The sequence below is a fragment of the Lissotriton vulgaris genome, chromosome 7 (assembly GCF_964263255.1).
Source record: "Lissotriton vulgaris chromosome 7, aLisVul1.2, whole genome shotgun sequence".
NCBI classification, from domain to species: domain Eukaryota; kingdom Metazoa; phylum Chordata; class Amphibia; order Caudata; family Salamandridae; genus Lissotriton; species Lissotriton vulgaris.
This window is the reverse complement of record NC_141695.1, coordinates 1217854811-1217926899: the sequence shown is the minus strand read 5'-3', so window position 1 is coordinate 1217926899 and position 72089 is coordinate 1217854811. Positions and strand designations below refer to the sequence as shown.

Genomic DNA, 72089 nt, shown 5'->3' with positions numbered 1-72089 from the left:
CCATGTGAATGAAGTCTAACTGTATTACTTCAAAGGGGCAGGAAGGAGGAGCGAAATGACCAGCTGGAGTTGGAATTCCCTTGCCAGGATTATGCATCAAGCACACCATACAATTTTTCACCACTCTCTCTGCACACTTACTGATTCCCTCATTCTTCCAGACCGGAGCTAACATCTTACATATCCCTTTAGAACTTATATGCGCTACTCCATGCGCCATCGTCACTACTGCAAGCACATATGCATCAGGCAACATCCAACGCTGCTGTTCTGTCAAATCGATCCAACATCCATTCGAGTCCAATTTGCCCGTACTTTCTCTCCATACGCGTTTCTCTTCCTCAGTCGCTTCTTTCTGAATCTCTTTCACACTTTCCATAGTGTCCTCACACATTCCAGACTCAGCAATCCATCTTGCAGACGTAGCAACGTACATTCTACTCATCATGTCTCTAGCTGTCTGTTTAGCGGTTTCATCAGCAAAGGCATTTCCCCGACCAACATCATCCGTGATTGCTTTATGAGCACTGCACTTCACAATCGCAACTTCAGTCGGCAAGGTTAGAGATTCTAACAAGTCGTTAACTAGCTGACCATGTTGGATCTTAGTCCCATGGGACGTAATGAAACCCCTTTCTCTCCACAACCGGCCAAAACTATGGGCCACGCCAAATGCGTACTGACTATCTGTAAACACATTCACTCTCTTTCCCTTAGCTAAAACACACGCTCTCGTAAGAGCTATTAACTCTGCAGCTTGGGCAGAATTCTGACTCACTCTTGCAGTCTCCACAATCGTCTTCAAAGTCGTTACTGCGTAGGCAGCAGTCACATCACCATTCTCCAATTTAAAACATGACCCGTCCACATACAGCGTACCATCCGGGTCGGATAGAGGAGTATCTCTCAAGTCGATACGACCTTTTGTCTCTTCCTCCGTTTTGAAATAACAGTCATGTGGCTCAGAATCACTCGACTCTTGATCAGTCGGCAACAATGTTGCTGGATTCAATACATTGCATCTTTTGATCTGAATATGACTCGCTAATAACGTCAGCTCGTAACCAGATAATCTCGCACTAGTAAGGTGTTGTGTCTTCGTTCGGTTCATGAGTGTATCCACTGCATGAGGAACCATGACCACTAGCATATTGTTCATCACCAAACCAGCAGATTGTCGAATGGAAGCTGCAGCTGCCGCTGTAGCCCTCAAACAACTAGGCAATGCTCTAGCTACCGGATCTAATGTTGATGAAAAATACGCACAAGGGCGTTGTTTATCACCAAACTTCTGTGTCAAGACACTCAACGCGCAACCTTCTCTTTCGTGAACGTAGAGCGTGAATGGCTTACTGTAATCAGGTGTGCCCAATACAGGAGCTGAACACAAAGCTTTTCGTAATTCAGCAAAACTCTTTTGACATTCATCAGACCATGGCACCGGACTCGGAACATTTTTCCCAGTCAAAGCTACCAATGGCTTTGCTAAAAGTGAAAAATTTGGGATCCATTGCCTACAGTAAGAGGTAATACCTAGAAAGGCACGTACTTCCCTCTGTGTGCGTGGAACACTCATCTGCGTAATTGCTTTTATTCTTTCTGGGGTCAACTTCCTTCCCTCCTTTGACAAGAGATGACCTAAGTAGGTTACTTCTTGGCAGCAATATTGCATTTTGGAAGGTGACACCTTATGATTCAAATTAGACAAATGATGCAATAGTGAAATTGTAGCTGCCTTGCAAGTTTCCTTGTCATCGGCAGCCACCAAAAGATCGTCTACGTACTGTACTAGGGCAGAGCCTGGAGGAAGGACAAAAGAATCTAGCTGACTTTTTAAAGCTTGACTGTAAATGGATGGACTTTCACAATAGCCTTGTGGAGCGCGTTTAAATCTGAAACTCCGACCTCCTAAACAGAAGCCGAAAATATCCCTACTTTCTTCAGCTATCGGAATGCTGAAAAATGCATTCTTGAGATCTATAACTGAGAACCACGTAGCTGTAGCAGGAATCAATGTTAATAAGGCAGTAATGTCTGGCACTACAGGAAACTGCGGAATTACAATCTTATTAACTTCTCTAAGGTCTATGACAAACCTATAAACTGGAGGCTTTGTAGGGTCAGTTCGCTTCAGAATCGGTAAGACAGGACTGTTACAGACATTTCCTCGCGTTTCTTCAACCACATCTTTCTTAATCAAATCTTGCACAATCAATAAGAGTGCACGTTCACCTTCACTCGATATTTTATACTGGGGAATTCTTGGAAATTTTACATTCGCTTTCAAAGTTACTACATACGGTGGAATTTCTAGTAGACCTACATCATTGGGACCAGTCGCCCAAAGAGAATCAGGGAGTGAACGTAGCTCCGGCGGGAGTGCGTCCATTGACAAGTACATCGGAGAGGTGAGTCTTTTACCCAAAGTAAGCTGTACTCCTTCCGGAGAACAGTACAATGTCGCATATAGTCGTTTTAACAAATCTAAACCAAGCAGATTTTCATTACAACCTGTCGTCAAAATCAAGGGTGCTTTCAATTGACACGGTCCAACAGAAATAGACAAAGGACCAGATATCGGGTTGTACACAGGGGCGCCTGAAAAACCTACGGAAACATTTGTTGAGCCAGACAAAGGTGCGCCAGGGAGTTTCGCATGCATGATAGAACTTTTCGCGGCACCAGTATCCAACAGAAACGGTTCGACTACACCTGATGTTGCTACTGCGACATAAGGCCCACTCTGATCCACTGGAACTGATACTACTCCCTCTCTCTGTCCATGGCTGTCCTAGTACCCATTTTGTTGAAAACCCTCTTCAACTTCACAATAATCCTCAACAAGATATTGCTGAGATCTATTTTGCTGAACAGATTGTCCATTTCTCTGATCAAAGTGATTGGAAGGACGATCATTCGTTTGTGGAGGCATAGCACCTCGTCCTCGTCCTCTAGAATTCTGCACAAAACCACCACGACCTCTCTGAGCTGCTGCTGCATTATTTTGCGCTAAGATCGGACATTCATTTTTATAGTGACCCTCTTTCTTGCAGTACGCACACTGATTCCATTGATATTGAGGTCTTGATGTACTATAATCTGTCCTTTGGTATGAGTTTTGCTGCGTATTAGTCTGATTCGCGCGAGGCGGATACGCCTGCTGCAAAAGAACTTTAGTTTTTAAATCTTTCGTTTTCTTTTCTGATTTCTCCTTTTCCTCTTTATCCCTATTTTCATAGTACTGTGCAGTCGCAAGTATTTGCGCTGTCGTAGATACAGCCCACGCACTTTCTGAGTCTTTCAATTTATTGCATAATTCAGGTAACAAATTATGCACAAATTTATCGACAAACAATCTCTGTCCCCCTTCAGTGCTCATGTCCTGACCACTATGATCCACAAAAGTCTCTTCGAACCTCGTGAAGAAGTCCGAGACACTTTCGTCTTTCTTCTGCTTGCATGCGGATAATTTATCCCAATTAACACGCAATGCTGGCATCAGAGTCTTCATTAAATCTATTATTCTACCTGGCAGATTAGCGATCAAAGGTTCAGGTTTCGCACCACCTATTTGTTGATTATCTGCTGCAGTGATAGCTGCCCAATCACCACCTAAAGCAGCCTGATGATCCTCTCTACGAATTTTAGCCCACACTGGTTGTGGAACTACATTACCAAACAACATATCAATGTCGGCTAAGTTCATTATACAAGCCTCAACTGTCTGTGTTAATTCCTTGTAATATCCGGCTGGATTCTTACGTGGATCTGGCAAGGCCTGTTTCACTGCTAACACTTCTGCTCGCTTCCATGGAATATGTATCCATACTCTTTGGAACTGTGCTGGAGCAGCTACAACACCCGCAACCGCATCAGCTTGCACGGCTTCGCGCCAAATTGGAGGAACCTCCCTCATAGGATATTGGCGACTTAGCTTCATTTTACCTTTCTCTAAATCTCTCGGTGAACGAAGAGATGGATCATTCCTAAAACTCAAAATGAGTTCCATCGCTTCCTTTATATTATCGCCCACTATCATTCCAGCAGCAAACTCTTTCTGCACTTTAATTAAATCTTCCAAATCTGATTCGACATCGTCTTCTTCTATTTCCTCACGTAACAACGAGCACATCTCATCAAAGACGTATCGTTGCGTTGGTTCTCCCCACTGCATAAATGTCTCTAACACATCTTTCGTACTATATCTTCTAACTTTCGTAATCCATCTGAGAGCCGTGGAGTCTAAAACTCCCCGTTCTTCAGTACTTGGTAGCTGACTCCGTCTCTGAACAGAGTCAGGAGTAGGAGTCTTAATCAAGGTTTTATATATAGGCGACAGCATATTAGTAACAGAATCAGTAATTCTTCGACGAACAGAAAGTGGAGTTAGTACACTCGCAGACATAGAGAACGCAGTAGAGGTAGGAATAGATGACGAAACAGTAGGAGTATCGAGGAAAATAGTTTGAGGACCAATAGGTACAGTGGTAGGTATAGGAGCGGGCAGTGCGGGAAGAGGAGGAGCTGTAGGAACATTTACATTCACCACTGGAAGTACAGGAACTTGATTCTGAGGAACAAGAACACCAGGTTGTCCAGCAACCGGCAATTGAACATCCGGGATCAGTGGAGCCGTAGCACCTTGTGCATACGGTGGAGGCGACCGTAACAGATAAGATAGCAGAGGATCGTTTTCAGAATCCTCCAGTATCTTAGCCATTTTCGATGGCAAGGCAGGATAGCACTTGTCAATCGCTAAGTTATGCTCTCTAATGGCTACATCTATGGCTTTCTCACACTCGTCAGCCTGCAACTGCTTAGTCGCTTGCTCTAGAGTTAACTCTTCTTGTTCTTTTTGCTCTTTCTTCAACCTTTTCATTTCTCTCTGTTTGGATTCTTTCCGCCAATAACGAAAAGAGTCAAACATTGCCGGCCGGGCTTTCTTCCTAAACAATTTCGCTTCTAAATTGTCGAGAATCTCTTGTTCAAAACTACCATGCAGTGGCCAACTAAGGACACCATCCTTCTTACAATAACGGACCCATATCTCATTATAAGTTATAGGACCCACACCATACTTGCAATATAGGTCATAAAGGGGAGTCCCAATCGGAGGAACCAGACAGGAATCCTCTAATTGTGAGTCACTGTTGCAACTAAAACAAGACAACATTTTCCGACTTACCATTCTCAGTCCGGAACACAAAACAAACAAACACGAAACAAATTTGTGCACTTGAACCAAGAACTTAGGCCTACAAAAAAAACGAACTGATGTATCGATACCCAAAACTGAACCAAATAGATTATCGTAACTAGAACAACCAAAGATAATCTTACAAAACCAAACCAAACCAAGAACCGATCAAGGATTTTTAACAATCCTCACAAAAATAACCAGCTAGCTATCACTAAATACTTAACTGAGTCACTGAAGACGTCACCAAGGAGAAACCCGTCACGTTTCGCCGTACTAAGGACTGCACCACTTCGGGTCCAAGACAGGGCGACGGTCAAGGCAACGGCCCACTGCAGCCGTCCTGAACGGGAACCCTCGTGGAAGAGAACTTCAGGGCCACTTTTGCGATATGCCGGGATCGATGAAGTGGGGCGCCTCCCTCAGGAATCTTCACACGAAGCTTCTCGAACTCTTCAGGCTTTTGGACCGGTACCGAATGACGTCGCCCCACGTTGGGTGCCAATTGGAGTTCTGGACTTTTGGTTCCGTCCAGAGGTGTCAGGGTACAACACCCGAAGACCCCGGAGTTCCACCTGCCTTGGTGCACAAATGAACAGAAACACGGGCTTCTCGATGGTGGCGTCAAAGACCAAAGGTTTATTACTGCAGGGACACAGAAATCACAGAATCTACACACGGGCAGAATCTAGGAGACTGTTCGATTTGTACATTGAGGGTTGCTCCTTATATACCAAAAATTGTGCTCTAGGCAAATATTTCACATGTCGGTACATTCCCAAACCTTTTGTGTCTCTAAACAATAAATATTTGGCGTTACACAGGAACTGTCGATAATATCTGATACCAAACATCACGAAGAGGGGTTCCCACCAGTCCATCACAATCCCTTGTCAATATTGCATTCAAGACCCGGACCGCCTCATCGTAAAGTTCGTTACCTCCCCCTAATAAAGGCCCAGAAGGAAAGGAGTAGAGCCAGGTGCAGGAGATAGAAAAGCGGGATAAGAGATGTTTGTGGGTTGTAAATGGGCAAGGCTACCGGCTTCGGCCGCCTAATCATGATCAGGTACAATGGACACGAAGACCAGTTTGGCAGGACTGGCCTCGGGCAGAGGAGGCAGCCTTTGTCGAGTCATGCAGCTACAGCGTGATCTGGTTTAAGGTGCACGTGTCACGTAAGAGGTGAATCTCCGGCTACGGCTACGTGTCCTTAATCAAAGTGGAGTGAATGAAGTAATCAGAGGCTATTGCATATGTGAGGGCAAGGAAACACAAAATGGCGGCCACGATCTAAGATGGATGCCGTGGGTATATCAGAAATATGTCAATGGAAGGAGTGCTCTTGCTCGTAGCGTAGCGAAAACACTAGGATATACTAAATGGATCATTTGCGGTTCACTGATACCAATATTATGTATTTCCGACAAACTTGAAAACACGGGTTCAAGTCGTCACGGAACCGTCACGGAACCTCAGAAATGCCAGAGAAGGTGGGGTTGTAGTAAATCATGATCTTCAAACAGAAAACAGTACTGACAGGGAATGCCAGGTCCATCTACCCAACAGTCCTTCTGAACCAGCCAGGTGGCAGGTTTAAACCAGGAATTTGCAGATGTTGGAGGGAGGAGAGCTATGGAAATAAGCCATACAGAAGGTTGGTTTAACTCGTTTTTCCTCCTCTGCTGAGAATCCCGCCATACTGAATTTTGGAGGAATTGGGATTTCTGGGATGATGCCACACTTTGGAAGATGTGCTAATGCTATGGGGTGTTACCCTGCATCTAATTGGACCGGGGTGCTCTCCTGCTTGACCACAGAGAACAATGAATAAATATGTGAGTGGAGCAGAGCCTCTCATGTCTGCTACTTGAAACGAAGAGAATAGAAGGCCAAGCTGGACACTTGATTTTCACCATCAGACCTTACAGTCTAACTGACTGCATCTGCTGCATTATCTGGAACTACAGCCCTTTGGGTGTATTTTGCTTCAAGAGGAATAAAGAGTAAACTTGTTGCAAGCTACAGGTTAACAGAGCTCACCTGGATTTTCAACACCAAGAATCCCTTGCCTGGAGTGTGACCAGTGTATTTATAAGGGTTTTGTCCAGATGCATTGTAGGAATTGCAGTCTCAACCTTTCAAGGACCACCTTGGACCTTCCAGACCCTTGAATTGTGTTTTGGACACTTTAGCCCGTCAAGAGGAACTTCAGGAATAAATTCTAATTGTGGAGCAACTTTAAGAAAAAGGGGACCGACTCCAGTGCAAAAGACAAGCAGGCCACCTTCAAATGCAAGTTGGCCTTGAACTGCTAGTGAGTCCCAATGAAAAGGTCTGGAGGTCAAAATTCTAGAGTTTGACTAGGAGCTCCCTGGAAAGCAGGTCGGCAAACTCTCACTGAGTCCGGACTGGCAATAAGCATCAAGGGAAAATGGCAGAAAAAGCACCAAAGGTAACATTTTGGCAGAGCAGGGCTTCATTGTTGTCATCCTAAAACTTTGACTTTGTCCCAGTCAAGCATGACATGACGTCCCAAAGTGGACCTATAGGTTTCTAAGTGCTTTATAGTGCTAAATCTTTTTAAAAATTAATATCGCCGGTACCCTACATTGGATTTCTGTCATTTTGGTGTCATTGTAAAGATTAAAATATTTCCTATTTTTATACATTGTTGTTGGAATTGTATTGTGTGCTGTGTCTTAATTATTAACTGAATTGGTGTTTTTAAATGCTTTACATTCCTTTCTCCTAAGTTAAGCCTGCCTGCTTGCAGCCAAGCTACCAAAGGTGGAGCTTGGGAATAATTTATTGAGACCTATGCTGAACCCTCGACCATGTTAGTGGCCTTATTGCAAATGGTAGATGCATATTTACCACTACTAAATAAGCCACTTTTCAACATTTCCTTCACTAAAAAAATGTCACAAAATCCACCCAGGACCATGTGCTTACTTTTGTGGTGTTTCTTTAGCTTGCTGGTAGTTTGCATTGAATTATTGGTACTTAAGGCATGCCTGAACTGAGAAGACGTTCTTAATAATTCATCCCTGTTTTTCTTTTCAATATCCCTTAATGTAAATTACATTTTGTTTTGTATGGCAGACCTTTATTTGCCTGTGAACTGCAACAGGTATTCAGCTGATTTTCAGCATATAAGAAAACCTTTCACACTAAACAAATATATTATTAGCTAGCTGCTGTCTTTCAATTAACTATTGAGCTCTGAAACACTGTTTGTGTAATCTGTGCCAGGCCTTACATTTTTCCAAACAAAATTGTCTTTAATATTATTTCTACTTCACATAATTCTTCAGCAGAAGTTTTTAATGATGGTAACTAATTTAAAGTATTTCTGTTAGTGCAAATCGAGATGGGGAAGGACTATAAAGTTTCAATATAAAGCACAGTGGTCGTAAAGTACGTAGATCTTGTTGAAAATCCAAATAGTCTTTTTCTACCTTTAAGTAAAGGCTACAGTTTCCACCATGTCCAATTTGAAGATCCATATGAAAATGTTTCTCAATGCTTTGAATTACTTCAGTTCCCATAGAGTTTGACTTAACATATAGAACAACATCCTAACCAAGGCACAGTTTGGTTTTAGAAGGGGTATTGGGACAGTGGAACAATGTGTGAACCTGGACTTATTGGTAAGAAAATATACCCTAGCCAAGGAAGGGGCTTTACATCTCAGTTTTGCTGACCCAACCAGCGCCTTTGACCTGGTTAACCATGCCAAACTATGGAAAACGTTGGATGAGTTATGCGCCCCCAATGACATTGTTGTTTACCTATCCCAGATTTATGCCCTTTTAACATCTAGAGTGCGGTTTGGTAAAAAGGGTGAATGTACCCCAAATTTTAGGGTAACCCGCGGGATACGACATGGCTGTATTTTAGCTCCTCTTTTATTTTCATTATATATACATATGTTGACTCCTTTTTACAAAACTTAAAGGTAGGATCGGTGCCCGTCCCACCCCAGTACTATAATACGTGGACAACGCTGTCCTGATCTCAAGGACAGTGAATGGCCTGCAATGTCTAATAGAAAAATGTACTCATTTCATGACTGAAAAAGATCTACAGTTGCATCTTTCAAAAACATTTGTATGAAGGAGTGATGAATAGACAGCATCATGTGGGCGGCACTATAATTAATAGAGTCTCAAGTTTTACATACTTGGGCATACTGTTCAGTAGAAATGGTACCTAGGGTTCAGATATAGAATTATCTAATCTGAAATGTCTACGAACAATCAAGGGCATATTTAGATTTTCCACAAAAATAGGAAATAAACCAATAATGGAAATCCTTGCCCTATATAGATGTAAATCCATCACAACCGCATGCTACGGGCCAGCCAAATTGGGTAGGGCCAAAACTACCTCTTTACAAACCCAAGAGAATAAGTTCTTTAAATGTTTGATGTCAGTCCCAAGCTCCACAGCTAATTATATAGTCCATAAGGAATTGTCCACTCCTTACATTAGCGATCTTACATGTATAGCAGGACTTACCCTATGGCATGGGATATGGATGAAAGAAGAGACAAAGTTTACCAAGGACCTAATTATGGATTGTTTGGCCCTTGACAATAGTAGGAAAATACCTTGGCTAGAGTATATCTACACCCTCTTAAAAGGTTGCAAGGTAGCTCTAGACCAAAAAGAGCCTTCATCTATACAGGGTTACAGTAAAAAAGAGCTGAAAACACTGTTTATTGCTTCTATGGAATCGGTGCAAGAGGCAGAAGCAGAAGCAAGCTCAAAACGAAGTATTACCTCTTGCTGTGAGCGCCCTTTTTCTATGACTACACAACCATATCTTATTATGGTAAGGAATACTCAGCAAAGGTTTTATTTAATGAGGCTCAGGCTTAGCACCTTACATTATTTAATTGCATTCCCCAGATTGGGAAAGTGTTGTCATATTCTCCCGAATTGTCCATGTGATGGAAAATCCCTCCAGTCCACGCTGCATTTTGTATAATTCCCTAACTTTTACATGGACATTCGTAAATTATTACTAAAACCACTTTTTTTAGCTAATAACTTTTATCACTATAAATAAGCTTTTACTTTTCTCGGTAGTCTGGAAAGTGTGAAAATTACAAATGCAGTTATTAGTATTATACAAATGTTTATCAGGAGAACAAAGGATTACTCCAATTTAGACGCATTTACTTATGAACAACCTAATGAATGAACTTGGAGTTGAAATGCTCTCCTAACTCTGATGTACATTACCATCTTGTACTCCACGCACTTAGGTGAATCCTCTCTAGCAAACGATGGGCCATATTATCAAGAAAGGGCGATACATTATTGCCGCGATAAAGCGGCGATAATGGGCTTGATAATATGCCTTTGTGAATTCCCATAGAAGGTTAGGTTCTGGTGTTTACCTGGGGTTCTATGGGAATTCACAAGGGCATATTATCAAGTCCATTATCGCCGCTCTTTTGGCAGTTTCCTGCCGATAAAAGCGGCGATAATGTATCGTCCTTTCTTGATAATATGGCCCGATGATCTTACTATGAAAGATGAATATTTATCTTCTAATGTTTATGTAAGGCACTATTTTGCACTTTATGGAATTGCACTCTTCCTATATGAATATGTAATTTGTTGTTTTAAAATGTACGTTTTTATAAATAGTTTTAAAAAGGCTCTTATCATTCGAAGCTATGATTGACTAATTATCCTGCACTATGAACTAAAAATGGACTGTGTATATGAATGTAAAACATATTTGATTCAGCACAAATTTTAATTTTTTTATGATGTACATTGTTTTTTGTGATTAGAATGCTTTTATGGTCATATGCCATGTTCCGAATAAAGCTTTTTTGACTTGACTTAAAATATACCTTTTTGATGAATTATGGTAGGAACGGACCCAACTTTTTCCTTTTCAGTAGTGGGTCTCTTTTCTTAAATTATAATTGTATCAGTAGATTTATACACATTTGATAATGTTACTGTTATTATTAATAAAATGTGTAAAGCGCATGTGAACCAACGTTTTTTGTGAGCTAAATGAAATAGACATTTCTAGGTTTACCTCAAGAGGAAAGGAGGAAACACTTGGAGCAATTTAGAGAACAACCATGTTTTAAGATGTAATTTGTTAAGTCAGTTGTGATATATTGCATGTTACTAGCAACAGTATTGCTCACTATTTGAAACTGTTTACAAAAACATGTATGTTTGCATCACACGGTGGCTTCAGTTTACACATTAGTCCAGGCGAAGTGCTTGTGAAAACGTAACTGTGTCGGACTTTACCTAAATCTATATGAACATTTGTAAAGCTCACGTTCAACCCGAAGGGCATCTCGGAGTGGGTGATAGATGAGTACTGATACTTTCCAAAATGGCTTGCTCCATCACCCGCTGAATGCTTGACTTTCAATAGCAGCTATCTGTCAGGATGCTTCGTCTTGTTTTACTTTGCAAGCAGAAAATAGGTGTGGTTAATGTCATTCTTTTTTGCATGGCACGGAGACAGTTTAAGCAGTGCCTCTTTTAAGTTTGCTGTGTTAATACACATGTGATAAAAGTGCCTCATCTCGTTTTAGGCACTGTTTATTTTATCATGAATTCATGTGCTTTATGCCAAGGTCACTATGTTAACCGCTTCACTTTAAGACCAATAACATAAAGTTTGTTTTATTTGGCAGCTAGATTTACATTACTTTAACTAACGTATTTACTGATAAACAGTGTGAAGGCCAGTCCTATTGGCTGTGTGGTGCTGGTCGAATGTGTTTCCTGGTGTGCAATTGGCTCAGAATCCCCTCAGTAGCTGTGTTAATCAATCAATCAATCAATCAGTCAATCAATCAGAGACATTTATAGAGCGCGCTAATTACCCGGAGGGTCTGAAGGCGCTTGGGGGGGGGGGGTGCTGCTACTGCTCGAACAGCCAGGTCTTGAGCTTCTTCCTGAAGGAGAGGTGGTCTTGGGTCAGGCGCAGGTCGGGAGGGAGGGAGTTCCAGGTCTTGGCGGCCAGGTAGGAGAAGGACCTTCCTCCTGTTGTCGTTCTTCGGATGCGGGGGACGGCGGCGAGGGCGTGACTGGCTGATCGGAGGTGGCGTAGAAGTTGATGCGGTTGTTGAGGTAGCTCGGGCCTTGATCGTGTAGGGCTTTGTGTGAGTGGGTGAGTAGACGGAAGGTGATTCTTTTGTTGACGGGGAGCCAATGCAGGTCTCTCAGATGTCCGGAGATGTGGCTGTGTCGTGGGATGTCGAGGATGAGTCTGGCTGAGGTGTTCTGGATCCGCTGGAGTCTCTTCTGGAGGTTGGTGGTGGTTCCGGCGTAGAGGGTGTTGCCGTAGTCCATTCGGCTGGTGACGAGGGCCTGGGTGACCGTCTTCCTGGTCTCGGTGGGGATCCACCGGAAGATCTTCCGTAGCATGCGCAGGATGTTGAAGCACGACGAGGAGACGGCGTTGACTTGTCTGGTCATGGAGAGGGAGGAGTCCAGGATGAAGCCCAGGTTGCATGCGTGGTCTGTCGGTTTGGGTGCGGTGCCCAGGGCGGGGGGCCACCAGGAGTCGTCCCAGGCGGAGGGCGAGGAGCCCAGGATGAGGACTTCCGTCTTGTCTGAGTTCAGTTTCAGGCGGCTGGTCATCATCCACTCGGCTACGTCTTTCATCCCTTCGTGAAGGTTGGCTCTGGCGGGCGGCGGGGTCGTTGGTCAGGGAGAGGATCAGCTGGGTGTCGTCAGCGTAGGAGATGATGTTGAGGTTGTGTTGGCGTGCGATATCCGCAAGGGGGCTCATGTAGACGTTGGAGAGGGTGGGGCTCAGCGAGGATCCTTGAGGGACACCGCAGATGACTTCGGTGGCCTCTGACTTGTACGGTGGTAGACGGACTCTCTGTGTTCTTCCGTTGAGGAAGGAGATGATCCATTCCAGTGCCTTCTCCTGGATTCCGACGTTGCTGAGGCGCTGCACTAGGGTGCGGTGGCAGACAGTGTCGAATGCCGCGGAGAGGTCTAGGAGGATGAGGGCCGCTGTTTCTTCGTTGTCCATCAGGGCTCGGATGTCAAATGTGGCAGCGATGAGGGCGGTCTCGGTGCTGTGGTTGGCTCGGAAGCCAGACTGTGAGGGGTCGAGGGATGTTAGTATTGTAAAGGTTCTTTGATCAGTAAGTCCCCTGGGGGGCATATTATCAAGCATGGCGTTATAATTATCGCCGCATTAGCGGCAGAAAACTGCCACTAAAGCGTTGATAATGGGCTTGATAATATGCTGTAGAGAATTCCAATAAAAGCCCATGTTCACACCAGAACATGGGCTTCAATGGGAATTCTTTACAGCATATTATCAAGCCCATTATCGCAGCTTTAGCGGCAGTTTTCTGCCGCTAAAGTGGCAATAATTATAATGCGGTTCCTTGATAATATGCCCCCAAGTGACCCCAACAATGCCTGTAGAGCGGAAGACGGCTGGAATGCCAGACACCGGTCCTCGGAAGCTTGTTTCCGGTCCAGGGAAGACATGGCTTGGCAGTTCGGGCTGGACTGTTCCCATGAGGCACAGGGGTTTTTTTTTTTTGTCCTCATTAGCCGTTTGGTCGATCCAACTGTGCTCATTTCCGCACAGACAAGAGGGCCGACCCCCCTATAGCACCAAGAAGCCCAATGCTAAGCTCCAAGTACTCAGAGGGTCAGTCCCCCATGTCGCCAGCAGAGCATGGATGTACATTCTCCCTTCAGGCCAAATCGGCCAGTTGTCCAATAGCTGTCCGGTGCCTCCCTTGGACAGAGAGATTTTAGGCCTAATCATCGGACCCAGGGAAAAAAAAAAAAAAAAAAAAAAAACCCGGGTTGACTAACTGTCCCTTCTCCAATTGATCAAAAGGTCCCAAAATCTTAGAGAGCGAGGGCTACAGGTTCTAGATAAGTCTTGCTTTGACATTGCATATAATGAAGACAGCCACTCTGCATGTGTTGGGGGGTTTATGTTAATCCAGTTTTTACAGATCTCTCTTCTTGCCAATAAAATGGCGTAAAACAGAAATTCTCTCTCTAATCCCTTAATGTTGTCATTGACTCCAAAAATAATTAAAAGCCATGTGCACGAAATAGATGAGCCGAGAATAGATTCGAGTGTGATTCTAACTTCTTTCCAAAAGGTAACATTACTCGGGCACTCACAGAACATGTGAAGATCTGAGGCGGCAATGAGAGAGCATTTGCAACAACACTTCGCAGTTTGAAATTTCGACAGGCGTTTAGGGGAATAATACGCTCTGTGAAGTGTAAAAAGGTGGTTGCGCCTCAGCCATGCTGGCTTGATAATTTTATAGAGTAGGGTAAAGGATTCTTCCCATATGGCCTCCATATGTGGTTCACCCTCCCGACCCCAAAGTTTTTCCGGGAGGTTGAGCTCCCTCTCCCCATCCTCTATGATATGCCAGTAGAAGAGTGCTACTTCCTTTTTCCCGGGAGGTCTTTCAACAAGGATATTTTCTAATATACTCTCCTCATCCATCATTGCTCTCTTCTTAGTTTGAATACGAAGCCAACTGCTTAATTGCAAGTATACTAACCAAGAGAGTGAAAATGTTACCTTAAATTTGAAAATTTCCCAGTCTATGATTGATTTTTCCACCAAGAGGTCGCCCCACTGTTTGATATCTGCATCTAGCAAAACTCTTTTTACTGTGTTGGCTTCTTGCGGCGCTAGTCCCGGTAAATCCCAAATCGGGGCATGTTTGGAAAGATATCCTATCCCAATCTTAGACTTTATTTGAGACCATCCTTTTAAAACACACAGTAGTGACTTTAGTCTAATTTTTTTAAAGAACTTCTGGTGTCCGAACTTAAAGAGAAATCCGTTCACTGGTAGATCCGAACCCATAAGCATTGCTTTGTACATACACCCATTTGCGTTGTCCCAAGGGGTCTTAAGTAACATCCTGGAGTGGGTCAGATGAAATGCCCAAGCATAATATTCCAGATCTGGCAATGCGAGCCCCCCTTTTTCTCTTCTCCTTCTTAGTTTTTTCCAGGCTAATCTGCTGGATTTATACCCCCAAACAAATGAATTAATTTTTTGCTGACATTTTGCAAGCTGTTTGGTGTCAAATACAAACGGGATAGAATTAAAAATAAAAGTACATTTCGGGAGGATACTCATTTTTATCAGGCTGGTTCTCCCGTAGATGGTAAGCGGGAGAAAGGACCAAGCTTTCATCAAGGTTTGGGATTCTCGAGAAATACGGGCTAAGTTATTTTGAGCCAACTGTTCTAAATGTTTAGTAATTGTAATACCCAAGTACCTCAATGAAGATTTCACTGGGAGCTGGAGGTTATGAATGTTCCAAACCATAATTTCGGTTTTCCCAGCGTTTATTTCATAACCTGAAAATTTTCCAAAATTCTCCGCTTTCTTTATAATGATTGGAAATGCCAACGCGGGATCAGTTGTATAAATGATGATATCATCTGCATAGAGACCGATCTTCTTGTCCCAGCCCGAAAAAGTAAAATTTGGAATATTGGTATCCTCTCTGATAGACTGCGCAAATGGTTCTACATATAAATTAAAAAGAAGGGGGGACAAGGGACAGCCCTGCCTTGTTCCTCGACTAATTTTGAAAGGAGTTGTTCGCGTGCCATTTATTAATAGAGATGCTCTAGGGTTGTTATACAGTAACCCTATGGCCCTACAAAAATTAGGACCCAGATGATATTTTTCCATTATTAAATTTAAATATGCCCAATTAACTCTGCCGAACGCTTTTGTAGCGTCCAGGGTCATGATTGCCAGTGGTAGTCCAAAAGTTGAAGCAATATCCGCAGCTCCCACCAAGTCGTAGGTTAGGTCGGCCAATTGCCGGCCCCTAATAAACCCCTTTTGGTCAGAGTGGATAATTGACCCAATCTCGCTTCCCAATCTTGCAGCCAAAATTGAGGTGAAAATTTTATAATCATTGTTGAGAAGCGAGATTGGGCGATATGACCCACACTCGGCTGGGTCCTTACCTGTTTTTAATATTAAAGCTATATTGGCTTCCCCCCAAGAACTTGGTGGTGTCTCCCCTCTAATCATTATGTTGTTGAAAAGGTTCGTAAGAGCTGGGGTAAGATTAGAATTAAGGATCCTGTATAATTCTCCTGGGAGACCGTCTGGTCCCGCAGCCTTACCCTGTGCTAATTGTTTAATAGTATTAGAAACTTCCAGCTCTGTTATAGCTTTGTTTAGTTTTTCAGTTTGATGGTTTTCCAATTCTGGGAGAGTTATGTTGTTCATCCATTCATTCCTTTCATTTGAATTAACATTAAGTTCCTCTGTATAGATATTCTAGAAGAACTCATTAAAGGCTTCCCCAATGGCTGTATCTGTTACCCTACTACTGGCTTCCCCAGCGACCCTCACTTCCTTAATAAACTTTCTGGACTGATCAGCTTTGATTTTCCAAGCCAGCAATTTTCCAGCGGCTTCACCGTATTCGAAATGTGCAAGTTTACTTGCCTGCCATCTTTTATTTATCCTTTCCTGCAATAGTGTGTCTAGCTTGGCCTTTAATTCTGTTTTCTCCTCTTGCTTATCAGCGAGGGACTGGTCTGATGATTCTAGTTGCGTTAATTCTAGTTCTATATGTCGAATAGCCTCTTCATATTCCTTTCTCCTGAATGAGGCTCTACCAGTAATACAACCCCTGATGAAAGCCTTCCAAGTCTCCCATACAGTAACCAAAGGAGCAGAGCCTAGGTTTTGCTCTAGAAAGAAAACAGTTTCCTGCCTCAAATACTCTTTCTCCTCGTCCTCCAATAAGATTGTTCGGTCAAAAGACCAGGATAGGTGAGTAGACCTCTGCTCTGATTCTATAGTGAAAAAAATGGCGGAGTGATCTGAGAGATGTATAGGCAGATATGTTATGCTTTTAATTTGATCCTTAATTGAAAAACTAAATAGGGCATAATCAATACGTGATTTATGCCTGTATTTATAGTTATGGTATGAGACTCCCATGGTGTTCCCAGATCTTTGTCTCCATATATCTATTAACCCAAGATTCGACATACATCTATGCAGTGTATTCCTCATATTTCTATGTACTACGGCCCTAGAAGTTGTAGATTTGTCTAATTTTGGATCTAAGACCAGATTAAAGTCTCCAACCCATATTATGGGGTCAGAGCAAGAAATCAGCTGATTTTGCAGAATGTTTAAATAAGAGGGGTCATCCTGGTTTGGCCCATAATAACTGATGATGGTAACAGCTTTTGAGTGTAACTGAGCACTGACTATCAGCCATCTACTGCTAGCATCTGTTTTCCAGGCCGTGATCTGGGCCTTTGCTGATTTTTTGAAGATGATGGTAGTACCACGAATATTAGCATTGTGATCCGTGGTTATAAATTTATCAACCCATTTAAGTTTTTTAAGTATGTCAGTAATCTCCTGTTTGTTCAGATGTGTTTCCTGGATCGCAATGATCTGCGCGGGTGAGTCTCTTAAGTATTGTAAGACTCTATTTCTTCTAGCTCTAACGCGCAGACCATTTACGTTCCAGGATAGGAATTTAATGTCTGGCATAGATTGTAAAATTGTTTAACTCAATTTCCCAGCCCTCAACTCTATTAATTTTTCTGGAAGGCAACCTATCATTATCTATTTCTCTTACTGTTATGGTCAAGTGGTCACTTTGAGTCACATTTGGATCTATCTTATTTGTTATTATAAAGTCCGGTTTATGAGGACTTTTATATTTTGCATTACCCCCCCCCCCCCCCTCCCTCCCCTGGAAAACCCCACCCAAATTGCTCTGGCATGATGGTTTGCCAGCTTGTCGTCTCTGACATGCTCTCGCTCCATGCCCTATTATCAATAGTATCAATCCTTTTACCGGTCACTGTACTTAAAATATAAACAGTGATGAAACATAGAACAAAGTTGTAAGTCACTTATCAATGGTTATTCTATTATATATATATTGCGATTAATAATACTCTAAAGTCCGAGTATAGGTTTTGAGCGATAGTATGGGGGTCAAAAAACTAGGCATCATTACAATTTGTTAGCACAGAGATTTTTATGTGGGTATACTAGGTATACTGGGGTGGAAGTCTATAGTGAGATTCCCAGCTCGCAACCTTTTATGATATATCACCTAATAGTGTTTTTTTTTGTTTTTTTTTTTAATAACAGATTTGTGTGTCCTCACCCAAGTGTTAATAAATTCACGTGTGGTTTTTTTTTTTTTCCCTCTCCCTTTTCTTTTTTTTTTCCCCCCTTTATTATGTTTTCCTTTTTTCTTTTTTGTATTTTGTGTTTTTTTTTTTTATTTCATTATTTTTATTTTTTCTATCTTTTCCTATCTTACCTTTTACTCATTTACATATATTTACAAGAATCATCCACGGTCAGGGGGGTTTGCCTGTTCACTAATAGTGACAAGTAGCTCATCTGCTTCCAAGGGTGACTTGACGTTGTGCATTTTATTGTTGTACATAATCCTTAGAAAGGCAGGGAATCTCAATTACACGGTAGCTCCTAGGCTTCTAAACTTCTCCATCCGTTGACCTAGCTCCCACTGCCTGTCCAGCGTTGTTCTGGAAAGGTCTGATCTCACTTCAAAGGAGTAATCAGAAGCTTTCAAAGTCTTGGTTTTCAGGGCTGCGGTCAAGATCTTCTCTTTCAAGGAATACGTTAAGAAGTTCACTAGGATCTTCCTTGGTTTATCCCTACCCGGTTTAAGACGGAACGGATCCCGATGTACCCTCTGAATATCCGTTTCTATCTCAGACAGAGATTCATCTAGGTTTAGGGAGTCTTTTAGTAGAGTTGCAACAAACTTTTTTAATTCACTTCCTTCCCTTCCCTCTGGTATTTTTAAAAGTCTCAAGTTGTTCCTTCTGGAAAAATTTTCGAGAGACTCGACCCTCTCTTTAACTGAGTCACCTTCCCGTCGTAAAGTCTGAATCTTCACTTCAGCAGACTCCAATTTGGCCTTGAGCTCCTCAACACAGCTCTCTAAACCACCAGTTCTTAATGAGAGACCGTCTACCTTAGACTCTAGATTTTCGCACATTGTACGGATCTCTGATTGAGTGTGTCTGGACTCCTCAAAACACCTTTTAGACTCCTCAAAACCATTTCTGATCTCTTCTCTCATACTAAGAAGAATGGCTTAGATGGTATCATCCCTCCCGGTGGTTTCACAGTCCCGTTACCTTGATCCAAATTCTTTACCTCACTTGCTGTTCCTGCAGTCAAGGCTTGCTGCTCTTGCTGCTCTAGCGGCAAAGTGTCATTATCGACTCGTTCAACTGGGTCCCCCATCTCTATAGCCCTGGCTAGGTCTCCTGCCCCTACTGCTGCTCTAGTCTTTTCCTTCAGATTACCAAGATTACCAAGTACAGATGTGGGAGATGTAGAAGTGACGCCAATATCTTCGACTGATACGAGTACAGGTTGTGTACAATGTGATTTTCGGGACTCTTCGTTTACATTTAAGACCTGGGGGAGGACCTTAAAATAAGACTTCAACGAGGGTGTGATTCGAGAGGTTTTACTATCTTTTGTTTTAAAACCCCCCTTGCTCAGGCTAGCCTTGTGTGGTAGCTCCTTCGGAGCAGTGTATCGTAGCTGTCGTTCCTTGCCCCTTTTTAATACTCTTGAAGCTGGGGGTTGTAATTTATCAACTGCTACTTCTTGCTCAAAATCTGGCTCGGACTCAGTGGACTCAGTGGAGGACTGCTCCCCTGGATTTTTTTCTATACCTTGTACTTGACCTGTATCATTAAGGTCTTTAGGGGTGACTAATTCTTTATCTTTATTGCTGCCTTTTCCTTTCCCCTTAGCCTTCCGCCTCCCCTGGGTTCTGGTGATAGTTGGATGTGAAGCCTCACTCAGTGACTGACAAGTGGTTTTAGATTGTGCGTTAAATCTGAAGAGTCTGGGCGCAGAGTCTAAATTTTGTGAAGGGTAACAACCCTGTATATCTGTGAGGTCCTGGCTATCTATAGGCTTAACCTCTCTTTCCAAAGAACTAGGCACCTTCACCTTCTCCCTCTGCTGGACCCCCTTACCACACCCATTAGTTGTTGCCACTCTTTTTGAAGAAATGCTGTATGCTACAGCTCTCCTACTTCTTCGAAGCTCCACGGCTGCGTCACCCCAGCGGTGTGGTGCGGGGAGAAGAGTCTGCCCCCGACACATTAGCAGCTCTGACCAGCTCTGGCCACCTTTATATTTATGCAGCACTGTTACTTTTCTGAAGAACCCAGATATGCCATTAATGTCATGTATATATCCTGGGCGGACCTAAACCTGAGCATAAACCTGAATAAAAATCATCCACCAAACAGGTTGCTGCAGTTTTACTATTTTTTGTGAATACTTATGACTCTTATTGTCTGGCTGTGAGCTCTGTTTATTTATTTAATTATTCACGGGACAGCTCAACCTCTCTCTCTCTATGGGAACCTCCGTGTGTGTAGAAACTCCACCCGCCGCTCGCTTCCATCCACCCTTGTCCAAATCCAGAGCTTGCTCACTCCCTCGCTCGGCTTTCTAGCCGTCTCTCCACCCGGTGCCTCTCAGCACGCCCCCACAGTGCTCGCTTTCCTCTCATATCGGCTCAGCCGCCACCTTACCGCTAACTCTTCTCTTCTCTTCTCAGGCGTTTAACCTCTGCAATCTGCAATTGCAATTTACACGATAGACGCCACCTTCAATTCAGCTCCCAAGCGGCTCGGCTGACAGATCAAGCCACACTGTGGACCAGCGGAGCTCCGCCTGCCCGGCTGCTCAAACTCTTCTCCGCCAGATCCTGAACTCGAACCGCAGCCCACTGCACATGCCTCCGCCTCCACTGCTGTCGCCTCCGCCTCACTTGCTGTAAAGAACGGTGATGGATTAACTCCAGATCTTTTGACTGGGTGTGAGTGTTTGATTGAGTCAGATGCTCCGTCCTTCACCATCCCCTTTTGTACCGCTTTTGGCCGCCATAAGTGTGGCAGGGTATGCCCAGACGTGAGTCCCTTGCTCACTTTGCCACTGGATTCAAGCAAGCCGGGCTGAAGACGGCTGGAATGCCAGAAACCAGTCCTCGGAAGCTTGTTTCTGGTCCAGGGAAGACATGGCTTGGCAGTTCGGGCTGGACTGTACCCATGAGGCACAGGGTCAGACTGATTTGCATATAACCATGTCTGAACTGGGGTGGCAGAGTGGGCTAAAGAACAGTGATGGATTAAACCCAGATCTTTTGACTGGGTTTGAGTGTTTGATTGATTCAGATGCTCCGTCCATCACCCCCCCTTTTTGTACCGCTTGTAGAGCTGCAACTGGCAGAAGAATTCCTGCCTCCACAACCACCAGTACTGAATAACCATGATTTGTTGGATGGTTTCTTACCGCTGATTGTGATATTCAACAAAGTGTGCGTAAAAGTCCAAAGTCCGCTCTCATTTGCAGTCTCTGGCTGCTCATTCTATCCTCCTACATCTAATAAATGATGGAGACGAGTCAGGGACTGTGATGCTCTTTCTACTTTATTGGAAAAGTGACACAAGGAATTGCAGAATCACAAGAGGTTCCTAGAGAATAACGTGTTAAGTCAGAGAAATAGAAGATGATCCCTTGTGTAGAAAGTTGGAAAGTGACTGTTTCGGCCAATCAGCGTTGTTGCAGAATTCATCAAGTAGCATAAATGACCGGGGGCAGTGCTACCCTGCAAGAGAGAAAAACAGACAATACTGAAAAACTTACTCCTGGATGAATGAAATGCAAAGCCCACTAAGCAGATCACTGTAAAACCAACCTATGCTGTGATAGAAGACTTCTTTGTGCATGGTGGGCCAACATAAGCTGGCATAATTTTGCCCCTCATCATGTTGATGCATTGGACAGGGAATTACAGTTCAGAGGGGCATTTTTAACAGTATATATTAGGGAATATGTCCTGATCTGAAAATTAATATACCAGCCTTTGTATTTGTTTAGATTGATAGATGTCTTGTAGTGGTAGTGTGCATGCTGCCTCCTGAAGGGATTGTCATTTTTAGTTTACTCTCTAGCCCTGTGAATGCACACCTGCAAATGAGTGTTCTTTGGGTCATGAGTACTTATGAAATTGGTTTGTTAGTGAGTTTGACTCAGGTCTCTAATAAACCTCATCATATAGGCTTCACCCAATTATGGTCGCACACAGTTGGGGGGGGGGGGCATGCACTTGTTTTAAGACACATGGGGCCCGATTCACAGAACTAACTTAAGACAAAATCCTAAACTTACTACTTTTGGTGTTCACAGAAGATAGGACTTTGTCGTTTGTCTTAAGACAAACTTAAGACAGACTTAAGACAGACTTAAGTTAGGATTTTGTCTTAAGTCTGTCTTAAGTCTGACTTAAGTCTGTCTTAAGTTTCTCTTAAGACTAACTTAAGGCAAAATCCTAACTTCAGTGAATACCAAAAGTAGTACGTTTAGGTTTTTGTCTTATGTTAGTTCTGTGAATCGGGACCATGAAAGTTGCCCTGAGACTCTTCAGTCTATAAGTGGCTTTCTACAGTTACAGCCCGCTCATAAAAGCGTGTGTTCAGTCCTCCCCAACCTTTACCAACAGGGCAGTGTTCTGTATGTCCCAGCCCTGAAGAGGTTATATTTATTCACAACACGCCGCCTCCCAGTGACACCTCTACCCTGCAGTTTTGCTTACATAAGGTGGGGAAAAAGATTGACACATTCAAGCCATATATTTTCTCTACTTAGAGCGATAGTCCACTGTTGACAGCGGGGTGTGTAATCACCTAACATTTGCGTACTAAGATGGGAAGCTGTGTTGTACTCTGAATCAACAAAGCATCGAGGATGGTGCCTGTATGCTCCCTTTTCCCTTTGCTCTAGCCACCCTAGTCAAACACAGCTTCATTGATGATGAGACCGTTGTTTCCAACAACAATTCGTGAGGCTCCAAGAGGACACATTACATCATGGGATACATAAATAGTATATTCACAAATCCTTGGCAAGATTAGTAAAGTCTGTATGTGCTGAAGATGGATAACACCACCCCTGCTCCTCAACTAGGTTGTTTTCATTGTAGCACCACATTGGGCAAGACAGAAGCTAACATTACATGTACCAAGAATGTAGTGTATGTTTCTGTTTTTCTGTCTTCCACAGTTAGGGACAGAGTCTGGACCTATAACACGAAGTCAGAGATTAAGAAATCAAGCTAGCTGAGGAAGAGTGGAAAGTCAATCTACTTACACACACTGAGCGATCTCCCCAAAAAGTCATTCTCACACTGATCCTGATGAAGACCCCACGAACCACAAGGGCGACCTAGGGCAAAACAGGTCAACCAACCACTAGGGGCTCTGGATCACTAACACGTCAACTATAGCTCCATTTTTATTCCTTTTTAATGTTATCCCTTTCCTGACTAATAAAATACTTTCTATGGGAACTGAGGTAATTTTAACTCACACTTTTCACCATCCACCTATCACTCAAGGCTGCCATAAACCAAACAGTCTCCCTCCTGGTGGAGGACAGTAGATTACCAGGAGAACTCAGGTGATAAATACCCGAAGATGACGCTGCTCATCCAACTGAAGGAACGGGGAATAAAAATAAACTGCACCCTTTGTTAGTGTGGATGAGGGTCTCCTTGACGGAGACATTGGGGCTCTGAAAAACTGATACGCGTGATTTATTCCCTTTGATTGTGAGTCAAACACCCATTGAACAGCAGAATCCTGATGTTGTTGTGATAGCCATTAAACAGCAACTTTATGTGTGATATATAACGGAATGTTGGGGCACATTACCAAGCAATAGCGATATAATTATCGCTATTGCTTGGTTAGAAACAAAAATTTACCGCTGAGCTGCGGCGATTTTTATCGCAGATAAACCTTGGTATTACCAAGGTTTATCGCAAATGCGATAAAAAACGTCCGCAATGCATGTATATCGCTGAAAAGTCAGAGATATTCATGCATTACCGAGATAATGCTCTTAGCCATGATATCCACCTCCCATTGGATAACATGGCTAAGAACTGCTCAGGGCAGGTGTTAGCTTTTGGAGATATTCGCGCTTAGCGCGAATATCACCAAAAGTTGGTAATAAGAGATAACAATGTTAGCGACTGTTTCCAGTCGCTAACATCTTGACACGCCCACATTGCATGTCATTAGTGATAAATATCACAGACATGCAAAGTGGGGCCCAAGATGGTCGCTATCTCCTACTAGCTGTCGCTAACTGGTATTAGCTAGGTAATAGGGAGATACTTTTATCTCCGCTTTCTTGGCTTTTAAAGCCAAAAAAGCGGTGATAAACCCCCTTGATAATATGCCCCGTTATGTTATTTATTCTAAGTCTTTACATGGCATGTAGGTAACATCAGGTCAGCACAGTTCACAAAAAAGTATATCATTTTGAATTTATATAACATGGAATTTGTATAATGTCACGTGGTTTGATTTGTATAAAAGGTCACGCCATACCACTTGCCTGATGGAAATGATTATGCAAAATAGGAGATGTCAAGACTTTGAACCATTTCTTGAAGGTATAAACATTTTTGTTTTAGTTTGATATTTATTGAACATTTGAAATGATGTATTATTTATTTAGAACAGTGTCTATAAGTTGTTGTTGCCTTTTTTATTTTATTGGGTGTTTTTAATTATCTGAAGAAACTAATTTGATCTGATCAATGTCTGATGTGAAAGAGTGGTGACGCTTGATTAGTTGATGAAAATTGCCCTGCGATCGGTAAGAGAAATGCTTGCAAGCTTTACATTGGCAGTCAGGCACAAGACGAGATGACTGCTCTTTCTGATGTGATTACACCAGCCATTCAATCTCAGTTAGCCAGCTCTGTGCCTGGGGTAGTTGAAGATCACACTGAATGTTGTGAACACTATCAAGGTTGCGTTTTTCACATCTTAACCACACTTGTCTAGTGATAACCTCCAATTGACAACTAGTTTTTGACCAAACTAAGCCTTTTATCCTACTCTGCTATATATTAGACCTTTCTGTCCTATGGAGAAAGGAGCAGTGCATACATTACTTGTGGAATATAGCTCATTTTCACAGTTTCCTTTCGAATGCTAAAGGCACACCTTCCCTTACCATCTGGGCACTTACAAACTGGGACACTTGCTAGTTGTGAAGAGAGGGATATATGTTGTAGTTCTGAAACATGTCGACTCTGCCTCTTTATGGAGGAGTGAAAATGCACACTTTTAGTCCTTCGGGTGGTGTACACAGACAACAATAGAATTAAGTATAATAATACCCCATAACACATTTTTACCTTACCAACACCTCCAACTTTACTACAGTATTTTGCAGGATAATCGAAACTAGATAATGTTGTTGGGTCACTGTTCTTATTTTGCTCTAACGGACATAGATCACCACACCTTAACATATAGAAGGTATCCATCATTTATTTTAGTTGCACTTTCAACTTTTGGTTAGAGGTAAAGGTGGCTTCACCATTTGCACTGTGTTGCTGCACACTCTTTCCTAAAGCTGGACTTGTAAGTATTAAAACAGTATACTAGATTACAAATTACCCTTGGAAAAATGATCTTGCATGACAACTTTCACAGACATTATTTTAGAACTTCTCAATGTATCCATTTTATTCAGCTGTCAGATGTGTCTGTCAAAGACATAAGGCTGGCCGGGTGCGTAATAATACTGTGCTAATAATTTGTTTTTATTAGCTGATGATTTCAATGCCAACATTTCTGGCCTGATGTACAGTGATTCAGTCTACTGAGAAAGGATGGGAGAGGAACATATTGGCAACGTGGTTAAACAACAGCATACATCACCAAGAAAGGTTTATGGTGGATTTTATAGATTTGTTTGATATGATTATTTAATTTAAAAGTAACAGGCACGTTGAGTGTCCTTTAACAGCTCTGTGTACAGGATTGACGTAATTGACTATTCAAAATAATTTCCTACCGTATCAATGAACATAATCTTCTGGCAGTCTCCTAATTTCCACATTCACCCCTATGCTGGTTTACCTTTCCCAAGAAATGAAATAATTATTTGATGTGGCAGAAATTTTTAATAGGAAAATAAAGATATGTTCCTAGTAACCTAAAATGTTGACAGAGTATATTGTTGAAATAATAAACACCCTCCAGGAGTTTTGTAACTGGACACATGTGTTGTATGAACTACCCATCTCTACAGTACGCAGTAGGAGGCTCGTTTCTGACAGGTTCAGGATTGAGAGAGGCACCATCATGGGAGTCCATGTCCCCCTGCTCTTTGCCCTGGCCATGGAGCCACTGGCGTTCATGCTTCATAAGGGAGTGCGTGGCTAAGGATATTCCGTTGGAGGCTATCCTAACATAGTCTCCATTACACGGATGACATGATAAAATATTTGCTAGCGGACCCTTCCATTCTCCCACGTGAATGTTGACTTTAGACAGCTTTAGCCGAATATACGGACTGCAAATTAACTGGGGGAAATTATGTCTATTCCCAATATTGCAGACCCCTGATGCCCCATAGTTATGGAAGTATGACAGGATCTGGTAGAGGGTAACCTGGGTAGGGCCTGATCCTAGATGCGACAATTGCTGCCTTTCTGGACACAACAACCTTTATCACCTAAGGGGAGAGTGTCCATTGCTAACATTTTAGTGCTTCTGCGCCTCCCATATGCAGCTGATTTTGAAGAGAGCCTTCTTTGCGGACCTTCGGTGGGTACTGGCTGCCTTGATCTGGACAAATAAAAGGCATACAGTGAAACTAGAGATGTTACATGCCACACTAGAGGATGGTGGGTTGGAAGCTCCCAGTTACAAGTCCTTTTATGCCACAGCCCAACTCCAGACGCCCCTATGAGGGATAATTAAATGAGGCCAACCCAGGACAGCGATTGGCAGGCGCTTTGGGGCCTGCTCACCCTTGGAGCGGCTCTTGACTTCCCCCCATACTGCAGTCACCAATATGCCAGAGTGGACTTGGAAGAAATGTATATTTTGGGGAAAATGCAATATCCCTTATGTGCCTGGCCTGACACTCTGACCCCTCCCACAGAGCAGATGCTGAACTAGGACCTACCCGGTGGACTCTTTACAGCTACTGGGTTGGAGTTTGGGGGATATAATAGTGAATGGTAGTATCTGAACTTTTGACCACTTGATGGCCGGAGGCGGACTCGATCCAGTACAGTTCCTTTGGTACTCTGCACTGAGGGGAGTGGTGGGGAATCTGAGGAGACTGGAGGGGACCCCTTGACAGATGGCAGGTCCGCTGGACCTGATGCTGACATTGGCCGGCATCAGACAGGCTATCTCATATACATACAGGGCACTATAAGATCACAGCACTGATGAGCGGTTCCCGGGGCTCAAGGTCTAGTGGGACGAGAAATTGAATGTGGAATTACAAGATTCCACATGGAGGAGGTGGTTGGGTTCAATAAAAACAATTATGCCGAATGCAAGGTTTAGATTTACACAATCCAATTATTTGCACCACGCATACCTTTCTCCAGACAGGATAGAAAATGTTTCCCCCAGCACGGGGAAGAGGTGTCCTTGATGACAACAGGTTAATCCAGACTTCCTCCAAATGGTGTGGCTGTGTCCAACAACTGAGTTCTTCTGGCAGACAGTGTTTGCCTGTGTGTCAGATGCTTTTATGACACAGCTGATCGGTCTCCAAATGTTGACATTGGTATCAGCAAAACAGTGTATCACAATGGCATGGAGGAGTGCACTCGCCTCTCCCATGATTGTGTGGAAAAGGGATGTGATTCCATGGGCAAATGCAGAGGTATTGGTTTAGATAGATGCTAGAGCACGGGATGGGAGATGTAATGTCATGGAGCAATGGAATTAGATTTCAGCCAGATTAAATGTGATTCTTGCCCCCAAGGACAATGCTACTACATCATAGACAGAAGGCCACTTGTTGGCTGCAGCCATGAGTAATTACTCCCTATCGGAGTGTTCTGAGGTTCTGACTCCTGATGTGCTTTGAGAATTGATGGGGCTGGGCGTAGGGGATTGAGCAGAGATGATGGCTTTTTTCGTTTTAATTTTTTTTATTTTTGGGATTGTGCTTATCCATTATGTTAATTTTGGAATCATATTGGCATGATTGACATAATCTGATTTTCATGATCCTTATGTTAAGCATCTGCAGGTAACCGTTTTGATTTACAGGCTGCTTACACTGAGTGACCCTGCATTGCGGTATTGTACTTCTTGTGGACTGGAAAATATATATTACGATGATGCCATGCCAGTGGAGAACAAAATGATAAATATAAAATCAATAAAAATATATACCAATAATACAGGTGGTTTTCCACTCCTGATATTGAGCTGCATATTTATGATGCCCAGGCTAAATGTGTGCATTTTCTATTGCATGGGCAAGGTCTGGTGGCTCATGGACTAATGCATCCACTGCAGGGGCCTGTGTTTAGCCTCATGGTCACAGGTTCAAATCCCGGCGGGTCCACTCAACCTTTCATCCATCTGAGGTCGCTAAAATGAGTACCATTGAGTTGGGTAACAATACACATCTGTTATTCAGCGCCAAGAGACCTCTGGGTGAACGTGCACTTTACAAATACACATGTTATGTTATAGGCCTTGGAATCTACACGTATAGTGGAAAGAGAGGTGCATCGCCATATGCTCTAATGAATGCCGTGCTGCTCACATTGTTTATGATGCCTGAAGGGATGGAATCCGCGAGGTGTACAGATGGCGCAAGGTACTAGCTGGTGATTAGACATGGGCTGCTGAGGATTCCCTCCCATCATACACCAGTAAACAACCCATGGCTCCTCCTCATCTGAGAGCCAAAGAACAAACTGCGGCTGGTTAAGCTGGTACCCACTCCATACATTTACATAAGTAATTGAAAATTCATGCCCACTGTACATATTAAATAGCATACCACACCATGTAGAGAGGCACTTCCTATTGAAATTGGAGCCATAAGGTACCAGGCAATTCTCAGATAGAGACCAAGAAGAGCAATTAAATATGATCATTGACGTTTTGCTACTTGCAAATAATATTCTTTCTATGAACAGCAGTCACTGGCATCTGAAATGTAATGTACCAATGTTTGTATTATATTCTGGTGGGATTTACAGCTATTGGGTTGGTAGCTGATGCTACATGTATTACATGTTTGCATAATAAGGCACCTAGTAGCATACCAGAGGGTTGGCACCTCACCCTTAGTGGCTCTTTTGAGTACCACAACAATACCCAACTTCCTGTGAGAGGCTATTCTGCCTTATCTCTTCAACTAGCCAAGTGTACGAAGGTAATGTGCTGGACTAAAGGCCTGCTCCAGATAACTGGAGGTTGGATAAGGGACCTAATTTTCTGTATACTTATATGTTACTTACATGCCCCTTTTGACTTCCACAGGGTCTCTAAAAGACAGTATTTACAATCAAGAGAACAAAGTATTTTGATCTAAATCACTTGGGTCTTATTGTTTTGTATTCCACTTGAGTCCAACTGCCCTATTTAGAGCAAAGGGTCTGATTTTTCTGTGGTCCAAAACTGGAAAAAAATGACATTTAAATTCTGTGAAAAAACTCCCAGGGTGTGAGAGTTATTAGTGTTTTGATTTTTAAACCAATCTCTTGATTTAGGAGTTTGTTTTTGAAAAACAAAAAAGTCTGGTGGTTGGCCACCAGAAACTCAATGGCTAATTACAAACTATGTTTGCATACATAAGATCCATTGTAGTGGTGGCTCTTGGAAGGCATAGAGATCTTCACTGAGCCAGTGAAATGCTAATGGGAGCAAGAAGGGCAGGCAGAAACGTGTTGTATAAATTTGTGTTGCCATTCCCAATAAAGTATTGTGTGCATAGCCCTGAGTTTACATGTCATTTGAGATATCATCAGTGATGTCATTGACCATGTTATGAGTGATGTAATATGTGATATCATCAGCAGTGCATTGCAGGAGCGCGAGTTATAGTTAGCTCAGTTACGTATAATGCCTACATTTCACAGGTTTTGTTCGAGTGAAATGTCAGCCTAACTCTAACGTTACTGTAACCTGTGTTTTTTGTCTATGAATTTCTAAGGTTTTTTAAATGCTAATTCCACAGTCGAAACGTGTTACCGGATTAAATAAATCGAGCACTGCAGTGTGATTCTCCTGAGAGTGCGCTTTATTTAGACTTTTGTGCTTTCTATTTAGCTCCTTAGTAAGACAACAACGGTCCTTAACGCATCAAGTAAACACAATATAATGAATTATAGTCAACAATGTGTACTATAAGGAAAAAAGGTGTCCAGCCGGACACTGTATTTAATAAATATAAGGTATAAAAAGATATTGTGAGCACAAATATACAGTGGGATACAATCCTGCATCCAATACATGAAAGACAAAAACAGAAATGGAGAAAGGGTTTTTTCCAGGCAAAGGGAAGAAAAGAGGACCCTAATAATCAGTAGTAAATCGTATCAGAGCTGTCCATACATAGTTAACACACACATGAAAACACAATGGAAAACTTGTGTGTAACTATTTAACTTTTTGACGGCGTTTCGATCCCTAACACACAGATACAAGGATCATCATCAGGGCAATTAATGAATGCCTGAATATTAAATGCAATCTTGGAAGCTTGAGGCTTAAAACGGGCCGGAGGTTTTCAAGGCTCGCCACTGAGGTCAGAGGGAGAGCCGGTGTCCACTGTGTGGCTTTGAGCTACCGGATTGATAGCTCGGGTTGTGTAAAAACCTGATGAATGGAGGTAACCGGTGCGGTGTGATGCGGAACCACTGTTAACCACAGCATGGCTGAGAGCTCGAATTGTCCGATAAGTCTGTTGGGATTTCGCTGCACGGGTTGGCAATAATGAATGTGGGACCACAGGAATGTTGTCCCAGTCGGTGAGCTTCTGGGAGGAACGATGCCTCATACACCAAATGGCGAGTGTTCGCGGGCTGCCGGGCACGGTGTCGTAGGCAGGAACGACCCCACCGGCCTGGCTGCCCGTGAACTTGATTTTAACTTTACTTGTTGGATTGCTGCAACCACACTATCCTTAGTGACGACCAGACTGAAATGGAGATAAAGGACAGTGTTTACAGAAAACATTAAAACTGAGATTATCTTCAGATTGCATGCTTTATTGCTTTCTAATGTATGGCACAAGTATAAGCCTGCATATTTCAGAAGTGTTAAACCTAGCATCCTTGAATTTGTTCCCCCTGTTTTGCCTACAACCCTCCTATTTTCTGACTTCGTTTTTGCTGGCTTTAGGACTCTGCCAGTTTACCAATGCTAACCAGCGCCAAAGTTCTTGTGCTCTCTTTTTAAAAACATGGTAGAATTACCTTATAGACCTAGCTGTGGGAAATTCACTTTTCAGGTCGAAATCCCTCACTCCCCAGAGGTGACATGCTTCATCGTTTGGGATTCTCCACTCTAAGGAAAAACCTAGTTCCTTTGAGGGCTACAACCCTCTCTCTGAGAGGGAGGAGCTCAGGGATGTTTTGGTGTCAACTTTACCAGGATTTTACAAAATCCACAAGTAATGAGAACTAGAGTTTGAGTGAGGGCGCAGGGCAAAGAAAAATAAACGTAAGGGATGTGACGATACAACTAGCTAGCTAGCTTTATTCAGATGTACTCCCTGCCAGGAATAAAAACATTGCACCTGCGGTATGGATTTAAAACGCATGTGTGTGGTGGAAACTCGTGGTCAACATGTTTCAGCCATAATACCCCAAAATTGAGCAAGGCTTTCCTCAGGACCTATTTAGATTCTGCTGCTTAGTGAAAAAAATCAAAAATATGGAACCATTAATACTCCTGGTTCGTCTTCTTCAGAAGGTGACTGTACCTAATGGGAACATAACCAATAGGTGAGTGACATATAACCAGGGAATTTATTAGCTGTGCTGATGTACAAACATCCATAAAAAGGAAGACTCTTTCCTGCAACTGTGCCTAAGTCCATCATCGAATTTAAGGCATGGTTGAACAGCAGGAATGACTGCTTGAAATTAATCTGTGAATACTGTAACACGTGTTTACCATTTCCTGATTTTCTGATTTTTCGTTCTGAGGGCGGATTGGGGACTGAACTATACAAGAAGCCTATGTCCAGCGACTCGCTCTTGTCGTACGAGAGCTTTCATCCTAAAGCTCTTTGTAACAATTTGCCGTTCCAGCAATTCTTATGAATCATGAGGAGTTGCTTCTCGACCACCAAGTATCAAGAACATGCCCAGACTTTGGCAGTCCAGCTAGATGTGAGGAATTACCTTAGGAAGCTGGTGAAGAGATCAATGAAAAGTGAAGTTAACAACGACAGAAAAGCTCTCATTGAACCCAGCAGACCTAAAGAAACCAATGACAGACTGACTTGTGTGAATACTTTTTGTAGCTTCTCTAATAAAATCAAAAAAAGCATTCTTTCAAATTTGAAGATACTGAACATTGGCAGTACTCCTTTACCACACCCGCTTTTTACCTTCAAACGTAGTGCTAACATTAAATATCAGTTAGTACACACACGTCCACGTATGACCAAGACAGGACATCAAAACACTCTTTGGGATCTACCTACCGTGAGAGGCGATTTTCTGTGGGGCTCGTGCGCAGCCTGCCCACAAACAGCACACACACATAGATAGCGAGTCAACCAGACCGTGTGTACTATCCAATCACACAAATTGCAAAAGAGATAGGTTAATTTACCTGATCATTTGCCCCTGCACATTGCGTCACGTGGGCATGACTACACGTACAGTTAAGACCCGCTTTCTATCACATAAAAGCACCATTCGGTGAAGAAAATCTTCAACCAAACTGACCAGCCACTTCCTTGAAGTTAACCACTCCCCAGAAGATCTCAGGTGGATGGTTTTGGAGAAACCATCTATCCCAAATCATATCACTGACAGTGCCACATACCTATTTAGGAGTGAACAACAGAGGGTGCACAGACTAGTAAATAGTGACAATATAGGTCTGAATGACGAGATCCCATGGGTTTCTCCATGATAACAAATCTGGTGAGGGTGCATTGTGCCGTCTTATCATGACAATGATTTTTTCTACATGGAGCCATACTAAATCTTTCTCTGTGTACATGGATTGTTTTGGAAACTGATAGAGCGTCCCACCTGATTAATACAAAGTAAAGGCAGTATGTATTATTATATAGATCATGGACTCATGAGAGTACATGCTATAACTCCTGTTAGGCCTCTGGATGCATCACACATGATTATTGATGCCAGTGTCACTTTTTATTGGTATCTCCTTCCAAAAGCAGTGAACATATTAAGTGGGTTCTTCTGATATCATTGATTCACACGAGCATACAATGTGCTTCTCTGAAGTTTTGGTTACGGGTTTGCACTATAATTCCTGGCATCCTAGTTTGAGTTTGCGCATGGCTGTGGAGTAGCAGTATTTTCTGCAATAGGCGGGTCGCAGACTGAGGGAATTCTTTACACACCATCTCCTCAGTTCCCTTATTGACTCTGCCCCTTCTTTATAACAGCAATATACAGAGCGGTCTTGTTTCTCTTGATGTTATCTAGCACATGCACTTAGAACGTGCTCTCTGAAATTTCTATTACGGGTTGTGCACTACATTTCCCGTCATACTAGTTTTAATTTGTGCATGCGCTGAAGATTAGAAGCATTTCATTATGCATACGTGTCACGGACCAAGGGAGGGTTTCACACACTGGTTCCACATTTTCCAATCAATTGAACCTAATATCAGAGTGCTCGAGCCTCTTGACTCTCCCCTCCAGTCACAGGCTCAATCCAGCATGGAGTACCGACGGAGAGATGCGTGTCGAGGCGTGGCTCTTTTAAGCTGTAATTCCTGGGTAAACAAACTGTTTTGCTAACATGGTGCCTGGGTGGTTTCTGTTGTGTGTTTACCTAGCTAAGAGGTACAACATAATGGTAGCACCAAGTTAAGACTCCTTGCTAGTATGTTATATTTCTTGAAGGCAGATTATGGTACCCGCATCTTTCACGATGCAATTCAGGCTAGAATAAATAACATTTGCCTGTTGCATTACCTTATGTGTTACCCAGCAGTTGCAGGTAAGAGTTTTCCTTTTTATTTATGTTTTCACATCAGCACAGCTAATAAAGTCACCGGTTATATATCACTCACCTATAGGTTATGTCCCCATTAGGTACAGTTGCTTTCTGAAGAAGACGAACCAGGAGTATTATTAGTTCCGTATTTTTGATGTTTTCACAAAGACACTTTATCAGCAGCATCTAAATAGGTACTGATGAAAGCTTTGCCCGAACTTGGGGTATTGTGGCTGAAACATGTTGACCAGGTGTTTCCACCACACACATGCAGTTTAAATCCATACCGCAGGTGCGCTGTTTTTAATCCTGGCAGGGAGTACAACTGAATAAAGCTCACATTTTGTCCACTCTAGCTAGTTTTCTTGTCACATCCCTCATGTTTATTTTTCTTTGCGCTGCACCCTTACTCACACTCTAGTTCTCATTACATTTTGTAAAATCCTGGTAGAGTGGACACCAAAACTTCCCTGAGCTCCTCCTTCTCAGAAGGGTGTTGTAGCCCTCAAAGGAACTAGGTTTTTCCTTTGACAAGAGAATCCCAAATGAGGAAGCATGTCACCTCTGGTGAGTGTGGGATTTCGTCCTGAAAAGCGAATTACCCACAGCCAGGTCTGTGTGATGTAGCCTGTGGTTTTTGTGCTCTTTCCCCTCACACAACCCCCCTTTTTTCTCTGAGCAGACCCAAGGATTTTGCCTTACTTTGTTGTATACTATTTCGGATACAATCCTATGCAGGTCTTTAAACTTTCCCTAGGACCCTCCTGCTCAAATCTTTTGTGTGTTAGTATCTCTGAGAAGCCTCGGCTGTGGGTCCCTATCTTACGAGTATCAGAGCAGGTTATTTGTTTTTTAATCAGAAGTAAGGTATTAGAGAGAACTGTTTAGTTTGACACATACAACTATTGTCTGTTAGTTACATATACATTCATAGACACTGAGGTTCTTCAATTTCTGACTTCGTACCGTATTTAGCCGTCATTTTGTGTCTCGTCGCCATTTTGTGTTGCCCTCACTCAGGCAGCACGGTGAACGGAGTGTTTTTGCTTTTCTCAGCTGCTACGTGTCTCTTCTGTTAAAGAGTAACCCCCTCCCCTTGTTTACGAAACCGATGTCAGAGTCTGGCCAAGTTCGTTAATCCATGTCTGGGTTGATTGATCCCTGTCTCGACTGACTATTTGCCTTCTCCTATTCTTTCCTTATATTATCTCATCCGACTGGCCTTGGCTATTCTCTCCTTGTATTCTCTTGTTACACAACTATCCTTTGAGGCACACAAATACGTCCTTCCACCTGCAAATTGGATTGTCGGTACTAGCACTGATTAATTTGTCGGGAGGGGTCTGAGAGAAGGGCGTATTTGAGACACCTGATAGCTTGTTTTCCAACTTTTCCTATTGGCTTGTTTTGTATGTGTAGGGAGTAAAATCTGTAAATAAGTTTACTATAAAAGACTGTGCACCACGGATTGAAGTGGCAGTCTCCTTAGAATTTACATTTCATGTGTCCTTCTAGGACAACTGTGCCTGGCTGCAGGTAATAAACTTGGTTTTCCACGCTAAACAGAGTGTCTCGTGTCTCTGTTTGACAAGGCAGGTGAACTCGGGGATTTAAGGCGTGCCCTGCGCCGCCAGGCCCATAAGGCCCGGTTCTTCAACTGGCGGCCAAAATGGGGCGGCATCAGTGGTAGCGGTTCAGCCTGAGGGTCGTGAGAAGCCCTGCAAGAATATTCCGGAGGATTCGCGAGTCACGTCAAGCGACCCCTGTATGTCGAAGTGGACCAAAGGTCTTTTTCAGCGCGGCTACTCCTTTCCGACGGCTGCTGACGACTGCTGCCCTGACTGCCACCCTGCCTTGGACCCTCTGGTGATGACCGGTATGGCGAGACGTCAGATGGACCTCTGTTGGCGTGAGAAGACCAATTAGTTAAGTATTCGTGGGTAGCGCCCACTTCTTTGTTTTGTTTTTGCATTTTGTTATTCAACCATTGCAATAGCCGAAGCCAAGGGGTGAGTAAATTTGTACTGTGTTCTTTGTTTTTCACTCCTTGAAGTTGGTAAACGGACCAGTGAACTTAAGATGCCTGGTTTTAGCCGATTTAGGAAGTTTTGTTGTTTTGGTTGTAATAGGGATTACCGGCTCGAGGACTCATGTCCGATTCCTCCGGTTGTAACTCCCACTTATGAGCTCTATTCTAAAGATGGTGTTGGTCCCATTGCCTTTAATGAGGCATGGATCCGATACACGAAGAAAGATGGTGTTTTACTGTGGCCTCAAAATGGTAGCTTTGAGCCTGATATATTAGATAATTTAGAAACAATTTTGTTTAAGAGAAAAACCCGGCCGGCAATTTTTGACTCTTTCCGCCTTTGAAGCCAAACAGAGAGAACTTAAGCAGGCAAAAAGAGATAGAAAAGCAAAAGATATGACAATCATACAGGCCGCCCAACAGTTTAAGGACAATGAGACTGATCGAGCGATTGAAGTCTCGGACAGACAACATCGTATGGCAATAGATAGATGCTACCCTCTGTTGCCTACTTCTCCACAGAGTAAGGATCTTGACGAAGATCCCTTGATGTCCCATTTGTTGACATTACCTCCGCCCTATGTACCAGGTGCTAATGCACCTGTATTGTTGCAACTTGCCCAGCAACCTGTTGTTCAGCTAGCAGGTCTGGCTCCTCCGCAGTTGCTCCTTCCTGCATTGCTACCTGCCCCTCCTTTGCCACCAACTTCTGCACCCCAGTCTCCTTCACCTTCGGTCCCTCTTGTGACGGCTATTCCTTCTCTTCCTTTGCTTAATACTGCGTCTCCAGTTTTACTGTCTGTTTCTTCCCCAACTCATAATAGGTTGGTTGATACTGCTTCCGGTCTTTTCTCCCCCCTCTTTGGGCCTTTTAATAGGACTCCTGCTTTTTCTCTTGCTCATACATGGATCATGAGTGGTCCGCTGTACAGTGTACCTGATATTCTGAGTACCTTTCTCCAGTGGAATGCGCCCACGCAGAGATATGTTTTCAATGTCATGTGTGACGCTCTTGTCAAATGATGGGAGGATATGGAGTTGGATTTAACTCCTCAGGGTCTGTTAGATATACAGGATAGGTTTGATAAAGGACTTATTGTTGGGTCCGAAGTTGAGGACGCTGTAAAGACACTTGTCACTTTCAGGTCTTTATATTCCTCTCAGACTATTCTTGAACCTGATCCTGCAGTTAGACAGAAAGTGAAACAGTACCCTATGAGAGAAGTTCCTCCAGTCTGGAGAGAAGCGGTTCCACAAGCAGGTGCTGTTCAGGCTGTCCCTGCTCATTTCCAGCGTATATGGGTACATGTCGCTTGGAAATGATCTGAAGTTTTGGCACTCAAACAGTCTCTACCGGACCCTCGTAAGAATCCTGCTTGGTATTATAAAGAGCTGTCCCAGACTGTTAATGCGTGTATTATGAATTTGGATGATATTGACATGCTAATGGGGAATGTGGTCCCACAAGCGTTATGGGCCTGGATTCGTAGGGAATACCATGATCAAGCTTTAGATGGTAATTGGGCAGCTATTGCTGCCGCAGATGCAGCACAAGGGGGTGGTGCTAAGCCGGATGATTTGATTACACAATTGCCTGGTAGAATCATCACTTTAATGAAGACGATGATGCCTGCCTTACGTGTTAACTGGGATAAGTTAGCTGCGTGTAAGCAGAAGAAAGATGAGAGTGTCTCTGATTTCTTTACTCGTTTTGAGGAGACGTTTATCGATCACAGTGGTCAGGATATGAGTACTAAAGGTGGACAGCGATTATTTGTGGATAAATATATATTTAATTTACTTCCTGAATTATCGCATAAGTTGAAAGACTCCGAAAGTTCATGGGCTGTTTCTTCGTCTGCACAGATATTAGCCACTGCTCAGTATTATGAGAATAGGGAGAAAGAGGAGAAAGATAAGGTTGAGAAGAAGACTAAGGAATTGAAAACGAAGGTTCTTCTTCAACAGGCTTACCCCCCTCGTTCTGGCCAGCGCCAGTTTCAACAGCCTCCCCAGCTACAGAGGCTGTTACAGAAACCTGAACCTTTTGTTCCGCGTCCTTTGCTTGGTCCTAATCAATGTGCCTATTGTAAAGAGGAAGGCCATTTTAAGAATAGCTGTCCGGTTTTATTGCAGCGTAATGGTGGATTTCCAGGGCCGCGAGGCCGTGGAGGTTTTCAATCAGCACCTAGAGGTAGAGGGCGAGGTGCGTTGCCTCAAGGACAGCGTTCCTTTCTCCCTCAGAATTCTTTAAATTATTTTGATCAGCAGAATACTCAGTCTGCGCAATATTATAATGACGATTATTGTGTTGAGGGTGAGGTTCCAGATTTTCATTCTAGTTAGGACAGCCATGGACAAAGTAAGGGAGTCGTATCAGTTCTAGTGGATCAGAATGGGCCTTATGTTGAAGTTGTTGCATTTGGTGTTGCAGAGCCATTTCTTTTGGATACTGGTGCAATGAGAAGTTCTATCATTCATTCCAAACTCCCTGTGGCACCTTTGTCTGGCTTAACAAACGTTTCTGTAGGATTTTCCAGCGCCCCAGTTTGCTAACCCGGTTTCTTGTCCTTTGCCTCTTTCGATTGGTCCTTACAATCTGGAAGTTCCGCTTATTTTAACGACTGGTTGCGGAGAGAACTTGTTGGGTTTGGACTTGTTGAAACGTCTTCATGCAACGTTGTATTGTTCTCCTTCTGGTGTGCATCTTACCTTTGGTGAGAAATTGGTTTCTCCTATGTATTTATCTAAAGATCGATTCCCGCCTGTATTACAGTCTCTTCCTGCTACGCTTTGGGCTACGGGTCCAAATGATGTTGGTTTGCTTCAGATTCCACCTTACGTGGTTACCATTAATCCTAATGTTAAATTACCACGTATTCCCCAGTATAAGATTTCCAATGATGGTGAACGAGCTCTGTTGGCCATTATTTATGATTTGGTTCAGAAAGGTGTGGTTGAAGAGACAAGAGGAAATGTTTGCAACAGTCCTGTTCTACCTGTTCTTAAATGCACTGATCCTTCTCAGCCTCCTGTATATCGTTTTGTGATCGATCTTCGGGAGGTCAACAAGATTGTTGTCCCCCAGTTTCCTGTTGTCCCAGATATCACTGCCTTGCTTACTATGATACCCGCTTCAGCAGCATGGTTCTCAGTTATTGACCTAAAAAATGCTTTCTTTAGCATTGCTGAAGTAAGTAGGGATATTTTTGGCTTCTCTTTTGGAGGCCGAAGTTTCCGATTCAAACGTGCACCTCAAGGCTATTGTGAGAGTCCCTCCATTTACAGTCAGGTTTTGAAATCTCAGCTTGACGCTTTCATTTTACCCCCAGGTGCAACTCTTATTCAGTATGTGGATGATTTGTTAGTTGGTGCTGATTCAGAGGACGTTTGTAAGGATGTGACTGTTTCACTGTTGCGTCATTTGTCTGACCTGCATCACAAGGTGTCCCCCTCTAAGTTGCAATATTCCCGCCAAGAGGTTACCTATTTATATCATCTCTTGTCGAAGGAGGGAAGACGATTGACCCCAGAACGAATTCAAGCAATTGCGCAAATGTCTGTGCCATCCACACAAAGGGAGGTGCGTGCCTTTCTGGGCATTACCTCTTATTGTAGACAGTGGATTCCGAATTTTTCTTTGTTGGCTAAACCTCTGTTGGCACTTACTCTGAAAGATACACCCCAACCTCTTCCCTGGACTGATGAATGTCAGAAAAGTTTTTCTGACTTACGTACTGCCTTGTGTTCTGCCCCTGTGTTAGGTACTCCAGATTACAGTAAGCCTTTCACACTCTACGTTCACAAAAGAGAGGGTTGCGCGTTGTCAGTTTTAATGCAACAATTTGGAGACAAACAACGGCCATGTGCCTATTTTTCGGCTACGTTGGATCCAGTAGCCAAGCCATTGCCTAATTGTCTCAGAGCTACAGCAGCGGCACCAATCTCAATTTGTCAATCTGCTGGATTGGTATTAGATAACATTCTTGTTGTTATGGTACCGCATGCAGTAGATACTCTTTTATATAGAACGAAAACACAACACCTCACGAGTGCTCCTTTGTCTGGATATGAGCTGACGCTCTTGGCTAGCCATATACACATCAAGCGGTGTAATACTTTGAATCCAGCAAGGTTGTTACCTATTCCGGACGAGAAAGGCATTCAAGAACAGCATGATTGTTTTCTTCGAAAAGAGGAGGAAACGAAAGGCAGAATAGACTTAAAAAACACACCACTTGTGGACCCGGATGGGATCCTATGGGTGGATAGGTCTTGTTTCAAGCTTCCAAATGGTGAGACAACTGCAGCTTATGCTGTTACCACCTTGTATACGGTAGTGGAGACAGCACGCATTCCACAGAATTCATCCCAAGCAGCTGAACTAATTGCCCTAACAAGAGCGTGTGTGTTGGCTAAGGGAAAAAGAGTGAATGTTTACACTGATAGCCAATACGCCTTTGGTGTGGCTCATAGCTTTGGTCGTTTGTGGAAGGAAAGAGGATTCTTTACTTCCCACGGGACTAAGATACAGCATGGTCAGTTGGTGACTGACCTTCTCGAATCACTTGCTCTACCTACACGAATAGCAATAGTCAAGTGTAATGCACATAAGAAGATTACTGATGATGTGGGTCATGGGAATGCTTTTGCAGATGAGGTAGCAAAAGAAACAGCGAGAGATGTTATGAGTTGCATGTGTGTTGCAGGCCCTGCAATATGGGTCAGAGAGGGAGGAATGCGTGAGGACACAATAGAAAGTGTGAGAACGATTCAAGAAGAGGCTACTGAGAAGGAATTGAGTGAGTGGAAAGAAAGTACGGGAATGTTGGGCGCGACAGAATGTTGGACGGAATTGTCAGAGCATCAGCGTTGGCTGTTACCAGACGCCTATGTACTACCTGTAGTTACTATGGCGCATGTTCCAGCCCACATTAGTGCAAAAGGCATATGTAAACTTCTGGCTCCAGTATGGCAGAATGAAGGAATTCCTAAATGTGTGGAAAATGTGGTGAAGCATTGCATTGTTTGTTTAATGCATAATCCAGGAAAAGGAACCCCAAATCCAGCAGGTCATTTTGCTCCCCCTACGTACCCTTTCAAGGTATTACAAATCGATTACATTCATATGGATCGTTGTAATAACCTCAAGTATGTTCTGGTGGTGGTGTGTGCCTTTTCCAGATGGATAGAGGCATACTCACTAAAGGACAATACTGCTTTATCTACTGCCAAAGTCCTTTTGAATGAGTTTTTCCCGAGGTTTGGTTTGCCGCGCATTGTCTGGAGTGACAATGGGAGTGAATTCGTAGGCCAAATCATGCAGAAAGTGTGTACAGGTCTTGGTATTAGGCAGAAATTCCATGCGGCAAACCACCCTCAGTCAGCAGGTTTGGTAGAGTGCTATAATGGCACTCTCAAGCTTAAATTGGCAAAGATTCAGGCCAGCACGGGTCTTGCTTGGCCTGATGCCTTACCTTTGGCACTTTTATCTCCGAGAACTACTGTGCATTCTCGTTTAGGACTCTGCAGATCCAGGTCACTCCATCCAACCCGGAGACTGGGTCTGTTTGAAGAATTTCCAGCAGAAAAAGAATCTGGAACCTCGTTGGGGCCCGCCTTGGCAAGTCTTGTTAGCAACACGTACAGCAGTAAAGGTCATCCGGAAAAAGAACTGGGTCCATGGCATGCACTGTAAGAGGGTACCTTTGCCTCTACCTTTTGATCAGTAGGTTCGTAAGGGCATGAGTGACAGGGAAGGCAAAAGGGTCCCTCGATTTGTACCTTTTAGTAGTGCACGCCTGGATCAAACGAAGTCTGAGAAAGAAGACGACAACGTGTTGCAAGAAGCTGTACCATCACATCTGCGATAGAACACAGTGAACCCAGAAATTTGTTTAAGGAGCAAACAATCCCTAATAAGACTCGGTACAATTTAAGAGCAAGACTATTATTATTATTATTATATTTATTTTTATAGAGCGCAACAGCTACCCTAAGGTTTCCCGGCGCTAAGAAAGAGGCTGAAACAGGTAACAAGGGGAAAGGGACAGTTGAGCAGATTAAGTTTAGTTATTGGTTAAACAACCATGTCTTCAGGTTCTTACGGAATTGCAAATAGCATTCATTTGTGCGGAGTTGGATTGGAAGGGAGTTCCATAACAAGGGGGCCAGATAGGAAAAAGAGCGACCTCCTTGTCTAACTCGATTGATCCTGGGTACCTGGAACTTATGTTGAGTCGAGGAGCGTAGAGTTCTAATAGGGACGTATTGTTTAACCAAGGAGCTCAAATATGCAGGGGCCTTACCGGCCTTAATTCTATGCATGAAACATAGAGCTTTAAATTTTGCTCGTTGTTCAATCCGGAGCCAATGGAGACTCCGGAGACCAGATGACGTAGAGGATCTTTTTGGTAACATGCATATCAGTCTCACAGCTTCATTTTGCACTGTTTGGAGTTTCTTGGTAACATCCTTGCATACTCCCAGGTATAAGATGTTGCCGTAGTCCAGCCTAGAAGTAATTAGAGCTTGGACTACAGTTTTTAGTGTATTCTGGGGGAGCATCCACCTGATTTTCCTTAGCCACTTGAGTATGGTAAAACACGTGGCTGCCACTCTGACCGTTTGCTGTTTCATAGATAGGTTTTCATCAAAAATGATGCCCAGGTTGCGAGCATTGGTAGAGGGGGTGGGTGTCGGCCCCATCTGAGAGGGCCAATGTTGTGGGCCCCACAAGGAGGTTTGTTTTCCAAATAAAAGTAATTCCGTCTTTCCTCCATTGAGTTTTAGCTTATTCTCAAACATCCAATTGGCAATGTTGGAGAGGCCCAAATGGAGGGAAGATGGGTTGGAATGTGCATTTGCCGAGAGTGAGTAAACAATCTGGGTGTCGTCAGCGTATGAGTAAATTGTCAACCCAGATTGTTCGGCTAAACGGGCAAGGGGACTGACGTATAAATTAAATAATAAAGGGCTGAGTATCGAGCCCTGGGGAACCCCATAAGGTTGATTATGGGGTTGAGAAGAGGATGTGGCCGAAAATACTTGAAAAGTTCTCTCAGAGAGAAAACTACTAAGCCAAGCCAGTGCTGGTCCTGTGATACCATAGGTTTGCAAGGTGTTAAGGAGGATGGTGTGGGAGACCGTGTCAAATGCGGCACTTAAGTCGAGTAATATAAGTGCCACGGTCTCCCCTTCATCCACTTGCCGACGTATGGTTTCAGAGACACCAAGTAAGGTGGATTCCGTTGAAAAACCTGTCCTAAAACCGGATTGGGATGTGTGAAGAAGGTGATTGGATTCTGTGAAGTGAGTGAGTTGGGAGACAATATGTTTCTCCAAAATTTTGGAGAAAAGGGGCAGCAGCGAGATTGGACGGAAATTAGAGGGGTCGTTTGGATCTGCGGTAGATTTCTTTGGAAGAGGTGAGACCATGGCATGTTTCCAAGCTTTAGGGACTTCAGCCTCTCTCAAAGAACTGTTCAGAAGCTCTAAAATGAGCGTGAGGGAAGGGGTGTCAAGTGAAGGAAGGATTTGGGGGGGGAAAGGGTCAAGGGGAGAGCCAGACTTAATAGTTTTTATAATTTCGTGTAATGAAAACAAGTTCAGGGGGACCCAGTTGGTTAGAAGCTGGGGGTGAGTGGCTGAGACGGAGTGATTAATAACTTTTCCTGATTTGGACAAGCTTTCCGGGGAGTTCGGGACTGATGGAGGACTATTTGGGTCTTTGAACTCCTCATAGATTTTGTCTATTTTATTTTGAAAGAATTCTGCCAGAGCATTGCACTGTGCAGAGTCTAGGGAGGGTGCTTTTGGTTGGCAGGATGAACCAGATAAATCCCGGATGATTTTAAAAAGTGCTTTGGGCCGATTTTGGGCATTTTCAATAGTTGTTTTAGCAAATTCGGCTCTAGCTAATGCACAATTTGCATGGTAGTTCAGCAGGGCTGCTTTATATAATAATTTTTGTGCGGGATCATAGTGTGCACGCCATCTGCGCTCAAGATTTTTACAGGTTGTTTTTTCCAACCTAAGGGCATCAGTAAACCAGGGAGCAGGAGGATGGAGTGGAGTTTGGTTTATATTTTTCTGTGGAAGACATGTATTTATGGCAGAACTGAGCCAGTTTTGGATAGTTGTAGCATCTCCTATATTTGTTGTGTTGATTAAGGGCCTGGTGTCCCTAAGACAGGTATTGAGCTTCATAGCATCCAACTTTTTCCAGTTCCTTAACACTCTGGGACCAGATGAAGCTTTACGAGAGATGGTCAGCTGTGGTGTTGCTATTGTAAATTCCACTAAATAGTGGTCAGACCAAGGAATAGGCTTCGGTGGTTTGCAAATGATGTTATCTTGATTGAAGAAGATTGGATCAAGGAGATTACCTGCCTTATGGGTTGGACCTTCATTATGAAGGGTGAGATTTAAGGCCGATAGATCTGCTAAAAAGTTGGTACTGGTGTGACTGGAGATGTCATTTAGATGGATGTTTAAGTCTCCAACTATCAAAAAGTTGGTTGCCTCTAGTAGATATGGTGCAATGAGCTCGGGAAACGAAGCAGCCCACGTGCTGGCTGTGCCCGGGGCTCGATATATTAAAGCACCAGATAGAGTGAAATTCGAAGATAACTTAAGCTTAAAAGAACCAGCTTCACAATTGGGAATGTCAAGATCCATCCATTGACATACATAGGAGTTTTGAAAAATGATGGCGATACCACCCCCTTCTTTATGTGTTCTGTTTTTGCTAATATAGCTATAGTTAGTAGGTAGCGCAGCTGCAATGTCTGGACCCGAGCTATTGGTCAGCCAGGTCTCCGTAAGAAACAGTGCAGCTGGTTGTAAATCAGAAAGAAGATCATAAATATCCCTTTTGTGTTTAGGTAGTGACCTACAATTTAAACTGATAAAACAGTGGTTGACTAATGGTTGAGGAGGAATTGGTATATGCCGCTTTGGTGGAAAGTCGGCAGTTTCCAAATCAATTTCAGAGGGTATGGACAGGAGACAGAGGTTACATTCAGAACAGGAAAAAGGGGTGTATGTGCAGTTTAAATTCTTGCCTTTTGAGCATGTAGAAGGAATACATGCCAGAAGAGCCTCTTTCGAGTAAGTAATATGGGAGTGGCTGGCAGCGCCAAGGGTCGTGGCCGCTGGCCGCGTCTGGTCGCGGACGGGCGCAGACGGGCAGGACTTTGGCTTGACTTCGGCGCGACATCGGCGCACCCGCTGCGCGCGCCCGCTACGCGGTCGAGGACACATGGATTATAGGGGCAGGGGGCAGGGGCGGAGTCAGCTTCAGGTCGCTGATTGGTTGTGCCCTGGAAGTAGCAATCACTTCCTCCGTGGTGGGCGTGGCGCCGTCCCTCCACTCAAACCAAACTTTTGGCGGTGGACCGGGGATGCGCTTTACATTTAGGTAGGTGAGTGCATTTACAAGTTTAAAAACAGTTTATAGACACTTTAAAATCGTGTGCAATCAATGGTTTTTACCAGCGCTCATAATTCGTGCTCTCCTTCGTATCACTCTGCTTCAGAATCAACAGAGGGAAAGACGGGCGCGGCTTAAGAACCTGTGGGGAGTCAGCTTCAGGTCGCTGATTGGTTGTGCCCTGGAAGTAGCAATCACTTCCTCCGTGGTGGGCGTGGCGCCGTCCCTCCACTCAAACCAAACTTTTGGCGGTGGACCGGGGATGCGCTTTACATTTAGGTAGGTGAGTGCATTTACAAGTTTAAAAACAGTTTATAGACACTTTAAAATCGTGTGCAATCAATGGTTTTTACCAGCGCTCATAATTCGTGCTCTCCTTCGTATCACTCTGCTTCAGAATCAACAGAGGGAAAGACGGGCGCGGCTTAAGAACCTGTGGGGAGTCAGCTTCAGGTCGCTGATTGGTTGTGCCCTGGAAGTAGCAATCACTTCCTCCGTGGTGGGCGTGGCGCCGTCCCTCCACTCAAACCAAACTTTTGGCGGTGGACCGGGGATGCGCTTTACATTTAGGTAGGTGAGTGCATTTACAAGTTTAAAAACAGTTTATAGACACTTTAAAATCGTGTGCAATCAATGGTTTTTACCAGCGCTCATAATTCGTGCTCTCCTTCGTATCACTCTGCTTCAGAATCTAATGACTAATGAAAGACAATTGAATTTTTCTTTTTAATTTTCTGATTAGGTTTTTTTTATGAGGGACGTTTTCTTTTCCACTATCCATCAAGTTGCAGGGTCACGGTAGGAGTCTTAAGCTGTGACCTGAGGAGTGACAGTAGGTCTGCAGGACGTGCAGTGTCATAGGACGGCTAATAATCAAAGCTAAGTGATCTAGAAATATTGCCGTGAGCAACACTTTAGAGTATGGATACTAAAGTGGAAATGAAGGATAAGAACGAAAAAATTAAAAGTAAATGTAAAAAATTATTGGTTAGTCCGTGTGGCATAACCTTATGCATTTTAATATGTTCATGTATTTTATTGGCGTGTGTAAGTTGGGTTGTTTACACTATGCAGCAGGCACCTGCTCCAACTTCTGTTTCCTTATCTTTCCCTACCACTGCCTACCCACATCGGTTTCATACACTTCCAGAACATGAGCAGATTAGGAGAACAGAATACTTTAATAATTCATTTATTCAGTTATTGTATCAGCATCAACTGGTAATGAACACCACTGATTGTTGGGTCTGTGGGTGACTTTATTAAAGGGTTGCTTCCTTTCTGGGGCCCAATGGCCAATAGCAGAGATATCAGACAGCTAGTTCATGTTGTTGAGGCTACCATAAATGTAACTTCTGGAGCCTTGAGTAATCTGACAGCCGAACTTCAGGCGGATCGCCTTATGACTTTGCAGAACCGAATGGTTCTAGACATCGTGGAGAAGTGTGGCTCAGGGGTTAGAGGCGGCAGACCCGAAAGCTGAGATCGGCCCTGGACCAGGGTTCAATTCCCCGCCTCGACGGGGCTTGGGCTCAATAATTCCACGGACTCGATAATTCTCGCTCCGGTACCTACTCGCCTCACGGGTTCACACTCTGCGACTCTGGGCAATAGCTTGCTTAATCTCCACAACGGCCCCTCGCGGCGGGAGGCCTGGCTTTCACCTTGTGGATACCCTGCCGGGGTTATCTCACAGGGGAATACCAGGACGGGTTCCCTAAGCAAGCGCTTAGATACCTGCGATGTGGGTGATTTGCGCTATATAAATACATGTACATTTACATTTACATTGTCCTTGCAGATCGAGGAGGAGTCTGTAAATTTTATCGGGTCTAGTTGCTGCATTTACATTCCTAATAAATGCCCCTACGGTATACCAAGCCATCTCCAAGTTGCATATCATCTCAGAGTCTATACTCCAGGACACAGGAGATTGGTCTGTGATGGGATGGTTTTGGGGACTGCTGTCCACATGGGGATGGAAGATACTAACTTTCCTTGGAATGGTCTTGGCCATCATTTTCTCTTGTTGTCTCTGTGTACAGTGTGGCCCTGCCATCTGTGGTCTTTGTGCCACTATGTGTGTTCCAAAGCCTGTGTCACAGAAAACAGAGAATATTAGAATGATGTTACAGCAACAGCTCGATGACCTCATGGCCATTGACATCGACTCAGACTACCTCGAGTCCTTTGTGTCTTGCCTGAGTACTGGCAAAAGGAGGGTCTGAGGCTCTTCAATTTCTGACTTCGTCCCGTATTTAGCCGCCATTTTGTGTCTCGTCGCCATTTTGTGTTGCCCTCACTCAGGCAGCACGGCAAACTGAGTGTTTTTGCTTTTCTCAGCTGCTACGTGTCTCTTCTGTTAAAGAGTAACCCCCTGCCCTTGTTTACGAAACCGATGTCAGTGTCTGGCCGAGTTCGTTAATCCATGTCTGAGTTGATTGATCCCTGTCTCGACTGACTATTTGCCTTCTCCTATTCTTTCCTTATATTATCTTATCCAACTGGCCTTCGCTATTCTCTCCTTGTATTCTCTTGTTACACAACTATCCTTTGAGGCACACAAATACGTCCTGCCACCTGCAAATTGGATTGTCGGTACTAGCACTGATTAATTTGTTGGGAGCGGTAATATACGGGGTCTGAGAGAGGAGCGTATTTGAGACACCTGATAGCTTGTTTTCCAACTTTTCCTATTGGCTTGTTTTGTATGTGTAGGGAGTAAATATGTTTACTATAAAAGACTGTGCGCCACGGATTGAAGTGGCAGTCTCCTTAGAATTTACATTTCGTGTGTACTTCCAGGACAACTGTGCTTGGCTGCAGCTAATAAACCTGGTTTTCCACGCTCAACAGAGTGTCTTGTGTCTCTGTTCGACAATGCAGGTGAACTTGGGGATTTAAGGTGTGCCCTGCGCCGCCAGGCCCATAAGGCCCGGTTCTCCAACACCCAGCATAATAGACACCTTTCAAGTTGGACCTTCAACACAAGGCGATGACTGGTATTCTGTTGCTCAAGAAATCCTACTCCCGCATATATATACACGGAGCCATCATGACATAATATCTGAGAGGAAACTGTGCACCAACAGGGTTAAGAGTCACCAATGCACCATGTCTGTTTTGGAGGATAAGCTGTTCCTAACTGATTGGTCTCTTGTGGCGTAGCGCTGCACCCACGACTGGCTGATCCTTACAATTAATGCAACCAAACGTATCGCAGACACAATCCTCATGGAAATACAGACATTGGTATCTCAGATAAAAGTTACTGAGGTGGTCCACCACAACCACCCCAGTGGTGGCCGCCGGGACCCTTTGGTTATCCCAATTTACCTCCACATGGGCAAATTTTCCCATACCAACAGCAACCACGGATTTTTCCAAACCATCCTTTTTTTGGTTATGGCCGAGGCAGATCCAGAGGAAAACGGCGGTACCAACAAGCCCAAAAGCATTGGGCCGCCCCTCTGGCAGCACAAACAACACTGAGCATGACGGAAGCCCAAGCAGAGACCAGCAATGAGAGGATTTAGTCATCAATCTCAGCCAGCGGCAACTGAAGATGGAAGAACATGCCCTTTTAAACAAGTGATTAGGCTTTGTTCCCTCTCACAGAGGTGACACCTTCGTGATCAAACAGGAACTTGCTCGATTTTTTCTCAAGATTTGTCTCAATTTCTTTTTCAGAGATAAGACACAAGAGATCCATGAGGAGACTGACACCAATACAGGGTTAAAAAACAAGTCTACGTTCAATCCCCCTCTGCATCAGATTCCCCCCCCCCAAGATTTGACCTTTGAAAAAGTAGTCACAAGTCAAGTAACCACTATCTGTGAGGGGTCTGACAGACTATATCAGAATCTGACTAGGAAGGAATGTCAAGCTATGAAATCACTGGCCAGTGATGACTCAATTACGATCAAACCAGCAGACAAGGGTGGCGCCATTGTGGTTATGGACACCTCTGCCTACCGCACTGTTTACGGCAACTTGGCAATACCTGCTTCTAAATAAGCAACAAAAAGAGGGGGGCAGGAGTAGCGAGTTATGGTCCAGTGTCCATGCTCCTCTCACATGACAATTAAACCAAAGAAGGACACTGTTCCTAAGGTAGGGTGCTAAAAAAAACAACAATAAAGTAAGAAAAATAGCCTAGGTACACAAAGGGACCCCTACAAAATAGGAGAAAGAACAAGCCTTTGCTCCTGTTGCCCTCACACACCGTTAGGGATGTCATGCTTCATCATCGGGCATTTGCTCCTCGTCGGGCCCGGCGCTGAAATGCCCGGCAGGTCCCCAGAAGGGTCACTTTAGCTGAGTTCTTCTTGGGGGAATGCCAGATGGTGCATGTGGGTGTATGGTGTATGGGTCCCTAAAAGAGGGTGAGAGAAATGTGTGCAAGATAGGTAAAAATCAAACTGGGGTTGCTAAATCAAAAAAGTCCGGTGGGGAGTATGCCCAGATAAAATAGATTAGAACCCCATGGGTAAAAAATTACCCCGACAGGTATGATATGCATGCCGTCGACCAACATGTTTTGTGCCTCTATTGCCTCATGGACGTTGGCGCTTCTTCAGGATCAAAGCGATATAGTGAAGTGCACATGAATAGAATGATTAAAAACAAATACCCTCATGATCAGTCAGGCTGCGCCATCTGCCTGTTTCCCATTCAGGGGATTTAACCCAACTTTAAAAACTCAAAGACTATGATTACAATAGGCTTTGTTTCCTTGTTTTGGGTTAACATTTCCATTTGCATATACATTATGATTACACTATGGCCACACTTTACCCCACCATGGAAGACAAGGAAAAGTTTAAGCAAATGTGCAAGAGCAAATGTCCCCAAATGGCATTTTGTGAAGTCAATAATAAACAGAATAATATGTAAATAGGCAGATGTGCCATTACTGGTTATAAAAATTGTAATTTGACAATTGTAAACTGACAATTTATCCAGGCCCATTGTATTCACTGATTGTGGCTTAAACTTACATAGTGATTTTGTAGAGCTGTATGTGCATGAATAGGTAGTATATCAAGTCAAGTCAAGTCAAGTTTAAATTTGTATAGCGCACTAATCACCCAGAGGGTCTCAAGGCGCTTGAGGGAGGGGGGGAGCTTTACTTATCAAATATCCAAGTTTTTAGTTGTTTTCTGAAGGAGAGGTGGTTCTGTGTGAGGCGGAGGTGGGTGGGGAGGGAATTCCAGGTCTTGGCCGCTAAGTAGGAGAAGGATCTTCCTCCCATGGTGGATCTTTGGATGCGTGGAATTGCGGCGAGGGCTTGATTGAACGATCGAAGGTGGCGGGTGGGGGTGTAGAAGGACAGGCGCGTGTTGAGGTATTCGGGTCCTAGGTCGTAGAGGGCTTTGTGTGCGTGGGTGAGGAGGCGGAACGTTATTCTCTTGTTGACGGGGAGCCAGTGGAGGTCTTTCAGGTGACCGGAAATGTGAGCTTGGCGGGGGATGTCTAGGATGAGTCTGGCTGAGGCGTTTTGGATGCGTTGGAGTTTTTGCTGTAGTTTGGCTGTGGTTCCGGCGTAAAGGGTGTTTCCGTAGTCTAGTCGGCTTGTGACCAGTGCATGGGTTACCGTCTTTCTTGTTTCTTTTTGGATCCAATGGAAGATTTTGTTGACCATACGTAGGATGTTGAAGCATGAGGATGAGACGGCGTTGACTTGTCTGGTCATCGAGAGGGAGGAGTCCAGGATGAAGCCCAGGTTACGTGCGTGGTCCGTTGGTATGGGTGCGGTTCCCAGGGCCAGTGGCCACCATGAGTCGTCCCAGGTGGAGGGGGAAGATCCTAAGATGAGGACTTCCATTTTGTCTGAGTTTAGTTTTAAATGGCTGTTCTTCATCCACTCGGCTACTTCGTTCATCCCTTTGTGTAGGTTGTTTTGGCGGTGTTTGGGTCTTTGGTGAAGGATAGGATCAGCTGAGTGTCTTCTGCATAGGAGATTATGTTGAGGTTGTGTTGGCGCGCAAGGGATGCGAGGGGACTCATGTATACGTTGAAGAGGGTGGGACTGAGTGAAGATTATTGGGGTACGCCGCAGATGACTTCGGTGGCATCTGATATAAAAGGGGGAAGGCGGACTCTCTGTGTTCTTCCGGCGAGGAATGAGATTATCCAGTCCAATGCTTTTCCTTGTATTCCGACGTTGCTGAGGCGTTGTATAAGGGTGTAATGACAGACTGTGTCGAAGGCTGCGGAGAGGTCGAGTAGGATGAGGGCAGCAGTTTCTCCGTTGTCCAGTAGAGTTCGAATGTCATCTGTTGCTGCGATGAGGGCAGTCTCGGTGCTGTGTTTGGCTCGGAAGCCGGATTGTGAAGGGTCGAGGGATTTGTGGGATTTGAGGAAGGCGGCGAGTTGACTGTTGACGGCTTTCTCAATGACTTTGGCAGGGAATCGGAGGAGCGAAATGGGGCGGTAGTTCTTAAGTTCAGTGGGGTCTGCTGTAGGTTTCTTCAGGAGGGCGCTGAGTTTGGCGTGTGTCCAGCTTTCCTGGGAAGGTGGCGGAGTAGAGGGAGCAGTTGGATAACCGCTGCTCACCCCCTTGGTAGCTTGGCACAAGCAGACAGGCTTACTTCAGAGGCAGTGTGTTAAGCATTTATGAATATACACTGTAATACAGTAAAAACACTACAGATGGACACAACACAGGTTTTATAAAAATAAGTATTCTTTATAAAGACTTAACACAAGACCACAAATGACAAACAATCCACAATACTACACTTAATGTTGACCCAAAGCTGATTCAGGTTGCTTAGTTCAATTTGATGATAAATGCGACAAAGTTCTCAACAAAGTAGCTGGATGCATAACGCAAAGTAAGCAAAAGGCTTGCAAAAGGGGAGATGCGTTGGTTCCGTGGTCCGGGGGAGCGGCTGTGTCCTGCCTCAATGCTTGCGCAGAGTAGGGGATGCGTTGTGATCCTTACTGGTGCGGAGGTGATGCGTAGATTCTCGGCCTGCTGGCCCGTTACGGTGCGCAAGATGGCGCCTTGATGCGATGCGATGATCTAGTTACGATGCGAGAAGATGGCGCCCTTGATGCGGCGATGTGATGATGATGCGAAGATGCCCTGGCAGCCTTGCGACAACTCTGTAGTTTGGAGCCGCAACAGGCCCTGTGACACGCTTCTCCGGTGATGCGATGGCGACTCTCTCGATGGCGTCACGCTTCTCCGGTGATGCGACAGCAGGCAGCTTCGATGAACACAGGCTTCCAGGGAGATGTGGAGGTGGCAAACTTCTCCAGCAACACGTAAATGTCTGTAGGTAGAATTCCCAGCAAGGAAATTCACGGGGGGAGCTGGAGGTGAAGTCTTAGGTCCCTGAGACTTCAGCAGGAGGCAAGCACAAGTTGAAGTCCTTGAAGAATATTCTGTAGATGATGAAAGTCCTTGAAAAGTTCCTTCTCCTTTCCTTGGGCAATGAAGCAACCACTGCAGGCCAACCCAGCAAACAGCACACTGGCAGAGGGGCAGTCCAAACTCCTGCAGCTTCCTTGGGTTCTTCTCCTTGGCAGAAGGGTTTCTTGTTCCCAGAAGTGATCTAAAATTCTTATGTCTGAGTCGCAATATTTATACCCCAAAATCCTTTTTCTCTGAAGGCAGAGAGGCCTCTGCCTAGTCCAACCCAGTTCCTGAGCACTTTGTAAACATGACTCTCTTCTTCCTTTCACTGTGCATGGCAGAAACATCAGCCACCCCACAGGAGGTGGAGCCAGCACAGGGGAGGGAAGATACAGCTCCTGAGCACTTTGTTGACAAGATTCCTTCACTCCTTTCACAGTCCAGGGCAGAAACATCAGACAAGCCACAGGGGGTGAAGCCAGCATTGTAGAGGGAAGGCCCAGCCCTAATCAGGTCCCAGGTGCAACTCCTTCCTCCCATCTAGATGCAGATCTCTCTATTCACCACCGGGCTGCCCCAGCCTGTCTCCTGGAATCCGCCAGCCCTGTCACTCACAAACCCAGACAAGGAATACACAACCTAGCAGAGGAAGGCTGGGACAGTTAGGCAAGAAAATACCTGTATTGGTATTTTCAAACACAGAATGTTTAAACCAACTTTACTAAAAGATGTATTTTATCATTATGAGTTCAGGCCTACTAAATTCAAATTTTCACCATGTTCCCATAGTCAGTTAGGATTATAAGAATGTAATAATCCAACTGCCCATTCTGGCCTATGGAGAACAGTAAGCCTTCAATAGTGAAAAATGAAAATGGCTGTAATTCATAATTAGGACATAAGCATGTCCTACCTTATACTTACAATGCACTCTGCCCTTGGGCCTACCATAGGGGTGTCTGATATTAAGCAAAGGGAAAGTGTAGGGACTGGCAAGAGGGTACACTTGGCCAAGTTGACATGGCAGTACTAGACTGCACACAGGCCTTGCAATGGCAGGCCTGAGACACACTTTACAAGCTTCTTCTGTGGGTGGCACAACCAGTGCTGCAAGCCCACCAGCAGCATTTGATCTACAAGCCCTTGGCACACATGGCGCACTGTAATAGGGTCTGACAAGTAAATTGAATAACTAAATCATGGAGTCCCTAATCAGTACATCAATTTAACATAGGGAGCACTTGCACTGTGGCACTGAATAGCAGTGGCATAGTACTCAAAGCATATAACCAGCAAAAACATATCAAAATAGAGGAGGCAATCCATCAAAAAATGGAAGGGAGACTCACGCCAATGATGTCAGGTCTAACAGCCAGGCATACACCGAGGACGAAATTGCTAAAACCGACCTTACGGCAATTGGGCATATGGGACTACCAGGTTGCCCTGCGCATCCTTAGAACAGCTCCTTGACCATTCTTTGCTTGTAGCATGATCACGTTTTTAAGCCATGCATGGCTCATAAGGGGGAAGGTTCTAATAGGAGTGCTACAGCATTCAGCAGTATGAGGACCACAAATAGCTGCTACAGGGCTCTCAGGCTGGTATTTCATGTTTTACCTATATGCTATGCATGTGCACGTTATTACCTCTAGTCTTCCTACAATGTTGTCCTGAGGAGGGTTGGACAATCTTAAAAGGTTTTCTGGGGATTGCAAACTGGGGCTAAGTGAAGAGGCCCCTCACTTGAAAGCTTTGCAACACCCCTTCATATTCTTTTATAATGTTTTAATGTATGTTTTATTGTCTTACATTGTGATAACTGTTTTATTGCTGACCTGCCGACTTGCACACTGTACCCTTGCTGTAGTTGTGTACCAGGATGGAATGTTTACACTAATTTATTTGTAATGTGTTGCTGTTCGAATTGACTATGTTTAATCCTCCTCTTATTTTAGATGGTGTTTTTTTATAGCTTTTATGACAGGAGCTGCTCGAAATAAAGCTTATATACACACAAATTTAATTAGCCAGTATTATATCATAGTTCCACCATTCGACTGGCTTTTTATATTAGTCCTCTTGGTAACAACCATGCTCTGTATGAGCTGCCTCCCCATCACTCACAGGAGCAGCTATTCAAAATAGTTTCTGTTGTTTATCGGGCACTAGACACTCAATCCTGCTAGTCTCGATCAGCTATACCCATATAGTTTTGAACATCGATTGAATCATAGAAGGTCAAGGTTATTAATCAAGGAAGCCAGTAGGATGACATACCGAACATTGTAATATTACAACGAAAATGGCAACTAAAACATGCTATTGCACCAAGATGGCACAGCTTTCTCTTTGCCTCCCTGTCACCCAACAATAGGAGCATCTTTTCGATATTTTAAATGCATTACTCAACCATATTGCATTTATTTTTCAGCAATTGATAAAGGCAATGGTGCCGAAACGCGTTTTGCTGAAACAAATTGAGAAATGTGCCTGAGTATTCCTGTACAGTTTTTCCGCCCCAGGGAGATTAGTTTTGTGTGTGTGTGTATCTCACAAATATATATAAATATATATACAAACATATACATATATATCAAGTCCGTTGTTACCGGTCGAAACGCGTCATGTTTGTCTAAGAAGGGAGAAGTAAAGCACTTGAAATTGAAAACTGCCGTGTGGTCAGTGTCCTGGTTTGGAGCCGGTTTGTGCGGTGGAATTGGGAGTTTGTTTGGTATATATATATATTATATATAGTACAAGGAAGTCCATATTCAAAACCTGCGAGATATGTCATCTAAACCAATTAAAACTGCTTTTTTGAAATTAATTCAATTTATTTTATTCAGTTATCACTAGGGATAATTATATTATTCTCATTTATAGATGCACAGGGTGTAACAGGACCTTATGGGCAGTGTAGATGCAGTTATTCACAAACAAATTCAGCCCACTTGGGCTTTTACTGCAAATCCTCCCCTTCGCACTTTAAACCCAGTAAAGAGAGACATCTGAATTGCATATTTTTGCACATTTAAAGCAGATTTTGCACATACTTTTATCAATGTGAATTAATGAATTCAATGAAATTGTTATTGGTATTCGTTTTTCATAATGGTGTATATATATAATGAAATATTAGCGTTGATTTTACATTTGATATAGTGTTAAATGAAATAGGCTTTATTTAATATTTATAATTATATATATTTGTATTTATCTATTTATTGTGAAATTTGCACAATATTTATTCTGGGTTGACATAATGGGAAGGATTATAAGTGAACACGATGCAATGTATATATTTTAGCAATGTTGCTGAATATATTCTTATGCGTTTTTTACGTTATTCTACTGTTATGGTTGAAGTTTGTGGAGTAGGCAGAAGTATGTTGTTCATATCTACAGGCCCAGAGTCAGGTGACCCCTGTATGCACTTTAAAATCACGAGGTTTAAATGACCATGTCATGTGATCAAGGGCTTGGGGGCCCTAAACGCGTCATGGCGGACGAGAGGTTGCACTAATAAAAATCAGCAAATTCACCTTTTTGGATCCCGTTCGTTCTTTATATCCAGCAAAATGGTATGCAGACGAAGTTCCTGGCATGTTTCTACACCGGTGTGCTTCTTGGTGTAAAACGGACCCCTCTTGCATCAAGGGTAAAGCAGAAGGAAGCAAGCGTACGGTAACCCGGAAGCGTCTATAGCTCCGATAGGAGCAACCGCTTAAACCACCGGCAAGCAACATCCACTTGGAACCAGTGACCGGAGGTGACGGACTCTCACAGCGGTGATTGAGTCTGAACCGAGAGGTACGGCTGATGCATCCGAGTGTTTGCGGAAAACAACGAGCCGGTGCAGGAGTAAGGCCACGCAGAAGAGTAAAACTATTTAAAGGGAAAACGCTCAACTGCTTGGGTGCTCGATAGTTCAGAGCAAAATACAGTGCAACGCAATGGACGCCGCGGACGTGGTCAGAAACAGAGAAGAGGCAGCAGTAAGCATGTTTGATGACGCCCGATAACGGACATCCAGCAGGTGGGGCAAGCAACGCAAACGGAGGCTGGGGGCAGCCAAATTAAAGACCTGTTTAAACAACTAGAGAAAGCCATGCGGACTGAACAATCGAAGTGGTGGGAGCAGAAGTCCCTTTCCCGTTAATTGGAGGTAGGACGTGTTCCGCGAGGCTTGCGGATTATGCTGGCCCCCAGCTACGAGAATCCGGATCCCAACATGCTTCAGGATTGGGCGCAATGTAATTTGGACAATTCCAGTCGTCTATTATGAATCCTTATCCAATATGCTGAAAGTGTCGGCGCAAAACTCCAAATAAAAATTAAAGAAATAAACGAACAAATCAAAGCACTGAATGAAGGGGCGCAGGAGAAAAAATTGAGGGACGAAATGTCAATAAGGTTGGCTAAAGAAGAGGATGTAATCAAAAAGAGAAAAACCTTCAAATTTCAACGGGACAAATTAGACTCCCAGAACGGACGTATCTACACGTTCTCCAGAAAGTATGATCCCCCCCAAAGTAAATCAAGCACCGCAAACATCGCAGGTGACTACCAACCTTGATCGAACCTCAGCGTCATCAACCGATATTAGCTCGGTACCTAGTAGTGACTCAGAAGCAGAACAGCAGGCGGCTACAGGGCAGTTGGGGTTTACAAAGCGGTCGCTAGCTCAGGAAGTGGAGTGCCTGCGACACGACCGCAAACAATCGCTGCGATCCCATGCCTCAAGCTCCAGAACAACCAAAGGTGCAACATCAGGCGCAAACAATGGAGGCAATGCAGGGCAGCAAAACAAAACAACAAATCCAGCGGCAAAGAAGAAAACCTACAAAAGATGGAACCGCCGATGAAATCACAAGTAAGTGACAACATGACTATTGTGAATTTAACCGATATGCAGCTGAGTCCGGGAGAACTGAGACCCTTATCACTGGGGTTATCGTTTTGTCCACCAAGTACCTTTAACTATGCGCGGACTAGGATGGATTTGTTTAAATTCACAAGGAAGTTAAAACTAAGAAAAATGTACCTGGTTAATAAACATAAAATGCGCAAACCCCCAGACATGAACATCGCAGATGGGGCAGAACCGACAACAATGTCGGTAGGAAAGTATGAGTTTCAATGTGATCTAGTGGATCTTTTAAGATAAGGTGACATAGAGGGTACCCAGGAGGAAGATATTTCAATAAAAACTAATGCCCCGGGGAATACCCCATTTAAACCAAAATCGACATATAACCCAGTGATGACAAATGATAATATTGATGTATTCAGTGATTTGGTAATAGCAGAACTCAAGAAACTGCATAGTACGTCAATGAACAAAAACAACAAGAAAGCAAAATACAATGATGCATTTGGCAGCCTGATGAAGAAACTACAGAGCAATAACAAGGTGGTTATCACGCAGTCTGACAAGGGAGGTAACATTGTCCTCTGGCCAATGCACTTGTACTTGGAGGAAGCGTTGAAACAACTCAATGACAGGCAATGCTACAGCGGGAGTGACTGGCAAACTACAAAAATTGCTTGGGAGAGATTCAATACTAAATTATATTCCTGGAGAGGACAAGGTCTCTTAACTGGAGATGAACTAAAAGTTTTAAAGACAAATCATCCGATAATCCCTTTGTTTTATTTGATTCCAAAAATCCACAAACATCGGATCAAGCCACCAGGGAGACCCATTATATCGGCCAGGGGTGGGACTTTGAGAATGTGTCTCGCTACATCGATCATTTCCTCCAGGAATATGTAAAATCTTTGACATCATACATAAAAGACACCATGGACTTCTTGCAAAAAATCAAGACAATTGTGTGGGACAATGAGTACTTATTGATCACACTTGATGTGACTGCACTATACACTAGTATTAACCATACTGATGGCATGAAAGCAGTCACACATTTCTTGAATAAGAGACCTGTATGCATGTTGGAACACAACAATATGATCAAAGAAATGTTGGAAATCTGTCTAACTAACAACTATTTCCTATTTCAAAACCAAGTATTTCAACAACTGAGAGGAGTTGCGATGGGGGCCTGCTTCTCCCCCAGCTACTCACGCTTGCATATGGGGCTGTGGGAGGAGCAGGTCCTGGGGGTCGCATATGTAGAGGTCATGACCAATAAGGTTGTGTCATGGTACAGATTCATAGATGACCTTTTTATAATTTAGAGGGGGTCAACTATAGAAGCTGAACAGTTCATTTCAGACATTAATGTCAATGATCTGAATCTAAAATTTACCGGCACGATCAGTGACAACAAGGTCAGTTTCTTAGATGTTGAAGTCTATGTTGAAGGAGGCAAGCTTCAAACCAAGTTACATCGCAAGGACACCGCAGGTAACACGGTTCTCCATGCGTCTAGCCAGCACCCAGGTCACCTGATCCGAAGTATCCCTTACGGGGAGATGCTGAGGATCAGAAGAATATGTAGCACAGATTAATCTTGCTTGGCATCACAACTTAACAGCAAAGAAAGGTTTCTGGAAAGAGGCTATTCGGAGGTCTCAGTTGTAAAAGCAATGATGAGAGCCAACAGAACGAGTACTCTGCTCAACACTGAGGGAAATTCTAATGAAAGATCAAAAGCAAAAAATAGCGCAGGCGGCCAACCGAGATTATTTACTGCGTATAGCAGCCAACACAAACAATTACAAAAGATTGTTCGCAAGAATTGGCCAATAGTCAGGGGGGATCCCGTGATAGGCAAAACACTGGCTGATTATCCAGCCATAACTTACTGCCGTGCCAGGTCAATGAGCGACATGCTTGTAAAGAGAAGCCCGGAGGTTGTGAGTAGAGATAATTGGCTCATGCAGAGTAAGGGCTTTATCAAGTGCGCTGTTTGCAAGGCATGCATCATGGGGAAAAACAAAACGACTTATATGTCCCCATTCAGTGAGGTTCCGATCCTGATCACCAAGAAGATGACATGTAAATCATATTTTGTCATCTATGTGCTGGAGTGTGCGTGTGGGCTACGGTACGTGGGTAGCACCAAGCTACAGGTCCACAAGTGCATACTCCAGCACATGAGAGCTGTTAACAACAAGGATGAAGCTTACCCTATGGCGAGACATGTCAACTCTTGCCACAAGTGGATCTTGGTTGCCTTAGTTATTATGCTGTTCGCATGAGATTATTAGAGACCAGATATATTCTTGAACTCAACACCAAGACACCGAATGGCCTTAATGTGACAGAGGACTTGTACACATGCCTGTAGATTGGAACAGAAAAGTGGTATATACATGCATTAGTACAAGGAAGTCCATATTCAAAACCTGCGAGATATGTCATCTAAACCAAATAAAACTGCTTTTTAGAAATTAATTCAATTTATTTTATTCAGTTATCCCTAGGGATAATTATAATATTCTCATTTATAGATGCACAGGGTGTAACAGGACCTTATGGGCAGTGTAGATGCAGTTATCCACAAACAAATTCAGCCCACTTGAACTTTTACTGCAAATCCTCCCCTTCGCACTTTAAACCCAGTAAAGAGAGACATCTGAATTGCATATTTTTGCACATTTAAAGCAGATTTTGCACATACTTTTATCAATGTGAATTAATGAATTCAATGAAATTGTTATTGGTATTCGTTTTTGATAATGGTGTATATATATAATGAAATATTAGCGTTGATTTTACATTTGATATAGTGTTAAATGAAATAGGCTTTATTTAATATTTATAATTATATATATTTGTATTTATCTATTTATTGCGAAATTTGCACAATATTTATTCTGGGTTGCCATAAGGGGAAGGATTATAAGTGAACACGATGCAATGTATATATTTTAGCAATGTAGCTTAATATATTCTTATGCGTTTTTTACGTTATTCTACTGCTATGTTTGAAGTTTGTGGAGTAGGCAGAAGTCTGTTGTTCATATCTACAGGCCCAGGGTCAGGTGACCCCTGTATGCACTTTAAAATCACGAGGTGTAAATAACCCTGTCTTGTGATCAAGGGCTTGGGGGCCCGAAACGCGTCATGGCGGACGAGAGGTTGCACTAATAAAAATCAGCAAATTCACCTGATTGGGTCCGGTTCGTTCTTTATATCCAGCAAAATGGTATGCAGACGAAGTTCCTGGCATATATATATATTTGGTAGCTCCGGCCAGCCTCGGACTGCAGAAGCTCGGAATTGGACTGTCTGACAAGAAGCAGCTCGACATGGTGCGAGGAGCCGGGAATCATGGTATCCTGACTCGCGGCCCGCCGAGCCTATGCATGAGAGGCGGGAACGATCAGCGGGGGCCTGCGGGAGTCACGGGACACCTTTCCCGCATGGAACCAGCCACCGTATCAACAAACACCCTTTCTCCCCTAGTCATGTAACATCATCAAGTTACCCCCGTGCATTGCCTCCAACCCAGGTGAACTGTGGGTAATGTAGTCAGGATTTCAAGACTACAGAAGGCGTGCATATAAACAACAAGGGGCGGAGCTCTCCAACCATTGAGGGAGCAGGAGGAGACACTCTGTGTGGAGAGGTTATGGCGGTACCTGTGTGGAGGCATCTGACGAGGCGAAGGGTCGCCGAAATGCATAATGCCCAGTGTCCACATTAAAGGCTCTCCAAATGATTCCCCCGTGTGGCCTCTCACTTCTTCGTAGTGAAGGTGTGTTTTGGATGTTTTACACGCTGGCCAGTAGCGTGTTTTGAGGCTCCGTTCCATTTAAGAGGCCGGAGCATTGCTGGCAACAACTGTGTACTTTACCAAGGTTTTGGTAGCTCCGGCCAGCCTCGGACTGCAGAAGCTCGGAATTGGACTGTCTGACAAGAAGCAGCTCGACATGGTGCGAGGAGCCGGGAATCATGGTATCCTGACTCGCGGCCCGCCGAGCCTATGCATGAGAGGCGGGAATGATCAGCGGGGGCCTGCGGGAGTCATGGGACACCTTTCCCGCATGGAACCAGCCACCGTATCAACAAACACCCTTTCTCCCCTAGTCATGTAACATCATCAAGTTACCCCCGTGCATTGCCTCCAACCCAGGTGAACTGTGGGTAATGTAGTCAGGATTTCAAGACTACAGAAGGCGTGCATATAAACAACAAGGGGCGGAGCTCTCCGACCATTGAGGGAGCAGGAGGAGACACTCTGTGTGGAGAGGTTATGGCGGTACCTGTGTGGAGGCATCTGACGAGGCGAAGGGTCGCCGAAATGCATAATGCCCAGTGTCCACATTAAAGGCTCTCCAAAGGATTCCCCCCTGTGGCCTCTCACTTCTTTGTAGAGAAGGTGTGTTTTGGATATATGTATTGCTTGGTTCAGCTTATAAATAAAATCTGTGCTTTAAGTAACTGTTGGATCCGCGTGATTTCCTGGGTCGCTGCGGTCGGAGCCTGGGAGATTGCACTTGTTCGATATATATATATATATATATATATATATATATATATATATATATATATATATATATATATATATATATATATATATATATATAGAAGTATGATCAATGGAGTTGGATTCTAACAGACTCAAGGATTTTTGATCTACGAACACTCAGCGATATGGATCAGATTCTGCTCAAACAATCACAGACCGATATCACAGATTATTCAATGAAATTAATAAACACCCTCATTATTCACGCTGAATGGAGATTGTTGCCAGCAACTGAGAAGATCTAGGATCTCGAAAAATCCTTGGAAATATATCAAGAAAAAGAAGAGGGAAAAAAAACGTTTTTGAGCAACAAGAGAAAAAAAATTGAGAAGCATGAAAAAGAAGCACAACATCAAAAATGTAAAACATTCAACAGGTTCAACACAGACTACACCACTGGATGAATGTACACCTTTTCCAGATGATTGGATGCAATTTATTGCAGACAAACAGTGGATCAAATGCTGGACAATAGGAGACCCCCGTCAAGCTTAGAAAGCTCTGAAGTCAGTTCAGGGGATGAAGGACCAGTTACAATGCAGTTAAAAGTTTGTTTGCCCAGAGAAATGCACCTCTTCTGAATGATAATTGGAGTGAGAGGCAAGGAGCTCCAAGTACTGGAAATCAAAAAGAACAAGGGGGAGCAGTAAAAGCCAAAGACAAAAGTGGCAGAAGCATAAAGAAGTTTACGGCACAAAAATATGCATTTCATAGGATGATTTGGGAATCAACTTATGAACAAAAAGTTTGAACAATAAGTATAGAAATTTGCTAAATAATGGTCTCACATTTAGGTCCTGTACATAAATAAATTTACCCACAGCAAGAGTGACTTTATATACATTTTGTAGAAAATGAAAAATAAAAAAATACTTTGTTATGAAAACATACACCATGAGACGGTCTAGTGCTCCTCAAATATGTATAACTTTGATAACAGAAGATATTGCCCCCATGAAAGTTCTATCTAGCCTAGAAATGGAATCATGCACATCACTGAAAATTGGACATTTGGAATAAATATCATATTAGGAGTATTGGTAAATAATAGGAATAGAAACCCATGAATTGATCATCAGTAGTTGTATACCAAAATCAAAGTTTTGCCCACGTACATTGCCATAAAAGACTCTGATAAGGGAGGAAACATAGTGGATCGCATTAAATAATATTAGGAAGTAAAAAGACAGCCTAATGATCCTAAATACTTTGAAAGATTGGAAGAGAATCTTATTAATAAAATAATGATCGCATTTTATAAACAACTGCAAGATTGGCATAAAAGATGGCTGCTCAAAGATGAGGAATTCCAATCTTTGCAGACGACCCACCCCACAACACCAAAAATATATGTATTATTAAAAGTTTAAATAAGAGCTTAGAATCCCCAGGATGACAAATTGTGATCTCCTATGATGCTTTATTTGAAAATGCATTCAGATTTGTCGATATCTTTTTGTTCCCATATGTAGCAAACTTCCCAACTTATATCAGGGACTCAAAGGACGTTTTAAATCACATTAATGGCATTCCATGGAAGACAGAATATATAACTCCCATAACTGCATTGTAAACCAACAAGCTGCACTAGTATTTTATTTGCCAACAGTGTACATCCGAAGCCATTGAAATGGAATGTGCCCTACAGAGAACGTTTAAGTTCAAACAAATATTCTTCTGAGATGCAGGAGTTTGAAACTAAGGTACAAGAGATGCTCGTAAAAAAGAGACAAGGCTATCCTGTATCTGTTTTTGTAGATGCATTAAAGAGAGAAAAAGCATGAAACAGAGAGGATTTGTTGGTGCCTAAGACTATCAAAAAAGATATACAAGAAAAAATAACAAGATACATAATGGATTTCAAACCTCTAAGACAAAAATTTAAAAAAGTTACAATTTGAATATAAAATGAGCATTGAGACAATTGATTATTTGGACATTTGATTGTACATTGAAAATGAAAAAATGTGCACAAAACTGCATATTAAACCAACTAGTTGCAATATTAATTTATTTGCCTACAGTGAATATCCAAATTCACTGAAATGGACAGTGCTCTATTGTTATTTTTAAGTATGGTATTTTACCACAAAAATGTATCAAAATGTTGAAGGTTGAGAATGAATATGCATCAATGGAAAAGTTAATTTTCTGTTGCATTTTTGAAAATATCATAAACTCCTTTGTGGAAAATATGTTTTATATAATTTGATTCTGTATACAAGCATTTCTATTGTGAATTACTAGAGACACATGGCACGCAGTGTTCAATGATTTAAAACAGGGAATGACATATGCAAGCTTGTGGTTAAAGGAGGAGGGGAATGGGGGAGTTGACATTTAAATAGACAATCTAGACGTTACCACTCTATGGCCCAGTTGAAGGCGCCGGCATCTACTCGTAGCCTTTGTTTGGCATACAGGGTGGAGCAGGCTGAAAAAATAAAATATAAATATTTATGAAGATCAAATACCGGTCTGTACCATTTTTCCAATTTAAACCTTTAATGTGAGTTTCTGCCTATGGCTTAGCTGCCGTGGGAACAAGCATATATATACATAAATGAAGATATTATATCTATATATATACAAAAAGCAGTTAGGGTTGCACTCACGAGAGGTTGTAAATAATTTGCTTATTTTATTTGTATTTTTGTTTCAAAGATGAAAGCAACATCTACGCATTTCGGTCTCCCCTGAGATACATATATATATATATTTTACTGGATGCCTGCTATCAGCCCACTGGGTTGTTATGATAATAAGACTACCGGTCCAAAAATGCAATTGGTTTTGTTTCAAAGTACTCACCTGAGTTTGATTGTGCAAACAATAAAAAGGGAAAATGTACTGGAGTTTGATGTTTGGAAGTCACACAGTATGCAGAGTAGCCTCAGAAGAAGGGTGTAGTCCCGAAACGCGCCAGGCTCTGCTGGTGTTGGGTGATGTTTGCTTCTTGCCTCAATTTAAACGTGCTGCTGACCAGGAGTGCGCCCGTGCCTTTGGGTAACTGTGAACTTGTATATATATATATATATATATATATATATATATATATATATATATATATATATATATATATATATATATTACCTACTGGCGTCTCGCCAGTAGGTATATATAGTTAGGATTAATTCTCTATGGAACTTTTGAAAATTCTATGTCTAATAACTTTGGCATTTGTGGACGGAATCGGCTGAAATTTTCAGGAAAATGGCACATTTTGTTTCTGAGCAGCCCTTGAAAATTTGGGGGGGTTTTGTCAAGGGGGGGCTGAGAAAAAAGGGGGGTCCCAAAACGCGTTTTTACCATGTTAATTTCCATAGGGCGGTTGGACTCACTTTTAGCTCGAACGTCTGAATGGATTTCCACGAAACTTGGCAAAATTGTAGGGACTGTTAGCCCGATGTGCCTTTGCTAGGTCTCAATATATGTGCTTCAGTAGTTTTTGAGAAATGAACGTTCAAAACAAGATATATATCTGTAACAGCGCTCCGGGCTGCGCTCCGGTCCGCTTACTTTTCGCGAAACGGAACTTTGCGCGCAGAAAGCTGATTGGCTCTCCGGTGTCTGTCAACATTCTAAACAGTCCGGAGCGGCCGCCATCTTATCTCTCGGTAGGATCGAGAGAGAAGAAGAGGTGAAAAACGAAGGGGGAATTTAATGAAAGGGGGCAAGGTATACCCCCTTGACCCCCTAGGAATGATGTTGGGGTTATTAAAGGGTCTCGTGGGGAAAATAAAAAAATATATATTTTTCACGGTAGAAGCGCTTCCCGAGCAGCGAACTGGGCCGCAAACTGGTAGCGAAACGGGAATTCGCCATTTTGTGTTTTGTTTTAATTAAATTACTAGGTATAAGGGGGTGCGGGAGACGTATCCTGACCCCTTATGTTTCCTGAGGGTGGCTGAGGAGGCTCATATATGTTGATACATGTCTTCCAGCGGCTGTGCGTGAACTTTTTTTTTTTTTTTTGCTGCGTGACGTCTGTTAATGTTCGATTCGATGGAAATCAGGAAGTGTTGACCACCATTTTGTCACTGCGAGTAAATATTTTGTTATAAATGAATCCTTATTGATAAACATTGTCTGCGCCATCTTGCCTTTTTGTCCAATGCCACAATTTTGTCGTGCACGGCAGCCATTTTAGATGCCTTGACCAGACCCACTCTCTGCACGCCGTCAAATCTCAGCACGGCTCCCCACCCTCGCAAGCATCTCCCCCACGCACTGGTCACCCCCGCTCTCTCTCTCATGCATCGGCCATATACTTCCCCCCATCTGCGCTGCTCTTCCCTGAGAATCACACTCTGTGCTCGCCCGACACCTCCCTTTCACCCTATTCACTACCGCACCCTCCGACACTCCTCTTCCTCTGTGTCCGATTGTCCAGGCCGGACCCAGGCTATCACCTAGCCCTGCGGATGTAGTTTATGGCCCCAGCTGTAGAGAATCCAGACATGCCAACCCTCCCGATTGAGGCGTGAGACTACTGATTTCCGTGCTAGTCTTCCGCCTCCCGATTCCTGCAAGGAAAAATCCGGGGGCATATTACCAACAACTAGCGATAATTTTTGTCTCTAACTTGTTTAGAGACAAAAATTATCGCCGCACATCGGCGAATTTTATCGCAGATAAACCTTGCTATTAGCAAGGTTTATCGCAAATGCGATAAAAAACGGCCGCAATGCATGAATATCGCTGAAAAGTCAGCGATATTCATGCATTATCCAGCAAATGCTCTTAGCCATGTTATCCACCTTCCATTGGATAACATGGCTAAAAACTGTTCAGGGCAGGTGTTAGCGATAATTTTTGTCTCTAACTTGTTTAGAGACAAAAATTATCGCCGCACATCGGCGAATTTTATCGCAGATAAACCTTGCTATTAGCAAGGTTTATCGCAAATGCGATAAAAAACGGCCGCAATGCATGAATATCGCTGAAAAGTCAGCGATATTCATGCATTATCCAGCAAATGCTCTTAGCCATGTTATCCACCTTCCATTGGATAACATGGCTAAAAACTGCTCAGGGCAGGTGTTAGCTTTTGGAGATATTCGCGCTTATCTCCAAAAGGTGGTAATAGGAGATAGCGATGGTTAGGGACTGTTTCCAGTCGCTAACATCTTGGCACGCCCACTTTGCATGTCATTAGTGATAAATATCACTGACATGCAAAGCGGGGCCCAAGATGGTCGCTATCTCCTTTTAGCTGTCACTAACTGGTGTTAGCGACAGCTTGGTAATAGGGAGATAATTTTATCTCCTTTTATTTGGCTTTTAAAGCCAAAAAAGCGGAAATAAACCCCCTTGATAATATGCCCCACGATTCCTCGGGGGTTTCAGCTGACAGGGCTTGGTATTGTGTTACGTGCTAATTCTTCCAGGAAACGTCAGAGGGTCGATGCAGGGGTTCTAGAAGGGGTGATAAACCATTTAAGCCTCATGAACAAGCGCATGGTCTTTTAAAGATTTGTGAAGTACTCGGGGCGGCGGTGTGTGTGTGCCCTCTTTCAGGAGCGGGCGGGGGGGCACTGCCAGCAACTTGCCAGGCCAGGTAGTGTTCAACACGTGCATCACCCTTTCTCTGCCTGCTATTGCGGTCCATGCTTCGGAAAGGTAAGAAAAAGAACGTGCATTTGAGTTTGAAATGTCCGATCCTGTAGCAGTACACTTGCAAAGCCCACACATGACAATAACCCGATTCAAGGCCCCATTCACCCGATTTTTTAAAAATATATAGCACTCCAACAAAGTAGGATTATAAAACTTTATTAACTTTTAAATATAACGAACGCAACAAAAACTGTAAATATATTTAAACATTTTTTGAAATTAACCAGAACTATAACGATAACAACAACAACAACAATAATATAACTTTTATGCCTAAATTACGCAAACATTTAGCTAATCTGCTAAAGGGGGAGTCGCCATTTCTTTACAATAATCAATAATGAAAAATCAACATCAATAGGGTTGTCCGTATTCCCGATGCAGCACTATAGTGCAACATACACAGCACCTGGGGTGTCAAGAGTGAACAGGTCCTAGCTGCTTAACCAATGACTGACAAATGCGTTAGGGATTTCCTTGTGTTTCTTAATAGCATTGGTGTCTGCACACTTCTTTGTCAATTCTGTGAACATGATAACTGCTTCATAGACAGACGATATCTTTGTTAAGTCATTAGTGTTAAGTGTGTCTGAAACTACCGTGCCCTTCTGTTTTTCTTTCTTCAGGCTCTACAGAGTTTTGTGTGTTGTTCTTTTGAGCGACAATTATTCCAGAGGTTTCAGGTTCACTTGTTTTGTCTTGCAGTGAGTTAACAGCTTTAGAGACTTCATGTTTATTTGCTATGTCCTGCTGTTCGTCAACTGCTTCAGAGACGTCAGCCTCATTTGTTATGTTTGACTAGATCCTGGACCTGCCCGGCCGCGCCCAAAATGGCGCCGGTGTAAATGGGACTCGTAACTGCTTGTTGTGTACTGGTTGCCCAACCTTGATATCACGAGATACGTATGCAGTTTTGAAGCACATGGCGGAGGCTCGTCTGCTGTAGTGGGGCGCCCCTTATCGTTTCAGTCGCCATTCCATCCGCTTTTGCTACACTGTGCCTTTTCCGCCATTCAGCTGTTTACCGCCCGCTCTTACGGCTACAGCGTCTCGCTCACCATGTAGTTGAGTTGTTCCCACTCTTGTGGTGCAGCGATAGGCGGCTGCCACAGGACTCTTAAAATGGCGGCCGGCTCTTCGGATTTGGGCCTGGTCCAGTAAAATGGCCCTGGGACACCTTGGAACTCGGACGCTTGTCTGCCAGGGCTTGGGTTCCATTCTCGAAAGCGTCCCCTCAGCCTTGAAGATTGTACAAAAGTCTTGGGGGCCCTCGACTCCCGCAGGCTTCCGGTGGGGAGCGGCTGCCATGATTGCTTGCGGAATGGCCACGACGGAGCTACGAGATGGTGGTGCTCTCATGGTGACGCCAGCTTCAGTCTGAAACATCCAGAAACAAGGTGGGGCTTTCATCGTTTGGGAAAAAAAATGTTTTAATCCAATGAAAAGTGTTATTTTTAGGTCACATGACCTAGTCTTACATCATTAGGAAAACAAAAGTAAAATGAACCAATGAAAAGTTTTATTAACAAGTCACATGACCTGTTATGCTTACGTTACGCGCTGCGCGGCGCGCTCTGGATCGTTTCCGGGAAGCTGCGCCTTGCGCACCGGAGCACTTCCAGGTGCCCTAACGCGGCGCGTCATATGACGCATTACGCGACAACGCAGGTCCAGAATATAGTCAAAATGTCTCCACCAACCACCGGTCGGAATACAACCGCTTTCAGCAGTCCAAAAAGTTCGGTTAAATCTTAAGAGCGGGAGCAACTCAACTACATGGTGAGCGAGACGCTGTAGTCGCAAGAGCGGGCGGTAAACAGCTGAATGGCGGAAGAGGCACAGAGTACCAAAAGCGGGCGGAATGGCAACTAAAACGGTAAAGGGGCGCCCCACTACAGCGTGTCTTCAGGTCAAACGGATTGTGGGACAAGGTCCAGAATGAAAGAGTCATCAAAAGGGAAAAAATTCCGCCGGACCCTGGGAGCCGGCCGCCTATGTCGGGGGCGATCTCAGGCCACATCAGGGCAACACGACTTGGGGAGGGGGCAGGAGCCAAGCGCCCACTCTCAGTCCGCGCCATCTCACCGCCCCTCGGGGGCCTCCGTCAAGCGGTTTAGGGAGGCACCGTATCACATTGTTTTCCAATGCAGTCAGGTCCACAAACGGACCCTACTTACTTTGAATAGTGAAGCTGCAGCAGGTGCAAATAAGGTTTAAACAGTGTTACAAGCGCTGCTTAGAACTCTGAAGTATGGCACTCAACATCCAGGACTTATGCCATTTGTGTAAGGCAGTGACATCGAAGCAACTCAGGGACAAAAAGCATGAACGAACATTCACGTATGAAAATCTTATTTGGGGAAGGGGCAGGATCCAAACGCCCCCTCCCAGTTCGCGTCACTACACCGTATGTGGAAAATCTGAAGCCATCGTTCTACAAACTCTCAACGCTTGCTATCAGTGCATGAGTTTCATGCTCGATCGATTGAGCTAGCCGGATCGGGCAATAAAAAGTATAAAATAGTTATGTAAATAGTTATTTAATAAAATGTTTTACCCTGTTTCTTTGCTGGTGTGTTGTCTATATTTATAATATTTGCATAGGGTTTGTCGTTATTTTGGGCGGGGTGGGTGTCGGAGTCGAGCTGTCTTGCAGCCCTCATGGTGTGGAGCTCAGTTCATTTCACTATTTTCGTATTTCTCATGAAGGGTTGTTCCTAATGTTTGTATTTTATCGAGGTCAAAAAGAGATCGAATTAGTGGTCTACTGATTTTGCTCGATTACTTTTATTTTTTTACACGATTTTTCACTATCTGCAAAGACTAAACAGAGTATTGCGACTTTGTGCTTGTTTGTAAATAGAGAATGATCCAAAGAGAACCAATTTTAAAACAGTAAATGCTTGGATAACAATCAATCAAATGGAGAGACAAGCAGGTACGACGGATTACAACGGGGGTAAAGGTCTGCGTTAACTACCGTTCACTATCTGCAAAGAGAGAGTACTACTAAGAGAAAAGAGGGGAGGGCAGCGTTCAAAGCACATCAGCGTGCATAAACACGAAAACGTTTTTACCTATCACGTACTTGACATTTGACAGCTTTTGATATTTGCTATTAAAAAACCATTGAAAATCACAGAAAAAACCATAGGTTATAGTCCATATATAGTTAGGAATTTGCATTTACAAAACCTTGAAAATTCAATGAAAAAACCATTGGTTATAGAACATATATAGTTAGGAATTTGCATTTACAAAACCTTATTTTACTCGCATAAAACCATTGAAATTCCATATATAGTTAGATGCGCTAACTATATATCGCGCACCCGCAATCCACTGCTGATGATGTCACATATTACATCATTCATGACATGGTCAGTGACATCACTGATGACATCACTGATGACATCTCAAATGACATCACTGATGACATCTCAAATGACATCACTGATGACATCACTGATGACAACTCAAATGACATCACTGACAACATCACAGATGACATCATTCATGTGTTAATACGATGAACCTCTACAGACTCTGATATATCCTTAGATACACTCAGTGAAAACAGACACTCACAGATTGTCACTCATCCATGGAGTTACTCATACACCTAGACAGTCATGCAAAGAATCAATCACACCTCCAATTCCTCAACTATACAGTTATACACACCTTACTTATTGAAACATATTCTAACACATATTTACTCTCTTATATAATCCCTAATAAAAGTTCACAATGATCCATACAGCCACTCACACATTCACTGGCTCTAATGCACAGTTATTTATATATGTTAACTCTCACATGTACTGTGTTTTACATATGTACTTACTTTGACATGTAGCACTGAGATATCCATTCACTCACCAATACACTCATG

At 43.4% G+C, this 72089-nt stretch overlaps 1 long non-coding RNA gene across 1 annotated transcript; it reads right to left on the bottom strand.

The window, feature by feature from the left end:
- Nucleotides 1-21700: 21700 nt before the first annotated feature.
- Nucleotides 21701-65047, bottom strand: LOC147703274 (uncharacterized). Its single transcript, XR_015297568.1, has 2 exons — nt 64940-65047; nt 21701-21897 (listed from the first exon to the last, which is right to left on the bottom strand). It is a non-coding gene; the product is annotated as an uncharacterized LOC147703274 (long non-coding RNA).
- Nucleotides 65048-72089: the final 7042 nt, after the last annotated feature.